The sequence below is a fragment of the Glycine max genome, chromosome 10 (assembly GCF_000004515.6).
Source record: "Glycine max cultivar Williams 82 chromosome 10, Glycine_max_v4.0, whole genome shotgun sequence".
Lineage (NCBI taxonomy): Eukaryota > Viridiplantae > Streptophyta > Magnoliopsida > Fabales > Fabaceae > Glycine > Glycine max.
Window position 1 is genome coordinate 32,894,928 of NC_038246.2, and position 72,089 is coordinate 32,967,016.

At 34.7% G+C, this 72,089-nt stretch overlaps 1 protein-coding gene and 1 pseudogene across 1 annotated transcript; one reads left to right on the forward strand and one right to left on the reverse strand.

Annotated features, from left to right (window-relative positions):
* The first annotated feature begins 8,910 nt into the window (after positions 1 to 8,910).
* LOC100792989 (DEAD-box ATP-dependent RNA helicase 18-like) lies at positions 8,911 to 29,805 on the forward strand (annotated as a pseudogene).
* A 14,429-nt stretch (positions 29,806 to 44,234) lies between these two features.
* On the reverse strand, positions 44,235 to 47,816 carry LOC121172969 (glycerate dehydrogenase HPR, peroxisomal-like). The gene is made up of 7 exons (XM_041006201.1): positions 47,694 to 47,816; positions 45,361 to 45,435; positions 45,159 to 45,266; positions 44,991 to 45,068; positions 44,641 to 44,685; positions 44,430 to 44,544; positions 44,235 to 44,242 (listed from the first exon to the last, which is right to left on the reverse strand). Exons 1-7 carry the CDS (start codon positions 47,814 to 47,816, stop codon positions 44,235 to 44,237), a joined length of 552 nt encoding a protein of 183 aa, XP_040862135.1.
* Between the last annotated feature and the right edge of the window lie 24,273 nt (positions 47,817 to 72,089).

Here is a 72,089-nt window from a genome sequence, read left to right on the forward strand (position 1 = left end):
TTATACTACTTGCGCGATCCGGTGCACTTGCTGGAAGTGAACAAGTTTTTGGCGCCGTTGCCAGGGCCAAAACTTCTTTTTATTTGGGAAGTTAGTTCGTTTTTAGGTGTCTATTCTTTATTTGTTATTCTTTGATTGTTTTTGTGAATATTTGTTCTTAATTCTTATTTGTCTTCTTTTATTGAATTGGATAACCATTGTGCTGTTAGTATTGTATATGCATAGATCTCCCACAGGCAATTTAGTTCCTCTGGACTTAGAAATTGAAGCTACATTGCGAAGGAACAGGGCCGAGAGGAGAAGGAAACTTCTGCAAGACAGAACAGTTGCATCCATTCTTGAGGAAGATACTCATTTCTCTGACTTACTATCACCTGATTCACCATCATCAAGGGAATCCGCCACTCAATTACCTGAAGTCATTACCATGGCAAAAGAGCATGACCAGAGGATTACCCTTGAGGATTACTCAAGTAGTTCAGTACCACAATTTTTCACCAGCATCAATTACCCACATACCTTAAGTCATTACCATGGCTAACAACATCAATTACCCACATTCCTTAATTCATTTAATACATGGGAACTTATTTCAAGGATTACCTAATGAAGACCCCTATGCACACTTGGAAATGTTCATTGAAATATGCAACACTGTTAAGATTGCCGGTGTACCAAATGAAGCTATTAGGCTCAGCCTTTTCTCATTCTCATTGGCAGGAGAGGCCAAGAGGTGGCTCCACTCATTCAAGGGTAAGAGTCTGAAAACCTGGGAAGGAGTCGTTGAAAAGTTCCTAAAGAAATACTTCCCAGAGTCTAAGATTGTTGAAGGGAAAACTGCAATATCTTCGTTTCATCAATTCCCTGATGAATCTTTGAGCGAAGCTTTGGAGAGGTTTAGAGGCTTGTTGAGAAGAACTCCCACTCATGGGTTTTTTGAGCCAATCCAACTAAATATGTTCATAGATGTGCTGAGACCACAAACCAAGCAACTGCTAGATGCTTCTGCAGGGGGAAAAATAAAGCTGAAGACCCCGGAAGAAGCAACTGAGCTAATTGAGAATATGTCAGCCAGTGATGACGCCATTCTCGAGATAGAACCCATCAACACACAAAGAAGAGCTTGTTAGAGCTATCATCACATGACGCTTTGTTGGCACAGAACAAGTTACTTTCTAAGCAACTTGAGATTCTAACGGAAACACTCGGTAAGTTGCCAACTAAATTGTCCATTGGTCAACATACACATTCTTCAGTTTTTTAGGTTACAGGTTGTACCATCTGTGGTGAGGCTCATGAAACAGGCCAATGTATTTCCACCGAAGAAAACACTCAAGAAATTCATTTTATAGGGAATCAACAACGGCAAGGGTATACTCAAGGAGGATTTTCAGGCTTTCAACAGAGTCCCTATAATCAACAAGGACAGTGGAGGACACACCCTGGTAACCAGTTCAACAAAGACCAGAATGGACCTTCGAATAGGCGAATAAAACAAGGGCCCAACATTTTCCAGAGGACGACAAAGCTGGAAGAGACTTTGACTCAGTTTATGCAGGTAAAAATGTCAAATCATAAAAGCACTGAGTCAGCACTGAAAAACCTTGAGGTCCAGGTGGGACAACTAGCCAAGCAGATAGCTGACAAGTCATCCAACAGTTTTGTGGCAAATACGGAACAAAATCCCAAGGAGGAATGCAAAGTTGTGATGACAAGGAGTAAGAGGTTTGTGGAAGTTGAGGATGAAGAAAGTGTGGTGTACAATGAGAAAGTGGCTGAAAAGAAAAGTACTGAAGTTAAGAAAAATGATGGGAGAGTTGAAGGGAACCAGGGAAAAGAGAAACAAATAATGGTCCAGAAAAAAGAAATGGAGGACCAAGAAAAAGAAAAAGTATAGAAAAAGAAATAGAAAATGAAAAAAATGCAAAAGAAGAAAAAAATAAGGTTGCAAAGAAGGGTAGAAGTGAAAAAGTTGTGGACGAAGGTGTGGAATTACCATATCCCGTGGTACCTTCCAAGAAGGAGAAAGATCGTCATCTGGCGAGATTTTTAGATATTTTCAGGAAACTGGAAATAACCATGCCCTTCGGAGAAGCTTTGTAGCAGATGCCACTCTACTCTAAATTCTTGAAGGATATGTTAACAAGGAAGCATAAATATATTCATCAGGAAAACATCATAGTGGAAGGAAATTGTAGTGCTGTGATCCAAAAGATCCTTCCACCCAAGCATAAAGATCCTGGGAGTGTAACTATTCCTTGTTCAATTGGAGAAGTCAATGTGGGAAAAGCTCTTATTGACCTGGGAGCCAATATCAATTTGATGCCACTCTCCATGTGCAGAAGATTGGGAGAGTTGGAAATAATGCCCACTCGAATGACTTTACAATTAGCTGACCGCTCCATTACCAGGCCATATGGAGTAATTGAAGATGTGTTGGTCAGAGTGAAACATTTTATCTTCCCGACAGACTTTGTGGTAATGGATATCTCTGAAGATACTGACATCCCTGTAATATTGGGAAGGCCATTCATGTTGACCGCAAGCTGCATAGTTGATATGGGGAAGAGAAAGCTGGAGCTAGGTTTTGAAGATCAGAAAATTGATTTTGATTTGTTTGTTGAAGACAAGCCTGCTCCAGAACACAATGTATGCTTACAGGTAATGGAAGGAGGTCAAGAGGTTCTGAAGGTAAGAACCAAAACATAAGATCGCCCAGTGAGGTAAAAGCGTCAAGCTAATGACATTAAAGAAGCGCTTCTTGGGAGGCAACCCAGTTTTAATTTCTGTAATTTTTGTTTTTCATGCATTAGATCATTGGGAACTTGTTGCATAATCTGTACATAGGAGTATATCAGCCTATCTTTGAATGTTAAACATAAGGGTTTCAATTTAAAAAATAACTTAGAAAACTTTTTATAAAAAAACAGTCCTTTCGCTAAGCGCAAGCCTCACACTAAGCGCATAATTATTCATGCGCTAAGCCATGAGTCTCAAGCGCTTAGCGCCTAACCCCTTCATCTTAGGCTGATTCATTCCGCTAAGCAAGCCAAGGCCAAGCTGAGCCTAATCTAATTCAATCTGAATTCCGCTAAGCGACAACTTATCCTTGGCTAAGCGCAACTCAGTGTCGCCAAGCACAATTCCTTACGGCGAGAACTGAAGTTCATGGAGCTGAGTGTCAATCCTGGTGGCTAAGCTGACCTTCTTGCGGCCAAACCTCATTTTGATTGAGCTAAGCGCCATTCCTAGCCACTAAGCTCATATGTTTGCAGCAGTATGCGCGCTGAGCGATTTTAATATCCGCTCAGCGCCCACTTCCCTGTACTCAAGATGCATGATTTTAGCTAAGCGGGCCTAGAGCCCAGCTTAGCGAGAGTTACAGGTTTTCTGATCTACAGATCTCGCTAAGCGGTACAATCCACACGCTAAGCCAAACCCCTTCTAAAAATAATAATAATAATAATAATTTTTTTTTGAGTTTTGAATTTGGCTAAGCGCGGGAAACCGCTGAGTGGGAGAATCAGAGAAACCAAATGTCTCGCTCGCTCACTTAGCGAACCATGCCGCTAAGCGAGAAAGTCGAAACTGGCTTAAGTGGGTGTAACATCAGTTACACCCACACTTGCACAATTTTTGCCTTCCCTTCTATCTCTTTTTCCCAAATCTGCTCCCTTTTGCATCTTTGCCTTCTGTGTGCTGCATTCACTCCGAATCACCCAACATTTTTAGTACAAATGGCTTCCAGAAAAAGAAAGAGTATTGGTACAAGGCCCACAGCTCAGTATGATACAAGGAGGTTCCACTCCTTTGAGGCCTGGACCTGCTACACAGGTAATGTTCTAGGAAGACATATACTGCCTGAGAGGAAGGTAGAAATATACCATACTGAGCTGGATGAGTTTAAGGCTAAATTGGAGAGGCATAACTTCCATAAACGCCTCACCAATTTAGTTGACAGCAGCATAGATCTAGCTTTGGTGAAGGAGTTTTATGCCACCCTTTACAGCTCCGAAGTGCCTTCACCAAAGCAAGTCAGGGTCAGAGGCCACTTGGTGAGGATTGATGCAGACAACCTCAACACATTTTTGGAGACACCTGTGTTACTAGCTGAGGGTGAAACCTTACCCGCATATTTCAGATACTGCAGGTTGCCCACTGATATTAAAGAAATTGAGGCTGCCTTATGTATCCCAGGTCGGGGGTTTGTTTTGAATGCTGAAGGCCACCCTGGGAATATTCTCAGGAAAGATTTAACAACTCTTGCTTAGGTGTGGAGTGTTCTCTCATACTCCAACCTAGCTCCTACTTCCCACACCTCGAACCTGACAGTAGATCGAGCTAGGCTGATCTTTGGCCTAGTCTCTCAGATGGACATGAATGTGGGAGCTCTCATCTCTGGTCAAATTACATCTATGGCCCAGTCTAACTCTTCTAGACTTGGGTTCCCTGCTCTTATCACCGCTTTATGTAAGTCTAGAGGGGTTGCTTCTGACAGCTTGGTCTTCGAACGCTTGAGCCCGGTCATTAACTTGGCCTATATCAGGAAAAACTATTGGAACCCTGATGATCTGACAGTTACTATCAGAGGGGCCAGGAGAGCGAGGACAAGGCTAGCTGAGGCCCCTTCCACATCTACAGCTCCTCCTCCAGCACGTACCCTAGCAACTCCTTCTGCCCCAGCTTCTGCAGATTTTCAGCGTCTTGAAGCCATTCTTCAAAGCATCCATCAGGGGCAGATTATCTTATTACAGAGTTTATAGATGGTGGCACCTCCAGACTCTATTCCTTCAGTAGAGCAGTTTAATGAGTAGGTAGCTAGGCCCGAGACTCAGTCTTCTCTTCAATGCAAAATATGCATAAAAAAAAGAAATGCAAAATAACAAAGGAAATTTTAAAGATACCGAAAGTAGCTACTAATGTAATGTAACATGAAATCAAATGGATTAAATATTGAATATTGTCCACACTCTGATATGATTTTAAGCCCAGCACATGAGACCCCTATAATAGCCGAACCAAGTTTGTTTTTTTCAAAGATCTGATTTTATAAAAAACGTAGATAAGTGGACTTAGAACGTATCGTTTCGATTAGTTCAGCTATTTTTTTTAAGATTAAAAAGTAAAATACTCAAAAAAGTATTAAAAAATTAATTGTATTTTTTTCAAACTATTTTTTAATGAATAAAAGGAGTTGAATTCTTTCCATTTCTACTACAAAGGTTAACATTTGCTCTCTTTCTTTTTCCTTAATATGTTCTCCTGCTGTTCAACAAAATATTTCCCACATACACACGCATAATTTGGAAAAAATACAATTGTCAGGCCATTTATGTTCTCATTGATTTTTTTTTGATATCCCAAAAGAGATATTAAAAGAGACCAAAGAATTATGAGGATTTTGGAACTGTTTTTTTTAAACTCATAAAATTATCATGTCATTTATCTTCTCATTTATTGATTTTCTTGTTTTTTCAAATTAAGAGTGATTAATATTTTTTATTAAATATAAATTTAAGTGATTGTTACGCTTAAGAAAAATATTTTGTATTAAGGTTCATATTTGTAAACTAATCAAAGGTACTCATGCATATACACAGATTGTTCCGCTTACCTTTTTTTTTTTCTTTTCTAATATCTCTTTAATAGGCTGATGTGCTGCAGTTACACACAAATTTTGCAGTATAAGGGCATGCATCAAATATTGAATAATAGTAACATTAATTTCAAAGAATAAAGTAATAGGAAAAAGAACACTAGCAACCCGTCCAAGGTTTATGAACATAAATTTTATCAAAAGAACTCAAGGTTATTACAAATGCAGCGTCTCTATCCTCTTCTTCAAGACATTTAAATCTGTATCTATGCTGGTGAATCTCCCTGTTGATTATTGATCATGGTTATTACAAATAATCAGTCTAATAATGCAAAAGAAAACCTATTTAAAAAAAAAACACTATTGTATAGTATAATACCTGAAAGAGAATAAGAGATTAAATAATGAAATTAAACTTTAATCATCTGTGACCCTCATGGAAGTACCAATTTTCTTTGTATGCAAGTACCTATTTTGGAAATTTCATCAGTCACTTAATTTACTTCCTATTTTGAATCTGAACAGCGATGTCGTTTTGATGAACAAAGACATTCACAAATTCTTCGGCCATAGCGGAAAATACTCGCAGAGAAAATGAAGGTTAAAAAAAATAGATACCAAGCTGTCGTGAAAGAAAAAAAAAAGGAAAAAGAAGGAAATACCTAAGGTCAATGTGCTGCGGTAAAAACTCATCCTCAGCAACTTGCGGGCATGGAGCCGGAATTGCCTGCATGAAGGAAGAAACAAAAAGAATAAAAGGAAAAGAGAAGAAGATTCAGAAGAGAAAGATGGAGAAAGAGAAAATTGAGGGATACAACACAGAGGGAGAAAACACAATAAGGGAGAAAACTCAGGAGAGAAGTGATGTTTCCCTTCCCATCATATTCATGCATAGACAACAAAATAACAGATATTCTCCTCCCATTATGCAATATGGGAAGATTTTCTTATTTAAACAACAAATCAACAACACCACAAAAAAAAAAAAACAAAAAAAAAACATTAGATACCAAGCTGCAGTGAAAGAAAAAGAAAAAGAAAAAGAAAGAAGAAAATACCTTTGGGGGGATTGTGGGTTATGACAGCGATGCCGTTTTGATGAACAAAGCCATTCACAAATTCTTTGGCCATAGCGGAAAATACTCGCAGAGAAAAGGAAGCTTAAAAAAATTAGATATCAAGCTGTCGTGAAAGAAAAAAAAGAAAAAAAAAAAGGAAATACCTGAGATCAATGTGTTGCGGTAAAAACTCGTCCTCAGCAACTTGCGGGCATGGAGCCGGAATCGCCTGCATGAAGGAAGAAACAAAAAGAATAAAAGGAAAAGAGAAGAAGATTCAGAAGAGAAAGATGGAGAAAGAGAAAATTGAGGGAGAAAACACATAGAGAGAAAACGTAATAATGGAGAAAACTCAGGAAAGAGAAGAAAGAGTAATGGCGAAGGCAACAAAAAAATGATGGAGTGAAGAAGGAGGAAGGGCAACGTATGGAGAAAACTCAGGAGAGAGAAGAAAGAGTATTAAGCGCAATTAAATCAGCCGTTAAATCCGCCAATTAGGAAGCGACATGTGGCGAAGGCAACAAAAAAATGATGGACTGAAGAAGGAGAAATGGCAACGTATAGGAAAAAAAAATAAAACTACACGTGTCCATCCTACAAAATTTCCAAAATTCCAATTCTGTTAACTGGAGTGGGACACGTGTCACAGCCTCAACCATTGGCATTTTAGTATATCCCACATACTTCAGTTTTAGTATATAGATATTGAATATAGATATTGATTGATGATTGATTGACTACATATTTTTATTTATTGTCAAGAGATACAACACTTAAAAGATTATGATTTTCATTTTGGGAATAAAATGAAAAATAATCAAATTATATTAAAATGTAGTTAATTACAATTAGTTGTTTATTAAATTACTTTAAGAAACTAAATGACCTTTGCTGTAAAAAAAAAGAAACTATGATCATAATTTGATATATTCCATTTTTTAATGATTACTACAATAAAAAATGTTGAGAATTCATTTTTTTTTTTGAGAAAGAGAATTCATATTATTAATCTTAACAATAAGTACTTGAATCAAACATGTTATTTATGTTATTATATTTAACAAACAATTGCCATCTCTATTAATATTATGTGTGAGAAACCGAGATTCACTGATTTTTCTTCTTCTAATTCTTATTTTTCTTGGAAATATATGTTCACCATATATACCAGCTTTTGGTAATAATAATAATGATAATAAATCAATATTTTCTCCTTACTTGGTTTCAATCGAATCGTCGGTTAGTTATGGTGTGCACTATTTGTATATAATATATTTAATATCAAGTTATTAATATAATTATTTATTTATATATAATATGATACTTTATTATTTACTGTAAATTTTTTATAAAAAAAGGACATATTTCAAAATTAAAATTAATTCAATAATTATTATTATCAATTGTTGAACATGGATTAATTATTTTTAATGTTGCTTAATTACCTTTAAATTTAAGATTAAACTTTGCTCATATTTTTCTACAAGTGGAGTGGTACAATTGTAAGTAAAAGAGGGTATAACAACAAGTAAAAACTAAATTCCTGAAATTATAAACATTAATATCGCGATTATATTAATCTCTGAAACTATAAAATAATTATCCAAGTCCTCAAAATTATTAAGTAACAACCATTTTTTTTCCCACGTTGCTAAACCATATCGTCTTACTTTTTAAAATCAAATAATAAGAACTATATTAATAAAAATAAATCAACGTTTAGTTCCCTTAAAAATTATTATAAATTGTCGTTTATTGATTTAAAAAATATACTTATAATTGAGAAGCTAGTTTGATATATTTCCTGAAATAAAATGGATGAATCTCAATTTCTCGATAACAACTCTTGTTTATTTTCAACATTGAAGCTAATAATTATTCCAAAGTAACACATTACTTGCTTGGAACCACATGCAGAAAACTCTCAGAAAAAGAAATTGTTCATAAGTATATCTTAGGAGCAACAGCACTTGGAATATGTAGGTGAGAGTATGATGCATATCCCTTTCTCATAGTTTAAGAATTTACAATGGGCATCACAGCCTTCAGTGTTTTTGCATGATCCAGGAGTAAAAGGACAGGTCGGTTGGCTGCTCACAGCTGCATTAATTTTATGGATAGTAGAAAATCGAAATTATGAATAATATATAATAAGGAAAATTAAAAAATTATAAGAAAAAACATTGCAGAAATAAATCTCTATAGCTGTTTTGAAATTTATTTGTGTACATACCATGTGAAAATAGAACGATAATCATGGCTGCAAGAATAACTTTCGGCAAAATGATTGAGACAAGTGAACGAGCCATTCTAATTCTTGTGTATGATACCTTCTGCCACCTGGGATCTTGTTTGTTGTGTCTGGTTTTATACTTTCCATCCTCTATATATAAGTAAAATAGGCCCAAGTATTAAATGTAGAATTCAATTGTAATATCGGTTTAAAATACACCCGCTACTTATAATCATTATAACCGTCCTAATAATTATTCTTAAAATTTATTGAGCAAATTAGGCGCAACAGCACAAGTAACGTTTATTTGGGTCTCATATCCGGGTTTGATAGAGTAGGCTTTGAACCTGGCGACACAATTAGGGGTTTTTTTTTTTATCAAGTTAGTATTGTTTTTTTTTGAATGTTTGAAAGGGTTCTTGCTTACTTATTAACTTTTAACGTGGAACTATTTCTATTTAAAGACATTATATCACATATTGATTTGCCTTTGTCAAACTCGATTATGTAAATTTCTAGAGGTCCGTAAACTCGACTCGTAGAATATATTAATATTCTTATATATAAAATTGTAACTAAATATTTCAACCCAAAAATAAATTAAAATAATAAACTTTAGCAATAACTCAATAAACTAATATAGTTCACACCCAATTAAACATAAATTCATATAATATAAAATATAAATTCTTAAAATAAAAATATTTAAAAAACATAAAAATAGATCAATTGTTCATCAATCCTCTAATTAAATCATCTCCAATATCACCACCACCACCACCATCATCTTCATTTCCATCATCTTGAAGCTCTTCTTTGGTTGAGAAGTGATATTTAACATTGTCATTCAAAACCAAGTTGTCAATATCAAATGCATTCAAAGTTGGATCACTTAAACTTTCTCTAACCAAGTTAATATTGCTTCTACTATCACTTTCACCTAGATGTTGCTCAACTTGGACATTGTCTTCATAAAAAATATGATCTCCCTCTTATGTTATCCACTCATCATCATTCCATATTTTCAAATGGAAGATCAAGTAACAATTTTTCTTATTTGTTTACTTTTCAGCTTCATGTTTTACATCACATAAACTAAGTCATCTTCTTTTAATGCAAGCGGTTTCTCCTCTTTGTATGATCCTATAAATAACATAAAACCGAAGTTCATGACTTAACTCCGAGTTTGGTCCGATTCTACTGAGTTTACTATCGATTCTACTCGATTTGCGATTCTACTCACAATTTTTAACTCGTGAAGGCATGTGGAATCATAAACTTGTACGTTTTTACAAGTTAAATCATGATTTTAATAACCATGGCCTTAATTATATATATATATATATATATATATATATATATATATATATATTAAATTGTTTTTAAATTTCATATTTCATGAGCCATATTTGTTTTAAAGATATTAATCGCATCTCGTCACTACTAAAAAAATATTTTTTACGATACACATTCTAAGACAGTTATGAGAAATCGTCTTAGAATGTGACGCAGTGACAATTTTGTAATTAGATGAAATGAAAACCATGACGATTTTACGTAAAGTCATTGTGATTTTTGCTCCCTCTAATTACAAAATTTCCACCGCGTCACCTTTTAAATTCGTAGCTCACCCGTGCCTGCCCTCTTCTCCATAAACCCTACATCCCACCACATCTTCTTCGATTTCCATCCCCTGTCTCTTTCTCCTTCGCTTCTTCTTCCTCTGCACCCTCCTTCTCCTTGGCCTCCTCTTCCTCTCCCGCACCTGCATCCAGCACGCATCCATGGATTCAGAGTTCCCCAAAAAAGCGTTAATGAGCACGTGTTTTTCTCTAAGCCCTATCACACTCTGGCTTCAAGTTCTGCACCCCCGTCAAAGTTGCCACCATTCCTCTGCTCTACAGCTTTAAGGATGTCACCGTCGACGCTGCCACCGGTTTTGGCAAAACCCTAGCTTTTGTCATTCCTCTTGTCGAGATTCTATGCCGCTCCTCTTCTCATCCCAAGCCTCACCAGGTTCTTGTGTACTCTTATTATTTCTTTGAACAATGCAAGCATTGTGCTATTCGAATTTATAGAATATGCGCATCCCTGAATACTTGTGTCATTGATTTCGAGAGAGAGAAATTATTTTTAAGGAAAATGTTCAATAGGGTACTGGATTTGGTTGATGTTGTTGCATCTTGCTTCAAGATCCTTGGTCTTCTATTCTAAGCATACATTAGTAGAGGGACACAGATTAATGACTTGATGCTGTAAAGTTATGTGATCCAGTTGAAGTTGGAAAAATATTCCAAATAGAGTATTTGATTTGACTTTTTTTTATTTACTATTTTAGCCAGTTGACATTATTTTGATTATTCTTTCATATTTTTATTTTGGATGAGGCTGATAGACTCTTAGGTATGGGATTCTAGAAGCATATAACTTCTATTATTACTCTCTTGCCTAAGCTTCAGAGAACTAGTCTGTTCTCTACTACTCAAATTGAGGCTATTGAAGAGCTTGCTAAGGCAGGATTGAGGAATCCTGTGAGGGTTGAAGTTTGAGCAGAAAAAAATAAAAAAATGGTTCGGCATTATCAAAACATCCAGAATCTTCCAAAACACCTTCAAGACTTCACATTGTAAGTCTTACATGTCGGAAGCGCACGTTACGTTCACGTTGCACGCTCTTTTTATATTTTATTATTTTGGAAAATTTAGTTATTTCTGAATCCGGTCCATTTTCCATCCACATTCAACCCATATCTTTGCAAATATATTTGCAACCACCTTCAGTAACAAATCACGTACCCATCCTTTATCTCACGTACTGATAATTTCCTATCTCACGTTCTGATAACAAGTTGAGCCCTGTGATGGACAGACTCTATAAATAGGATGAGGTGCTCTCAGTTTTGTATCACCAAACCCACTTCTCTATTCAGAAAAAAATACACCATCTATTCAGAGTGACTAAGGGCCTGGAAGAACAAAACTGTCTTTCAGGTTCGTGTGTGCGCCGCTTCGCGTTCAATTTGCAATGGCTGGAGGTACGCTCGTAATATTTTAATTTCCGCTGTTTGATTTGAATATGCCATTTAAATTGATTTGCATATTTAGATCAGTATATGTAAATTTTACATTTGGTATCAGAGCCAGGTTGTACCTCTGTCTTGCTTATTGGGTCGTTCCTATGCGGAGTTTATTTTCTGAGTATATGTGTGTTATGTTTTAAGGCTCATTAATTCAAAATAACATCAAAATTAGGAATGATATAAGTTTTATAATTTTTCTATGATTTAAAACGTATTTTTTGGGTGTCTAAAATGTATATAATGGTGTGGGTTTTTCGAAATCGAGGTAATAATCATTTTTTTTATGACCCCCCGCTGGAGGTTGAAGACGAAGATGTGTGTGTTTTGTTTACTGTCTTGGAATTGTTAATGTACATTTTAAACTAACAATATTAAACAAAGCATGACTTGATCTAGTGGTAGATGTGGTTTATATTACCTCTCTATTGTGGATTCAAATCTTAGTGGAAGCTTTTTCTTCCTTGTTTTCATTTTTAATTAATTAAAATGAACGTATAAATGAAATGAAAACACCTTAGGTTGGTCTTGAACCCTTGCCCTACAGCATGAAAGGACTCCTTTTGCCGCTAAGCTATTGCAATTTAATTGTTTACTAGGTGCAGTTCACGTATATTTGTAACTTCTGAAGGATAAATCATTTATGCACAAACTATTTAAAATTGTGTGTCTCTAAGTTATGCTGAACATGCAATATTATGTTAAATACTGGTATGCATTGGATTTGATCCTTTAGAGTTTATTACATGTTGAATGAATATACATGCAATGTTATTTTGAATTGGTATACATGTAATTTTTATGATTCAATATTGAGCACATTTGCATTATTAAGTATGTTTATGCAAGGATTATTTTTGAATGTTAAGTGATTAATATAATTTTATTAAATTAGAGAATAGCCACAACATCTTTAATTGAGTAAAATTATATGCTAAATTTATAATCACATTAGAAATATTAATTGTGATTAATCATATGTAATGTGATGAAATCTACCCACTGGAATTTTGTTATATTTGTATGATTAATTAGGATAAAATATTAAATTATATTTCTTAATTTACCCACATGAATTAAGGAAAAGAACATGATTTAATAGTTTTATCATAAAGTTGCATGATGAATCTAATTGAGTAGGACTTTAGCCCAAAGGCAAGTTTTGTGTCACTAGATTCATATATTGAGACATGATTTGCATTGACAAAACATGGCATTTGTTTAGTCTCAAATTTTCTTAATGAGCATGTGTGTTTGTTTGCAGTTTCACAATCTATGAATATTTCTTGTGACCTTCCCATTTTAAAAGGTGATAATTATAAGGTTTGGAAGGAAAGAGTTCTCCTTCATTTGGGCTGGATGGATATTGACTATGCTATAAGGAAGGATGAGCCACCGGCTATTACTGAAACTAGTGAACCTGATGCTGTTGCTCTTTATGAAAAGTGGGAGAGATCTAATCGTCTCTCTGTTATGTTCATAAAAACCAACATATCCGCTAGTATTCGGGGTTCAGTTGACCAACATGATAAGGTCGGAGATTTGTTGAAAGCCATTAATGAACAGTTTATGACCTCTGAGAAGTTGCTTGCTAACACACTCATTATGCAATTCTCTTCCATTAAGCTTACTGGAATGAGGGGTGTGCGTGAACATATCATGCGCTTAAGGGACATAGTGACTCAGTTGAAAACCCTAGAAGTTACCATGTCTGAATCCTTCCTGGTACATTTCATTTTGCGCACCCTACCTCAACAGTATACACCCTTCAAAATCTCCTACAACACACATAAGGATAAATGGCCTATTAATGAATTGATGACCATGTGTGTTCAAGAAGAGGAGAGATTGATAATGGAAGAGGGTGAGAAGGTAAATTTGACTACTTCTACTTCTGGAAAGGATAGGAAGAAGTCTGTAGGCACCAATAAAGGAAGGATTCCGACTCAACCAACAATTAAAAAGGAGTCAAAGTGTTTCTTCTGTAAAAAGAAAGGACACATGAAGAAGGGATGCCCCAAATTTAAAAGTTGGTTTGAGAATAAAGGTACACCATTTACTTTCGTTTGTTATGAATCTAATATGATTAATGTGAATCATAATACATGGTGGATTGACTCTGGTTCTACAATCCATGTTTCTAATACCTTGCAGGGTATGGAAAGCCTAAGGAAGCCAATGGGAAGTGAGCAGTGCATCTACTTAGGGAGTAGGATGAGCTCGCATGTAGAGGCCATTGGAACGTGCGTCTTAGTTTTAAGTAGTGGCTTTAAATTACATTTGGAGAAAGTTTTTTATGTTCCTAGTTTCTGTAAAAACTTAATTTCTATTTCTAAACTTGCACCTTTGGGATTTTATTTTAATTTTACAAACTTTGGTTTTAATTTACTAAATAAATCTGAAATTATTGGTTGTGGTCAATTGGTTGATGGTCTTTATTCGATTGAATTGAAAAATGACGCTACTTCTATGTACGTTTCTGTTGGGTTAAAACGATGTATTATGAATGAAGAATCCTCTATGTTGTGGCACCGGATATTAGGACATATCTCTATTGAGAGAATCAAGCGATTAGTAAATGAAGGAGTACTTAGTACTTTGGATTTCACTGATTTTGAGACTTGTGTAGATTGCATTAAGGGTAAGCAAACTAACAAGTCTAAAAAGGGTGCAAAGAGGAGTTCTAATTTATTAGAAATCATACATATAGACATATGTTGTCCAGACATGGATGCAAATAGTCCGAAATACTTCATAACCTTTATAGATGATTATTCACGATATATGTATCTCTACTTACTTCATTCTAAGAATGAAGCTTTAGATGCCTTTAAAGTTTGTAAGGCTGAAATTGAGAAACAATGTGGAAAACAAATTAAGATCGTGAGATCAGATAGAGGTGGGGAGTACTATGGTAGATACACAGAGGATGGACAAGCACCAGGTTCATTTGCAAAATTTCTTCAAGAACATGGGATTGTTGCCCAATACACTATGCCTGGTTCTTCGGATCAGAATGGTGTGGCAGAACGAAGAAATCGAACCTTATTAGACATGGTGAGAAGCATGAGGAGTAATGTAAAGCTTCCTCAATTTTTATGGATTGATGCTCTTAAGACGACTGTGTATATATTAAACCGAGTTCCAACCAAGGCTGTCTCAAAGATACCTTTTGAGTTATTCAAGGGTTGGAAACCAATTTGCGACATATACGCGTTTGGGGATGCCCGTCTGAAGTAAGAATTTATAATCCACAAGAGAAGAAACTAGACCCTAAGACTATTACTGGGTATTTCATTGGATATGCTGAAAGGTCTAAAGGGTATAGGTTCTATTGTCCATCCCACAACACTAGGATTGTGGAATCAAGGAATGCAAAGTTTCTTGAAAATGACTTGATCAATGGGAGTGATCAATTTCAAAACATTTCTTCTTTAAGGGATCACTATGAAGCTGAACCTTCTAGGACAAGTAATAGGTTGGTAGTCATTCCCACCCCTCAAGTTAAAATGGGTGTTAGACAACTAGTGATTGAAGTTCCACAAGCTGTTGAAAGTGATCATGTAGATCAAGTTGTTTGTGAGGAACAACATGATGATATTGAACAAACTGGTGAAGAATCAGTTGAACAAGTTCCTCAGCAAGATGACTAAACAACATTAGAAGATCTACTAGAGTAAAAAAGACAGCAATTCCTAGTGATTATGTAGTGTACCTATAAGAATCAGACTACAACATTGGAGTCGAAAATGATCCTGTGACGTTTTCACAAGCCATGAGTTCTAAGGAATCAAATTTGTGGTATAATGCTATGAGGGGTGAGATGGATTCTATGGCATCTAACCAAGTTTGGGATCTCGTTGAGTTGCCTGTTGGTGTAAAAGCCATAAGATGTAGATGGGTCTTCAAAACAAAGAAAGACTCAGAAGGCAACATTGAGAGACATAAGGCAAAACTTGTTGCTAAAGGATTCACTCAAAGAGAAGGAATCGATTACAGAGAGACCTTTTCCCCTATATCTAAGAAAGACTCTCTTCGAGTAATTTTGGCATTAGTAGCTCATTTTGATCTTGAATTGTATCAAATGGATGTGAAAGCGGCATTCCTGAATGGCGATCTTGAAGAAGAGGTTTACATGAAACAACCTGAGGGATTTTTATCTAGTGTTGGTGAGCACTTAGTCTGCAAGCTTAATAAGTCCATCTATGGATTGAAACAAGCCTCCCGCCAATGGTATTTAAAGTTTCATGAGGTCATTTCTTCATTTAGCTTTGAAGAAAATGTCATGGATCACTGTATATACCAGAAGGTCAGTGGGAGTAAGATTTGTTTCCATGTATTATACGTAGATGATATTCTGCTTGCGACTAATGATAAGGGTATGCTATATGAGGTGAAACAATTTCTCTCAAAGAACTTTGATATGAAGGATATGGGAGAGGCATCTTATGTCATAGGCATAAAGATCCATTGAGAAAGATCTCGAGGCATTTTAGGCTTGTCTCAAGAAACCTATATCAACAAAGTTTTAGAGAGATTTAATATGAAAGATTGTTCACCAAGTGTAGCTCCCATTGTGAAGGGTGACAAACTTGCTTTGAGTCAATGCCCCAAAAATGATTTTGAGCGGGAACACATGAAAAATATTCCATATGCTTTAGCAGTTGGAAGCCTTATGTATGCTTAGGTTTGCACTAGACCTGATATTGCATTCGCTGTTGGAGTCTTGGGAAGATATCAAAGTAATCCAGGTATTGACCACTGGAAAGCTGCAAAGAAAGAGATGAGATATCTTCAAGGAACAAGGGATTACATGCTCATGTACAGACAAACTGATTGTCTGAAAGTGATTGGCTACTCCGACTCAGACTTTGCTGGTTGCATTGATTCACGAAGATCAACATCTGGTTATATTTTTATGTTAGCCGGTGGAGCAGTATCTTGGAGAAGTGCCAAGCAAACCTTAACTGCTACTTCCACTATGGAGGCTGAGTTCGTTTCTTGTTTTGAGGCTACCTCGCATGGTGTATGGTTGAAGAGTTTCATATCTGGCCTTAGAGTTGATGACTCTATTTCTAGGCCATTAAAGTTGTATTGTGACAACTTTGCTGTGGTGTTTATGGATAAAAACAACAAAAGTGGAAGTCAAAGTAAGCACATCGACATCAAGTACTTAGCCATAAGAGAACGTGTTAAAGAAAAGAAAGTGGTCATTGAACATGTCAACACTGAGTTGATGATTGTTGATCCTTTAACTAAAGGCATGCCACCAAAGAATTTTAAGGATCATGTAGTACGAATGGGACTTGGTTCCATGATGTGATTTCATTGTACGTACATTTATTATTTTCAATGAAACTCTTATTCAGGATATTTTCTCATATGGTTTTGTGCACATATTTATTTATTTTGAGAAAAATCATTCGGTTTAGATATAGAATAAACATATGGTTTATTCATTAAGTTGAGAGCTAGTGTTGAGAGACTTGATATATTGTGGTACGTGGAAGATACTACTCATCATCAGAGGACCTATCGCCATGACTCATATATTATGTTTCTTGTTATGGTTGATGTTGGGTTAAATGGACCAAGTGGGAGAATGTTGGAAGCGCACGTTACGTTCATGTTGCACGTTTTTTTTATATTTTATTATTTTGGAAAATTTAGTTATTTCTGAATCTGGTCCATTTTCCATCCACATTCAACCCATATCTTTGCAAATATATTTGCAACCACCTTCAGTAACAAATCACGTACCCATCCTTTATCTCACGTACTGATAAATTCCTATCTCACATTCTGATAACAAGTTGAGCTCTGCGATGGACAGACTCTATAAATAGGATGGGGTGCTCTCAGTTTTGTATCACCAAACCCACTTCTCTATTCAGAAAAAAATACACCATCTATTCAGAGTGAGTAAGGGTCTGGAAGAACAAAACTGTCTTTCAGGTTCGTGCGTGCGCCGCTTCGCATTCAATTTGCAATGGCTGGAGGTACGCTCGTAATATTTTAATTTCCGTTGTTTGATCTGAATATGCCATTTAAATTGATTTGCATGTTTAGATCAGTATATGTAAATTTTACATTACATTCTTACTAGAATCCATTTAGTAAGTTTCATGTACTACTAATAGATGCATAATATAGTTTATGTTTATCCTTTGCTAATATTGATCTCCTTATCCTTTTGAGTTTGCAGTATTTGGAATGCGAGGCATATAAGAAGGCATCATAGCTAGTACATATCCTTATTAATATTTAAGAATCTCTTAAAAAAAATTATAATGTGAGATACACGTTGATAATTAATGATGTGATTTGTGCTGTAGAAGAGTATTTTATCATACCCAAAGCATCATTTTGACTTTAATGCAAATATTTCATGACTTGTGCTAGCGTTGATTATAGGGGAGTTGTCCTAGTTCCTTGTCTTTCTGTTTTGAAAGGCTTCTCCTTGATTCCCCTGCATGGAAAGATGAAGCAGGTATAGTTTTGGTCCATTTGGATGTCAGCATTTTTCAATATCGAAGCATAATATTCTATAAATAGGCATTGTTTTTATTATTTCTAGTTATTTTGTCAGTGTCTTACCGTTTACATACTAGATTATTTATTTATTTTGCCATATAGTTTGCCAGGGAGAAAGCACTAGCTTCATTTACATCCCTTTCAAATGGAATTCTTCTATGTACCAATGTTGCAGCACGTGGACTGAACATAAGGGTGTAGATTGTATAGTGCAGGTAGCTCTATGGCTTGTAGATGATATTGTAATGCTTTTCATATTTCATTCAAGATTCTTTAGAAGTGTTGATTTTATTGTAATGTAATCTATACAAATGTGTAGGAGGAATCTTATGTAGAATTCCTGCGTATAAGAAGAGTTCTTCTTCAAGAGAGACTATGTGCTGATGATGCATTTGATGTTGTTCCTCAGGTTTGCTCTAGGCCTTTTATAATCTTAGTTTTTTCTTTTGTCATAATATTTGTATTAATACAATAGAAAGATCCTTTGCGTGCTGGTTAATGGTTAGTAATACTCATTAGATATATGAACTAATTAATCCTTTTTTCTAACTTCTAATAGAGTAAACTAAATAACCAGTGGAAATAAATTCCCTGATACAACATGACGATGACCTGATTGCCACCAAGGCTGATGCTGATTTTGTTCATTGACTCTTTTAGAAGTTGTTTTTTTCTTCTTTATGATTGCTTGTTTGAGTAAACATGCTTACCAGTCCTATATTTATCAAACTGCAAATTGTAAATGAAAATATAACATATTTCAATATTTCAATAACAACACTATTGATCAAACTTGCTTCAGATTCATTCTGCAGCAAAAAAAAGATCACGATGTCATGGAAAAGGGAATTAAGGCCTTTGTCTCTTACTGTTGTATTATAAGCCTAAGGATTATACTGCTAATTAATAAATTGGCGAATTAAACACCTACTACGTAAATATAAAATTATTTACATGCACTTACAATGTAACTTTATTAATTGGTAACATATCCCGGAACTATAAATACCAATTTTTTGGAATTACTTTAAGAAAGTAGGATGTAGATTAAAGCTAAGTTGTAAATAGATTAGAGTTAGAATGTAAATAAAATAAAACCTCTTATTTATTTATTTTTTTCTCATTCTTTTTATCGTATTATATCACTTATACACACACACACACACACACACACACACACACACACACACACACATATATATATATATATATATATATATATATATTAAAAAATATAAATATTATAAGTAATATTATCATGTAATAAAAAAGTAAAGAAAAATAATAAGTATGAAATTGATATTAGAAAAAATTGAATGTCCAAATATCATAGCCATATATAGTAGAAAAGCAAGATGCACTCTTCTCTGGGCATGCAACGATAATTCACTTTCTGGCACATATTGCCACATAACATGCCAAATTCCGTTTTTGCCTTTTTGTAAGCCTCATACGGATTATAGGATATTTTTTAATTTTTTTCCTCAAAAATATGTGATTTTCACATTATTAGCATAACGCTCTAACCAACTGAGCTAATAGACCAATTATGTTATAAAATAATTAATGTCGCTATATATAACATGAAAATTTATAATGCATATTTAATGCACATGCAAATTTACATAATAAATTTTGTGATAATTAATTTTTTTACATATATATATATATATATATATATATATATATATATATATATATATATTGTAAATAAAAGTCATAGGTTTAATAAAAATTTACATATGTAAAAAAATACTATTTGTTTAATTATCAATTGTTGTAATAAATATCTAAATACATCATTCAATTAAATATCATATTTGTTTAATTTTCAATCACTATAATAGACATCCAAATACATCATTCAGTTAAATATCAATTTTTTTAACTATTAATTATTGCAATAAACATCTAAATACAACATTTAGTTAAATATCAAATTTTGTAAATAAATTAAATGTATAAAAAAATATAATTTTTTAAAAAATTCAAAACATACGGATTGACAATCTGTATGGTTCATATGGATTGTCAATCCATATGTTTTGAATTTTTTAATATGCATCTCTTCTTCTCCGGCGGTGAAAAACCACCAAATTTCACCATATATTCGTAAACAATGCACGTACACCACCAACAACAACAAACACTCGTAAAACAATGTTAACGGAAGCAAGTTACACTAAGGGAGTGTGATTTTATGAAAAAAAGGCAATACAAAAATGAAAAAGCTAATATGCTATTTATAACCGAAAATACCCATAAAGACATTTTCAATATTTTGGAAAACTGCTAGGTGTACCAGCAAAAATGCTGGGTTCCCCAAGCAATTCCCTAAAGAAAAGAGATGAAAATGTTGGACCAACTTAACATGCTTTGTCAACATCACAGTTGAGTGGCCCAACATTGAGAGTTAATAAGGGCACCACAGATGCCTAGGCCGCAATAAAAGTTTGAGCAGCTGAATATATTGGCGTGCAACTTCCATGCAGCTGAATATAGTGGCACAAGATACATCATCAAGAAGATCTCTAGTGATTTAGGAAGGGAATTCCAAGTTGAAACAACAAGAGGTTTGGCCAATGAATTTAAGAAAAATGTTTTTACAAGAGATTTACTCTCTAGTAATCGATTACCAGAGGATGTAATCGATTACCAGTGGCCAAAACACTTCCTAAAATGTTTTTAAAATAGTTTTGAATATTCTTGAAGGTATGTAATCGATTACATGAGGATTGTAATCGATTACCAGTAGCTGAAAATGTTTACAACAGTCACTAGAAATTTGAATTCAAAATTTATAATGTGTAATCGATTACACATGGATGGTAATCGATTACCATCAATTATTGAACGTTTTGATTCAAATTTCAAAGTCTATAATCGATTACACAAATCTTGTAATCGATTACCAGAGGAGAATTTTAGAAAATAATTTCCAAGAGTCACATCTGGTCAAATGATTTTTTTAATGGCCATCAAAGGTCTATTTATATGTGACTTGGAACACGAAATTGCTTAGAGTTTTTCAGAACAAAAAGGTCTTATCCTCTCAAAAAGCAAAATTATCTCATCCTCTTAAAAATTCCTTGGCCAATACACTTGCAATTCAATAAGGAATTATTTTGAGTGCTCCATTGTTCAATCTATCTCTTTCAAGGGAGATTTCTTCTTCTCTTCATCTTATTTCTAAAAAGGGATTGAGAGACCGAGGTTCTCTTGTTGTAAAACAATCTGAACACAAAGGAAGGGTTGTCCTTGTGTGGTTCAGAACTTGTAAAGGGCTTTTGCAAGATAGTGGAACTCTCAAGCAGGTTGCTTGGGGACTGGATGTAGGCACAAGGGTGTGGCCGAACCAGTATAAATCTGAGTTTGCATTTTCTCTTCCCTTAAACTCCTTTATTTATTATTGTTTATTGCTTCTATTTAGTAAGTTTAATTTGCATAATTACTTAGGAATTCATTTTGAAAGGAATCTTGGGTTTTGGGTTAAAATCAAAATAGAATTTTTAATTAGGAAAAAGTTTGTGATATCTTAATTTCCCCCCCCCCCCTTCTTAAGATATCTGAGGATACTTGTCTAACATTCCATACCCAGGTGACACAAAATAAGCACCATATATAAATTCATCCTGAAAACTCCTCCATTTCCAATTGTTCCACTTTTCACTACTTTCCCTCTTGGTAATTTGTCATCAACAAATGAACCACTCTTAGTATCTATAATATCATATTTAGGTTAGTAATGTTTATGAATAATGTTGCTTTCATTTTACAGTGAAACATCCTTGTTATCAAACTAATTATTCTCACTCTTGCATGTGGAAAGAACTTGAAATTGGTAAATTGGCCACGTGATTTGGCTTATTACAACTTCCTTCAATGTCAGAGGTAAAATACCACTCACTTTCCACTTATGGATTTCAATCTGTTGAAGATATCAATTTAGGGGACATTAAGTACAGGTAAAAACAATTTCATAGCATAACTTTTCTAGTTCTTGGGTAAAAGCATTGTCAAGAACCATTTCTCCCCAAAGCTTAAGCTGTTAGGTGAAAACTTATGAATGATATAAATAATTGAATATAATGTCTAACATGCGATATGAGCCTTTTGGGCTTTGAGCAAAGGCTGGGCCACCTTACCTTGTGCTAAAATTTATCTTTTTTTATTTTGAATAATGGAGATATAATGTGTCAAATTCTCTGTCCTGAACACTTGGTCAAGAGTCTCTAATACCATGTCAGCAACCTTCGCTATTGAAAAGTCAAGTTGTTAGTTAAAACTCATGAATGGCTTGAGCTGAATTAATTATATATGATATTTATTATATTTTTAAAAATTATAATTAAACCTAATTGTATAATTATAGTTTAATATAATTAAATTATAATTCAAATTGAGACTGAGCTATAGTTTGAAAATTAAAATGCAGTTAGAGCTTGAGCTTTGATTTTCTTCAAATTATAGAATGGTGGAAATTAATTTCATGTCTTGTAAGATTTACCAAAAAGTCATGTCTGCTAGTCTCACGTTACTTGTGTTGTGATTATTACATCTTTAATTGAGTTTCCTGAATCTTTTTAAACTGTCCAAAGTTTATTGGTGCATTGTAGTATTTGGTGGGTATGGCTTCTTTGAATTATTTTATACTTTGTAGTTTGCACTGCATAACCTTTTTCAATATCCCTTTCTCTTCACTAAACAATTATTGGAGGCTACTTGTTTATGTACATTTGTGTGTGGCCTATGGACTTGTAGCTAGTGACAAGATTAAATTAAGATGAGGAGGAACAAACTTCAGGTAATTTTCATTTTCTCAGTTTCTAGAAGGCAATGCTTGGATACTAAAATATTTTAGCAGGGAAGGTGTAATAGCAGTTGAACAAACCCCCTTCCCTTAGTTAAAGTTGTTGGCTTGCTTAAGTTTTATACGCTTATGGTTCTGAAATCTCTAAATTATTATTTTTGATTGTTGGCCTAATTGGTAGTCATTTATGTATATGGAGGCGGAATGGGAAAAGAAGCATATTTCCTTCACTGGAAGCCAAATTTGTATAAGGTTCATCCATGCAGTATACAAAATCAGTGCTATTTTTTCCCCTTCCTACCTCTCTTTCATAACTTAGTTAGAATCTTGTTTTCTCTGTGTGGAGTGAAGGCATGAAGTCATTTAGGAATCTATATAGTTGAATAATATTTGGTGCATTGCTTAAGTGAAGAAGCACTCAGAAGCATATCTATTTATAATAATCCGGAATCAGTTTGAATTACATTTAAGAGCAATAATTAGAAAATACATTTTATTAAATTAATTTTTTTTATATTTTAAAAAAATATATTTTAAGACAGATCTTAGAAAAATTGTCTTAGAAAGATGATTTTCCCAAAAACTGTCTTAGAATTCTCAAATTTTTTAACTTTTTTATTTTAAAAAAATAGACATTCTAAGACGATTATCTGAAAAATTGTCTAAGAAACTCTACTTTCTAAAACGGTTGTCTTAGAATTCTCATCAATTTTTAATTTTTTTAAAAAATGATTCTAATATAGTTCTTTCTAAAATCATCTTAGAAAGTGTACTTTCTAATCTAAGATGACTCATTTTTGAAAGAACCGTTTTAGAATTCTCAATTATATTTTTCTATTTTTATTTAAAAAAATTCATTCTAAGACGATTTTTAGCTTAAAACTGTTTTAGAGAGATGTCTTTTTAAGACGGTTGTATGCTAAAATTCTTCTAAGAAATGTGCATTTTTCAAAGACGATGTTTTTTAACCGTCGTGAAAAGTCTTGACTTTTCATGACATTTAAAGACGGTTCAAAACCGAACCATCTTTGAATGTAACTTATAACCGTCATGGTATAACATTTTTCCAGTAGTGCGTTTCTAGTTATGTGTTTATTACATTGTCTTTTTAGTTATCACTTAAATAATATATGTCAGTTTTACTATGTATATGTATTTGTATACATACCAAGTGCTAATAAACATAACGCAAAAATAAATTTAAGTAAAATCATTGACATTAGTGTGCCACTCGTTAGAGTATAACTATACAAATCCCTAGTTGAATTTGGTTAGCAAGAACATGTCAAACATTCTTAGATTAGATATGCAAAGTCCTGTCTTATTAAGACTAACCAATTGTCTATAGGTGACCCAAAAAAAAATAAAATCCATCAAGCATTTTTTTGCATGGTTTCTATTTGTACTTGAGAGGCCTCCCCAAACAATAGTAAGTTGTACACAAAGAAGAGATGCATGGGAGATTGGGTGGACCATTCCTAGATAGAATAATCGGCTTCCAATCTTTTTAGATAATTGATAAATGGATAAGATGTGACAACCTCTCCATGCAAAAAACAAAGAGATATGACGATAATGCACTATTAAAAAAAAGATCTTTTTACGACATCAGTCCTCCTAAACCGTTGTGGTATAATACGTGGTGGCACGTTCGTAATTATGAAGTTTGAAAACGAATACAATCATGTAAAAAACTCATCTTCAAATTATGGTACGACAATTTCCACGATGTTGCTTTCATCGACACCATCGTGGTTTGCGCGACATATAGTCACATGACGTGTTTCATTGACTGAGTGAGCCTCGCGACCTCAGTCAGTACACTCACGCCTTATGCGCTTCCCTCACTCAGGTCACCCTCTTCGTCACTCACCCTTACGCGCTGGCCCACCTCATCATCAAACGTATTTGGCCGTCGTTCAAATACCATCGTCATCATCCATGGTGAGTACCTCAATTCCCCTGTATGACTGTTTCAGTTAGTATAATGATGCAAGCTTGGTCAGCGTTTCATGGAACCACTGTAATAGGATTGAATCAATGTTGGGGGGTGGTGATAGATGCACAAGAACTTAGGTTCAATTGTCGTTTCTTCCACTATGAGATTGAATGTCTGATTTGAGTGGATGCAAGTCTTGTTCTTCATCCCACTAATAATCTCAAGTAGCAGCACACGAAAGCACCGTGTACCTCTGTTTTGCCTGAGACAATTGTTAGTCGATGAATACGACTAGCTTTTGTGTATAAAACATGTGTAAATTGAATCAAACTTCCCCAATTTATGGTTGTTTTGTAGGATTATAAATACTTTTTGTTAAGTATAGGTAATAGACACTTAATACTTCTATTTGTGTATTTAATAATCAACTTCTCTCATTTTCAGGTGAATTAGGCGATTTGGCAAAGTTCTGTTTTTCACCTCCTCGCTAAGCCAATCTGCTGGCTTAGCGAACGTCCGCTAAGCGCAACACTTAGTGGCTAAGCAGCACGAGGAAGGATCTGGAAGAAGATGAGTTGTACAGGTTCACTAAGCACACCGCTTCATCTCATCAAGCACCACGCTTCAGCCCATCCGCTGAGCGAGAAAAGAGCGCTAAGCAAAAATTCACTAATGTGCGCTAAGCGGATCATAATCTCGCTAAGCACATGAGCACGGACAAAGCCACTTATTTAAGCCTGAAATAAGATTTTGTGAAAGGAGTTTGGGCTGGGATTCAGAGCTTTGCATGACTAGAGATTCTAGAGAGAGAAAGGTCCAAGTTCCAGAGAGTTTAGAGAGACTTTGCTGTGTGAAGATCTGCAGAGACTAGAGCTTGAAGCAGGAGCCGTTCTGAGAGCTTGAGATGAGTTTGTGAGTGATTGTGAGATCCTAGAGGTGAAGGAGACATCCTCACCACTTGTATTTTTGCAATCTTTCATCTTGTTCTTCTCTTTGTTGTAAAGAAGGCTTCCTAGTTATGGAAAGCTAAATCCTCTGTTGGATCTTCCCTGCAGGTACCTGATGTAAATATATTTCTATCTATTTAATGATGTTTTTTGTGTTCTCTGTGCTATCTGCTTTTCACTCCAATATGCCTTTACCTTGATCACTTAGATGCATGCTTTGTTAGGGTCATTCAACAGTGGAAACTGGTTTGATTCTAAAGTCCTTGATAGTATAGGGCTAAGTTGTCGTACTATCACGAGGAATTGGGGTGCGATAATTTAGTTGTGTATGTGTGTCTTAATGCGGTCTTGGTTGAGCTTAGTCCAATAAGAGGAATCTGCGGACGATGCGTGATCAGGATTAGGCTAAACCATCATGATGAATCGGGGTTTAGTATCTCAGGAGACACCATAGGAACACATAAGCATTGTTAGATAGAGAATATCTTTTTAGCATCAGGCACCTATTCGGAAGACCAACGTGTTTTCTACTTGTTTTCACACATCATTTCTCTTGCGTGATTTTCCTTTTTGCACAGATAATTTACACACCTGTTCATATTCACACTTATCTTTACACACCAGACACCTATTTGCTGAAATAGCTTACCAAATAACACAAGTTCCCTGAGAGTTCAATACTCGGTTCTTACCATTTTATACTACTTGCGTGATCCGGTGTACTTGCCGGAAGTGATCAAGTTTTTGGCGCCGTTGCCCGGGCCAGAACTTCTTTTTATTTAGGAAGTTAGTTCATTTTTAGGTGTCTATTCTTTATTTGCTATTCTTTGATTGTTTTTGTTAATATTTGTTCTTAATTCCTATTTCTCTTCTCTTATTGAACTGGATAACCGTTGTTCTGTTAGTATTGTATATGCATAGATCTCCCACAGGCAATATAGTTCCTCTGGACTTAGAAATTGAAGCTACATTGCGAAGGAATAGGGCCGAGAGGAGAAGGAAACTTATGCAAGACAGAACAGTTGCATCCATTCTTGAGGAAGAGACTCATTTCTCTGACTTACTATCACCTGATTCACCATCATCAAGGGAATCCGCCACTCAATTACCTAAAGTCATTACCATGGAAAAAGAGCATGACCAGAGGATTACCCTTGAGGATTACTCAAGTAGTTCAGTACCACAATTTTTCACCAACATTGCACGTCCTGAAGTGCAAGCTAACAACATCAATTACCCACATTCCTTAATTCATTTAATACATGGTAACTTATTTCAAGGATTACCTAATGAAGACCCTATGCACGCTTGGCAATGTTCATTGAAATATGCAACACTGTTAAGATTGCCGGTGTACCAGACGAAGCTATTAGGCTCAGCCTTTTCTCATTCTCATTGGCAGGAGAGGTCAAGAGGTGGCTCAACTCATTCAAGGGTAAGAGTCTGAAAACCTGGGAAGAAGTCATTGAAAAGTTCCTAAAGAAATACTTCCCAGAGTCTAAGATTGTTGAAGGGAAAGCTGCAATATCTTCGTTTCATCAATTCCCTGATGAATATTTGAGCGAAGCTTTGGAGAGGTTTAGAGGCTTGTTGAGAAGAACTCCCACTCATGGGTTTTTTGAGCCAATCCAATTGAATATGTTCATAGATGGGCTGAGACAGGTCAATGTATTTCCACCAATATCTTCGTTGTACCATCTGTGGTGAGACTCATGAAACAGGCCAATGTATTTCCACCGAAGAAAACACTTAAGAAATTCATTTTATAGGGAATCAACAACGACAAGGGTATACTCAAGGAGGATTTTCAGGCTTTCAGCAGAGTCCCTATAATCAACAAGGACAGTGGAGGACACACCCTGGTAACCAGTTCAACAAAGACCAGAATGGACCTTCGAATAGGCCAATCAAACAAGGGCCCAACATTTTCCAGAGGACGACAAAGCTGGAAGAGACTTTGACTCAGTTTATGCAGGTAAAAATGTCAAATCATAAAAGCACTGAGTCAGTACTGAAAAACCTTGAGGTCCAGGTGGGACAACTAGCCAAGCAGATAGTTGACAAGTCATCCAACAGTTTTGTGGCAAATACGGAACAAAATCCCAAGGAGAAATGCAAAGCTGTGATGACAAGGAGTAAGAGATTTGTGGAAGTTGAGGATGAAGAAAGTGTGGTGTACAATGAGAAAGTGGCTGAAAAGAAAAGTACTGAAGTTAAGAAAAATGATGGGAGAGGTGAAGGGAATCAGGAAAAAGAGAAACAAATAATGGTCCAAAAAAAAGAAATGGAGGACCAAGAAAAAGAAAAAGTATAGAAAAAGAAATAGAATGAAAAAAATGCAAAAGACGAAAAAAATAAGGTTGCAAAGAAGGGTAGAAGTGAAAAAGCTGTGGACGAAGGTGTGGAATTACCATATCCTGTGGTACCTTCCAAGAAGGAGAAAGATCATCATCATGCGAGATTTTTAGATATTTCCAGGAAACTGGAAATAACCATGCCCTTCGGAGAAGCTTTGCAGCAGATGCCACTCTACTCTAAATTCTTGAAGGATATGTTAACAAGGAAGAATAAATATATTCATCAGGAAAACATCATAGTGGAAGGAAACTGTAATGCTGTAATCCAAAAGATCCTTCCACCCAAGCATAAAGATCCTGGGAGTGTAACTATTCCTTGTTCAATTGGAGAAGTCAATGTGGGAAAAGCTCTTATTGACATGGGAGCCAGTATCAATTTGATGCCACTCTCCATGTGCAGAAGATTGGGAGAGTTGGAAATAATGCCCACTCGAATGACTTTACAATTAGCTGACCGCTCCATTACCAGGCCATATGGAGTAATTGAAGATGTGTTGGTCAGAGTGAAACATTTTATCTTCCCGACAAACTTGTGGTAATGGATATCTCTAAACATACTAACATCCTTGTAATATTGGGAAGGCCATTCATGTTGACCGCAAGCTGCATAGTTGATATGGGGAAAAGAAAGCTGGAGCTAGGTTTTGAAGATCAAAAAATTGATTTTGATTTGTTTGTTGAAGACAAGCCTGCTCCAGAACACAATGTATACTTACAGGCAATGGAAGGAGGTCAAGAGGTTTTGAAGGTAAGAACCAAAACATAAGATCACCCAGTGAGGTAAAAACGTCAAACTAATGACATTAAAGAAGCGCTTCTTGGGAGGCAACCCAGTTTTAATTTCTGTAATTTTTGTTTTTCATGCATTAGATCATTGGGAACTTGTTGCATAATCTGTACATAGGAGTATATCAGCCTATCTTTGAATGTTAAACATAAGGGTTTCAATTTCTTGGAAAATGGATTAAAAAATAACTTTTTAGAAAACTTTTTATAAAAAAACAGTCCTTTCGCTAAGCGCATAATTATTCATGCACTAAGCCATGAGTCTCAAGCGCTTAGCGCCTAACCGCTTCATCTTAGGCTAATTCATTCCGCTAAGCTAGCCAAGGCCAAGCTGAGCCTAATCCAATTCGATCTAAATTCCGCTAAGCGACAGCTTATCCTTGGCTAAGCACGACTCAGTGTTGCCAAGCACAATTCCTTACAGCTAGAACTGAAGTTCATGGAGCTGAACGTCAATCATGGTGGCTAAGCTGACCTTCTTGCGGCCAAACCTCATTTTGATTGAGGTAAGGGCCATTCCTAGCCACTAAGCTCATATGTTTGCGGTAGTATGCGCGCTGAGCGATTTTAATATCTGCTCAATGCCCACTCCCCTATACTCAAGATGCATGATTTTAGCTAAGTGGGCCTAGACCCCAGCTTAACGAGAGTTACAGGTTTTCTGATCTGCAGATCTCGCTAAGCGGTACAATCCACGCGCTAAGCCAAACCCCTTCTAAAAATAATAATAATAATAATAATTTTTTTTTAGTTTTGAATTTGTCTAAGCGCGGGAAACCGCTGAGTGGGAGAATCTAAGAAACCAAACATCTCGCTCGCTCGCTTAGTGAACCATGTCACTAAGCGAGAAAGTCGAAACTGGCTTAAGTGGGTGTAACATCAGTTACACCCACACTTGCACAATTTTCGCCTTCCCTTCTCTCTCTTTTTCCCAAATCTGCTCCCTTTTGCATCTTTGCCTTCTGTGTGCTGCATTCACTCCGAATCACCCAACTTTTTTAGTACAAATGGCTTCCAGAAAAAGAAAGAGTATTGGTTCAAGGCCCACAACTCAGTATGATACAAGGAGGTTCCACTCCTTTGAGGCTTGGACCTGGTACACAGATAATGTTCTAGGAAGACATATACTACCTGAGAGGAAGGTAGAAATATACCATACTGAGCTGGACGAGTTTAAGGCTAAATTGGAGAGGCATAACTTCCATAAACGCCTCACCAATTTAGTTGACAACAACATAGATCTAGCTTTGGTGAAGGAGTTTTATGCCACCCTTTACAGCTCCGAAGGGCCTTCATTAAAGCAAGTCAGGGTCAGAGGCCACTTGGTGAGGATTGATGCAGACAACCTCAACACCTTTCTGGAGACACCTGTGTTACTAGCTAAGGGTGAAACCTTACCCGCATATTCCAGATACTGCAGGTTACCCACTAATATTAGAGAAATTGAGGCTACCTTATGTATCCCAGGTCGGGGGTTTGTTTTGAATGCTGAAGGCCACCCTGGGAATATTCTCAGGAAAGATTTAACAACTCTTTCTTAGGTGTGGAGTGTTCTCTCATACTCCAACCTGGCTCCTACTTCCCACACCTCGAACTTGACAGCAGATCGAGCTAGGCTGATCTTTGGCTTAGTCTCTCAGATGGACATGAATGTGAGAGCTCTCATCTCTGGTCAGATTACATCTATGGCCCAGTCTAACTCTACTAGACTTGGGTTCCCTGCTCTTATCACCGCTTTATGTAAGTCCAGAGGGGTTGCTTCTGATAGCCTGGTCTTCGAACGCCTAAGCCCGGTCATTAACTTGGCATATATCTGGAAAAACTGTTGGAACCCTGATGATCTGACAGTTACTATCAGAGGGGCCAGGAGAGCGAGGACAAGGCTAGCTGAGGCCCCTTCCACATCTACAACTCCTCCTCTAGCACGTACCCTAGTAGCTCCTTCTACCCTAGCTTTTGCAGATTTTTAGCGTCTTGAAGCCATGCTTCAAAGCATCCATCAGGGGCTGATTATCTTATTACTGAGTTTATAGATGGTGGCACCTCCAGACTCTATTCCTTCAGTAGAGTAGTTTAATGAGTGGGTAGCCTGGCCCGGGACTCAGTTTTCTCTTCACAAGGAAGATGAAGGTCCCACAGCCCAGGTACCACAGCAGATGGAGGTTGAGTCATCCAAGACTACCATTCCAAAGCCCTTGGTCAGAAGGAAGAAGGCAGATGAAACACAAGAAGCTGCAGCCACTTCTGAGAAATCTCTTGAGGCCACTTCTGAGCCTTCAGAACCAGTGGCAGATACAACTTCACCTCAACAGGCAGCAGAATCTTCCACTCCTGAGGATCAGACTACACCAGTCCTTTCTCTGAACACCTCTCCTACAGCTATCCCTGTGCTTTACTTAACAGACGAGGAGGATGTTCAGACACAGGATACTCAGGACTAATCACAGGATTTTTAAATTCCTAATGATATTTTTTGTGCTTTTTGAATTATTATTATTATGGTCATGGTTTTAGTACAATAATTCCTTTTTGTTAGTTTTGTTCATGGGTAGTTTATTTGCTCATCTTGAAGCATTTTGAACAGATTAACTTAGTTTTAATGATATGGCAGTGAAACACTTTAATTATTTTGTGGAAATGGTTTTATGCTTTTATTTTAGATTGAATGCATGATTAGGATGGAGTTTGTGTTTTTTTCATGAGTTTGAACAAATATGTTTGTTGGACAAAGAAAGAACAAGATTGTGAACCTACAGTAGAATTGTTAGTCAGTAGACAGATTGATTGTGAAAGAAAAGCTTGAACCAAAACCGGTGAGAGTGTGACCTTACTCTGTGAGTGAACGACTAGCTGTGAGTAATAATCTTTGCATGAATCTCTGGATTTTAGAATGATATGTGTAAATGAGAACATGATGAAGGCCATGATTTGTGTATACACAAGCCTTTTGACCAAACAACTTACCTTGCAAGATAACTATATCCTTTGCTCCTTTTATAAGCTGAATGATTTTGTCATAAATTGAACCCTGAACTTAAATAATTATCTCTTGATACCTTGCTTAGATTCTAGGAGAGCATATGGTTCAAGGAAAAATTTACCCCAAATTTGGGGGAGTAAAGTCAGTTAAAATGCAAAGAAAAAGGTAAAACATCAGCACACACAACAAATAAGTTGTATGTTAAAAAAAATGAATAAATTGTGCTATTACAATAAGGTCAAAAGCAAAATAAGAGGAAAAGATAGTGAGAAAGCTACTTGTATGACACAAGATCATTTGGATAAGCCTAGGACTTATGCTCTCATAGAATCTAAACCTTTGAATCCTGGAAAAACCAATGAATTTTTGTAGCCAAGCCTCACTACAAGCCTGAGAAAGTCCTTCTGATTCTGTTTATACATTTCTGACTTTATGGCATGAGATGAAATTCAAAGATTGGACCTCTTGTTAGTTGTTATGAATGAATAGCTTAAACACTTGTGTTAGAGTGAAACAGTAGCCGTGAGACTATGGTTTAAGCTACTTTCCTTGATATCTATCTTATGATTAACTTCATCTAACTGTATAGCTCACATTTTATTCTTCACTTTGAATAACTGCATATTTTGCGAAAGACAAGTGATGAGTACATATTGCTTCATTTTTCTTATCATGCAATCAACAATTTTTGATGCATACACCTTTGTACATGATCACTGCATGTTATTAGCACTTGAGGACAAGTGAGCTATTCTCTATTGCTTGAGGACAAGCAAAACGGTAAATTTGGGGAGTTGTTAGTCGATGAATACGACTAGCTTTTGTGTATAAAACTTGTGTAAATTGTATCAAACTTCCCCAATCTATGGTTGTTTTGTAGTATTATAAATACTTTCTGTTAAGTATAGGTAATAGACACTTAATACTTCTATTTTGTGTATTTAATAATCGATTTCTCTCAATTTCAAGTGAATTAGGAGATTTGGAAAAGTGTTGTTTTTCACCTCCTCACTAAGCCAATCTGCTAGCTTAGCGAGCACCGCTAAGTGCAACACTTAGTGGCTAAGCATGAGGAAGGATCTGGAAGAAGATGATCTGTACAGGCTCACTGAGCGCACCACTTCATCTCATCAAGAGCACTGCTTCAGCCCATCCGCTGAGCGAGAAAAGAGCGCTAAGCAAAAATTCACTAATGTGCGCTAAGCGGATCATAATCTCGCTAAGCGCGTGAGCACAGACAAAGCCACCTATTTAAGCCTGAAATAAGATTTTGTGAAGGGATTTTGGGCTGGGATTCAGAGCTTTGCATGTCTAGAGATTCTAGAGAGAGAAAGGTCCAAGTTCCAGAGAGTTTTGAGAGACTTTGCTGTGTGAAGATCTGTAGAGACTAGAGCTTGAAGCAGGAGCCGTTTTGAGAGCTTGAGATGAGTTTGTGAATGATTGTGAGATCCTAGAGGTGAAGGAGATATCCTCACCACTTGTATTTTTGAAATCTTTCATCTTGTTCTTCTCTTTGTTGTAAAGAAGGCTTCCTAGTTATGGAAAGCTAAATCCTCTGTTGGATCTTCCCTGTAGGTACCTGATGTAAATATATTTCTATCTATTTAATGATGTTTTGTGTGTTCTCTGTGCTATCTGGTTTTCACTCCAGTATGCCTTTACCTTGATCACTTATATGCATGCTTTGTTAGGGTCATTCAACAATGGAAACTAGTTTGATTCTAAAGTCCTTGATAGTACAGGGCTAAGTTGTCGTACTATCACGAGGAATTGGGGTGCGATAATTTATTTGTGTATGTGTGTCTTAATGCGGTCCTGGTTTAGGCTAAACTATCATGAGGAATCGGGGTTTAGTATCTCAGGAGACACCATAGGAACACATGACCATTGTTAGATAGAGAATATCTTTTTAGCATCAGGCACCTATTAGGAAGGCCAACGCGTTTTCTACTTGTTTTCACACATCATTTCTCTTGCGTGATTTTCCATTTTGCATAGATAGTTTACACACCTGTTCATATTCACACTTATCTTTACACACCAAACACCTATTTGCTGAAATAGCTTACCATATAACACAAGTTCCCTGAGAGTTCGATACTTGGTTCTTACCGCTTTATACTACTTGTGCTATCCGGTGCACTTGCCGGAAGCGAACAACAATACCATTCATTACATATTCTGGAGACATAACCACTTAGAAAAACAAAAAGTTTAGCTATTTGGATAGAATAGAATGAAGCAAGATCAGTATAAACCCCATTCTCTTCTGGTTCTTTGAGAGTTTACCTTTTAAAAGTCCATTCATGATTGTTTGTCGGTAGCATCCATTGATTTTATTGTAATTACAGAAATAGATTGTAACAATGAGAAATATGCAGGTGCAAGTCATGAACTCAGTTGACTGGAGGCTGGTCAAGTGATTTTGGCAACTAATTCAAGTGAGTTATGTCATATTTGACACTGGTTTCAGCTCTACGTGAGCAATCATTTAGATGTCTTTACTGTTTTCATGCTTATAGAAATTTGAAATCAGAATATTGAACTAAGTATAATCTAATTTACATTGTAGAGTTGTTTTATTTATCAGCCCATGGCGGTAGATTTTAAGTTAGACATTCTTATACAGTTATGCTATTGTTTTCTAATTGTTTTTGTTTTCTAGAGGATTTCATTTGAGAACAATAAAAGAAATAAACATTTGTATTCTTAGAAGCCCAAAAAATAAAGTCGTGTGTTACTCTTAGGGGTGGGAATAGGCCAGGCCGGCCTATAGGGGCCTACAACCTGGCCTACATAAAGCTTGGCCTGGACTGGTCTATTTAATAAAAAAGGTTAGGCTTGAACATTTTTAAAAGCCTATTAAGTTAAATAAACCAGGCTTAGGCTTATTAAAAAGCCTTATAAGCCTGATAGGCTGACCTATATATATATATATACTTATATTATTTTTTTGGGTACCAATATATATGTGTCATTGCATTGAATAGAACATACGTTATAATTAATATTTTTTTGGAACTAGCCGACTTTGATTACACATTACTGCTCCATAACTTCCATGCCTATAATCAAGTAAGACTTTAATTCCAATTTAAGTGGTGTGAGTCATGTGCTAATTGCAGTTTCATTCTTTTTTTTTTTACTAGTTTTAAGAGATTCAGTTCATTCCCTTTATATTCCTCAGTATTTTTATTGGCTTATTTTCCTATTCCTTTTAACGTTTCCTTTTCCTATTAAGTTTCTCTCTGTCGAAGTAAAATAGAGAACACAACTAACAAAAAGTAGAGCAAACAAAAATCGTATCCTTTTCACTTCAAGCTTTGATAAAGGTAAAACTTCAAAACCTTGCCATTTTTTCTTTCATCCTCTTATTCCTTTAACAAGTTTCATTATAATTCTTGATTTAGGCATGTTCACGTTGGTTTTTTGTTACTTCGTGATATATGATTTCTATCAATACTCTTTTGCATGTCATTATAACTATTATATTTAGATAGCTTTTTCATTACAAAGGCAATGTAGTTTTGGGACATCAATATGCAAACCCTGATTTTCATAAGGTTACTCATAAGGTTACAATGAATCTTGCATAAGATTACAATGACTCATGCATAAGGTTACAATGACTCATGCATAAGATTACAATGACTCATGCCTTCAAATTCAAATAACCCTTTTATGATTCCCGGTGTTAGATACTCTAACGAAAAGATGAGGGAAATAATTGCAATTGCTATCATGGTTCATGAATATCCTTTTAGTGTTGTTGAGGATTCTATTTGGATGTGGGCCTTCCAATATGCAAACCTTGATTTTCATAAGGTTACTCATAAGGTTACAATGACTCATGCATAAGATTACAATGACTCATGCCTTCAAATTCAAATATCCCTTTTATGATTCCTGGTGTTAGATACTCTAACGAAAAGATGAGGGAAATAATTGCAACTGCTATCATGGTTCATGAATATCCTTTTAGTGTTGTTGAGGATTCTATTTAGATGTGGGCCTTCCAATATGCAAACCCTGATTTTCATAAGGTTACTCATAAGGTTACAATGACTCATGCATAAGATTACAATGACTCATGCATAAGGTTACAATGACTCATGCCTGGTGTTAGATACTCTAATGAAAAGATAAGGGAATTTCATAAGATTACAATGACTCATGCTATCATGGTTTATGATTCCAGGTATTTATGTTCCTAACACTAATTCCTTTAGTGCTTTGGACTGGTGGAGGAACAATAGCATGAAATATAAGATATTGTCTAAGATGGCTGTTGATATACTAGATATTCCAATTTCAACTGTGGCATCGGAGTCCACATTTAGTGTTAGAGGTAGAGTAATTGATGAATTTCGCTCTAAATTAAACGAAGAATCTGTTGAAGCTCTAATTTGTGGTGGAGATTGGTTTCATCAGAAATATAATGTGAAGAAAAAAATCAAAGGTTAATATTACTTATTATAATTTTTATAAGTAATAGTTAATAATTTTTTAGCAACTTGTTCATTTATTTATGTAGTGTTTTTCAGTCTAGTAACTAACATATATGTATTTTTCTTCTTATTTTGAAGGCAAAAAAAAGAAGAGATACAAATCACATTGAAGTTTTGATTATCTTGTCTAGTTAGAAAGCTTGCATGATGCATTGAAATTCTTATGGTGATTGTGTATGATCTGGAGAAGCTAATGATGAAATGGCGTTACTATTAATCTTATTGGTAGATATTTTATGTACCAATTCTGTTCAAATGGAAAGGAGATGTAGTTTTTTTGTTTGTAATAGTTAATATGTTGGTTTGATAGACTTGGATGATGCTACCTCAAGTATGAGGTTCTTTTTTGTTTTAGATTAGTTTATATCATCTGGTGATTTCAGTTTATATTATTAATATATTTGTAGGACTACCAACTATATTAACGTTAGATTAAAAATTAAGCCAAATTATATATTAAGGCCTTGTTTAGCCTATTATAGAAGGTGTGTTATTTATTTTCTGGTAAAAACAACTATCAAAGGAATATTAAAGGTTTATTGTGAAGAAGGCTTTTAAAAAGGCCAGGCCGAGCCAAGATAAAAGCCTTTGATAGGCTATAGGTCAGGCTCAGGCCTAAAAAATTCATCGTAGGCTAGGCTCAGGCCTTTTAAAGCCTGGCCTGGCCTGACCTATTCTCACCCCTAGTTACTGTATATCAAGGACACAAAAATCTTGCTATAATTGTGGATGCAACATTTGCTTCCCAAGACCTAGGAATGATTTTTTTATGAAGCACATAAGCATAACTCTTCAAACTCAAAACATCTAGAATCCAAGGAAAAGACAACTTTTCCACAGGGATCGGTATCTAGATGACACCACTCACAGTCCCCCCACATAGACTAATAAATGGATGAATCCAATAACAAAAAAAGCCTCCAAATTAATTGATAAGAGCCTTAATATACTACTTTGCAGATTGAGGCCCTAATATTATGAAGCACTTTCTTAAGATTGAGGCCCTAATATTATGCAACACCTTAATATACTACTTTATTAGGACTTTGTAATTGACTTCTTAGTTTTGTTAGTTAGCAGGTGTTTAGGTTGTTGGGCTCTTGTGCCAAATGGACATTTTAAGTTAGAAATATTAATATGATGCTCTAAACATTTTGTAAACATAGATTTCGATGAAATTTGAGATTAGCCTTTGGGGTAAGTGAGAGTTCTGTCTTAGTTCTTGGATTGGAACCTTTTTATTCTTATCTCTTCTATTATGATATTTCTTAACCCTTTTGATTCTATTTATTGAGTTTTTGATGCTGAAATTTGTGATTCATGACAATGAAGTTGTCGCAACATGCCCTTTTGTGGGCGTGCGAGACGAGGCTAACGGGTGCGCTTTCCAAAGGAGGAAAGATGCGCGGAGTCGCCACCAACGTTTATTTGTGGAAAACATCGGAAAAACCGAAGGAAACCGGTCAAAATGAAAATTCTAAGTTCGGGAGTTGTATTTACATTTGAGGAAGGTATTAACACCTCTCACGTTTGTCTCAAAGGGCAACAACCTATTTTTTAGAATTGTGAAATTGTGATATCTTACCTTTTATTTCTTTTTTATTTTTGAGGTCGAAAAAAGCGGGGCTCTTGCTCCTACGTACCCTCCATCGAAGAGGAAATCAGACCTACGTAGTTCTTTTTTAAGAGTGAATCGAGCGATTCTTTTTTACTTGAAAGGTGATCATCTTAAGGCATTGGACCTTAAAAATGATCCATTTACTTGGTAAGGAAAACTGAAATAATAAACTTTCAAATCCTTTTTTAGTGACTTTTTTGTGGATGAGCTTGACTAGGCGGGTTGATTTTAGCCTTAGTTTCACTTTAGTTATTAGTCAATTCAATTAAGAATGAGAAATCCCAAAGAGAAAACGTTCGATTGATTTTTTCGCTTCATTTACTAAAAGGTATTTTTCGATTTATATTATTATTTTACCTCTTTTTTTTTTATTTCCAACGTGGTTACGACACAACCGAACGGTCGGAATTCATTTTAACAGTTGAAGACCGAAGAAAACGAAGAACGAACGATGGATGTCGAGGAACTGTTGAAAATCTTCATGCAATTACCCACGGAAATGTTACGGAAGCGCCTCGGCTTGGATTTTCTTCACGGAAACAATTTTCCTCAGCAATTTTAAGAGAATACGAAGTGCCAAGAAGGCTGAACCCTTTCCTTCTTCATTCCTCCCCCTATTTATAGCAAAATAGGGGAGGAGCTTACCACCCAGCTCGCCCAGGCGAGCCAGGTTGCTTCCTCCAGAAGCAACCGCCTTCTGGAGGAAGAAACTGGAAGGCCCAAGTGGGCCTGATTGCTATTTACACCCCTTTTTTTACTAAATGCACCCCTTTTGTTTTTTTTATTCTTTTTCCGTAACGTTACGAAACTTTACGAATTTCGTAACGATACTTATTTTCTTTCTGTAAGGCTACAGAACCTTATGGATCATATATTTACTCTTTTTTAGCTTTCGAAGGAGTTACGGAAACTCACGGATTGTGTAACAATACTTCCTTTTGGTTTCCGCCACATTACGGAATTTCACGGATCGCGTAACCATGCTTTCTTTTGATTTCCGGCGCGTCTCGGGACTTCACATATTGTGCAACAAAGGGTGCTAAGTACTTCGAAGCGGTCAATCAAAGGTTGCATGCCATCAAGCAATAGTCCCCAGACGAAATTAGGGTATGACAGAAGTCAATGATTAAGTAGGTTTATATTAGAAGAAAATGGGATGGGCCACAACTCAGAGATCCCAAACTGGCCCAATATTTACAAGATTGCAAAGGAAATCACTCGCTTCATATAAGGATAAGTCTTTCCCTAAATATGAAGTCATTAGTTCTTAGCCTTTGTCTCTGCTACCGCTGATTTAATATATTTTCTCATAATTAACTGTAAAGTTATGGCTATGGAAGCTATTGCAAAAGAAAAATCTTAAAAGTATTTGTTATGACTTCTGACATATTTTCATATATGACTGATCATAAGTATATCCTTAGCTGCAATATCGGTGTGTCTTTTTCATCTTTAGCTACCTTTTTTTCACTAAGGATAGTCTTGTTGATTGTCAAATATGGGGTGCCAGCATGCTTGATATTGTTAATGGATTTGTTTGTCTTAATAATTTTCTTGTTGCCATATGTGATTGTTATGTTGCTTGTTTTTTGTGCTTCAAATCTCAACATTTTAATGCTCTAGATGTACTCCAAGTTTCCATCCATCTAACATGATGATTAGGTTGTAAAGTTTATTCCATAGTATATTTGTTGCACATTTGATCTGAATTTTGTCACCATATTCTTATCTGAGTAGTTAGAGAACAATTGTCACATCATAGTGGGTTGCCACTACAAGAAGTCAATCACGTCGTGGTCAGTATTTTGCAAAATCATAGCCACTACGGTGTACAAGGACAAATTCCCTTTATTGCCACCAATTTCTTAGTTTTTCAACTAATTTTTTTTATACATTTTTATGATTTCTCCTCTCTTTCTTTCATTAGAAGACCTTTTACAGGGTTTGAAATCTTTCGTCATTTGATGCAAACACTGAGTCAACCCCTGATCTAATGCTCATTGTCCTCTGGTGATTTGCTCACCGATGCATGTCCAGGTCTTTCTGTTCACACAGGTCTACTGAGTTGCTTTATTCTGACTTCTGATTGACATTTATCCTTGATTCTTTGTTCCTTTTCCTGTTTTTGTTTTGAGTTCTAACTACTCAATGCTCCACATTATTTTCACTTGTCTCTTTTTATTGTTAATTATGAATGTCTTTAAGTTTTGGAAAAAAATTATTTTATTATGATCATCCCACTAAAGTTAAATAAATTATTTATCTTGTACCTATAGTCTTCAATATAATAGTCATCCCACTAAAGTTATTTGGGGTTGGTAGCACTAACAGCTGCTTAGGATAATAAACCTTTAAAGCAGCTGGATTTATATTTCAGTATACTATTTCATAAAATGGTGTATTTCATAGTACTGTAAGTATGCTTCCTAGTTTCCCTATTTCTTTAAGCAAATCAATAGTGTACTTCGTTTGGGAGATGAAAATACCTTTCCTGCTTCTGGTCACTTCCATCCCAGGAAAGTGTTGTAGCTGCCCAAGGTCTTTAACTACGAATTCTGACTATACACACTATTATTGTTCCATCCTTCAAATCCTAGGAGTAGTTTCATATAAAGTTTTGTGGAAGCAATGCCTTCCAAGATTATTTTGATGATGCCAAAGAATCAAGAGTTAAGCAAGTTCCAAAGAATCAGAAGTCAAAAAGCTTCAAGAATCAAGTTTCAAGAATCAAGAGAAGACTCAATCAAGATAAGTTAAGTACTAAAAAAGTTTTTCAAAACATTGAGTAGCACAAGAATTTTTCACAAAATCTTTTACCAAAGAGTTTTAATCTTTGGCAATCGATTACCAAAAGGTAGTAATCGATTACCAGTAGCCAGCATTGTTTTCAAAACTGATTTACAAAGCTGTAATCGATTACCATAATCATGTAATCCATTACCAATATTTTAAAACATTAGATTTCAAATTTCAAGAGTCACAACTAGTGATAAAACATTTTCAAATCATTTTAAACTTGTGTAATCGATTACACAATACTTGTAATCGATTACTAGAGTTTCTAAACGTTTTGATTTTCAAAATTTAAACATGAAGAGTCACATCTGTTGATGTGTAATCGATTACACCTTGATGGTAACCGATTACCAGTGACTGATTTCGAAAAATAAATTTCCAAAAGTCACAATTCTTAAAGTGACTTGTTTCTGAAGATTTTTTCAAAAGTCACAACTTTTTAAGTGACTAGTTTTCAAAAGATTCACAATTTTTAAAAGGTGACTAGTTTTAAAGAAATTGCCAAGAGTCACAAACTTTAACTTAAGTCATCAAGTAATTATAAATATGTGACCATGGCATGAGTTTCAAAAAAAGTTTTATAACAAGTTTTTTACAGAACTTTCTGATTCATTTCTCTTCATCTTTCTAAGAGTTTTTGTTCAATACTTTCTCTTCCAAGAAAAGTTCTTTGTTCAAAAACTTGTGTTATTCTTTTTCTTCATTCACTTCTCCCTTTGCCAAAAGAATAGAAGGACTAACCGCCTGAATTCTTTTGTGTCTCCCTTCTCTCTTTCCAAGAGAATTCAAAGGACTAACCGCCTGAGAATTCTTTTGATTCTTCCCTTCCCCTTAAACAAAAGACTTCAAAGGACTAACCACCTGAGATATCTTTTGTTTCCCCTTACAAAGATTCAAAGGACTAACTGCCTGAGAATTCTTTGTCTTAACACATTGGAGGATACATCCTTTGTGGCACAAGTAGAGGGTACATCTACTTGGGTTGTTATACTGAGAACAAGAGACGATACATCTCTTGTGGATCAGTTCAAGTGGAGGGTACATCCACTTGATTGTTCAAAGAGAACAAGGGAGGGTACATCCCTTGTGGATCTTTGGCTTGTAAAGGATTTTACAAGGTTGAAAGAAATCTCAAGAACCGTTGGTTGCTTGGAGACTGGATGTAGGCACAGATTGTGGCCGAACTAGTATAAATCTTGTGTTTGTCTTCTTCTTCCCTACACTCTTTAATTTCCGTTGTGTACTTTTAATTGCCACTTTACTTTTGGTTAAGTTATTGTTCTTTACCTTCTTAACTTAGTAGTAAAAGCCTAATTGAATCTAGTAACATTAAGAAGGATAAATTTTAATTAGTCAAGGCACATTAATAATTAATTCAACCCCCCTTCTTAATTATTCCAAGGCCACTTGATCCAACAAGTTTTTCTTCTAACTTCCCGTTCAAGAAATCATTTTTTAAATCCACTTGGTATAGTCTCCAATACAAGTTTGCTACAGAAGAAATTGGGATCTAATTGGGTATACCATGGCAAACGTTTCCTCATAATCCATGCCATGAGTTTGGATATAGCCTTGGGCAACTAGTCTTGTAATTATCTATTTTTCCTTCTGCACTCATCTTTGTGCTAAAAATCCATTTGCATCCAAAAACCTGCTTTCCTTTTTGAAAGAGTAATTTCCCAAGTCTTATTTTCATTTAGTGCATCCATTTCCTTTAGAACAATAACTTTATAGTTCTGATCTTTCAGATCTTCATAAACTGAGTTAGGAATCTATATATGGTCCAGTTCTGTAACTAAAAATCTATAACTTGGAGATAGGTTAGAATATGAAAGATAACTGGATATAGGATGTTGTGTTCAACTCCTAACTCCTTAGAGCAATGAGCAGATCAAGATCATCAATTGTATATCATTACCACTTCTGTTACTTTTGGGGTTTTCTTGATATTTGGCTCCATATATGGAGATTGACTTAGCAAATGAACAGAAGATCTCCTGCTGAAAACTTCTGGAAAAAATTGAAATTTCCCTTGACTTGTTTGTTGTGTGAGAGATAATGGGCAGATCAAGATCATTAATTGTATCAATACCTTCTTTGTTACTTTTTATGACTTTCTCCCAATCTGGCTCTGTATATGGTGATTGAATAAACTAAATACAACATGAGATCTAATGTTGAAAACTTTGGGAAAAAATGAAATTCTCCTTGGATTTTTTTTTTAATTCTCCCCCTTGACTTGTTTTTGTGTAGGTTCATGTTCTGATTGGGTAGAATTTTCTGGATCTTTGAGTTCTTCTCTTTGCATTGAGGTAGATATAGGAATATAGGAAGAGACATGGGAGGATGAGCTTTGATTATGCTCTCCCCCTGGTAGATTGATTGTCACCACTTATACTATACTAGATTCCAAGTGCTTATTGCTTAAATTGGAAAACTTAAACTTTACGATGTATTAGTGAAGCATACACAACAAATGGATAAGAAAACTTCCAAATTCCTATATGCCATCTCATTTCCCTTCACATGAATCACTTCTCTTATTCTCTTCCACCACTTCACCTTGTAGCCATGAAGTTAAGGATAATTCCATTGATTGAGAATTAGATTTTATGTCCTAATTTGGATGTAAATATGTCTAATTCCATTCATAAGAAGTATCTTGATTAATGAAGTTAAGGATACCTCACACAATAAAGAAACATTTATATATAGGTAACTTCTTGAGCTTTGATATATAATTTGGTTGTCCAATAAAAATAGCCCAGACAAACAGTTTGTGACATACTTTCAATTTCCACCGATATATCTACTATGTAATCTTTATTCTCCTTCTGCAGTCTGCTAGGATTGTTCTTGACAAGTGAGTAGTAAAATTTTATTCCCAAGAAATGAATTGAGCCCGACCAGATTTGATTCCTTTTGAGTGAAGGATGGAAGCATTGAGCCAACTTTCTTTTTCATTATATCAGGGTAATCTCCAAATATAAAGTAATTCATAAACCTGCAATATGTTGGATAATTTATAAAGATCTTTGTTTCAATGCACAATATCTTGGATTTGAATTCAATTAGAAAAAAGGAAAAATGAATTAAACTTTTTAACTTCTCCAAAAACTAATTTTAACTAGTAAGATTTTATTTTTCTTCTGTAAGTTTTATATTATCTCAAGTGTATAAAATGTTATTACCTAGGGCTTTTGCATTAACAATGCTTGGGCATGTAGCTGGTGGTCGAGCATTCTCTTTGAGGAATGCTTCCACCCTATTGGCATCAAACCAAACTGGGTACCCTTTGATCTTCCCCTGCACATTTTATAATTAAGGACTATAATCAGTTTTATGACACACTTAGAATTTACAGTGACCACAAAAATAAGTCAAACATGGAGAGACATATACTAACACGTTTAGAGCTGCTAGTGTAGCCATTCCCTCATGAGTCCACTGAAAGTACATTTACATGAAATAATTGAAAGTTAGTCAAGCATAAAAGACTATATTAATACTGAAAATCCTTTAGCATAATACTATAGGGTCTTGCTAACTAGTGCCCAAAGGATACAGATTAAGAAATTAAAAAGAGAGATTTAATATGTAAATCATAGGGAAGCACAAAAAAGCATGGAAAATGCAATTGTGTCTCCCAATAAAAAACTTTTTACTATCAATTTCTTAACCAGTGCCCTAAGGACACTAGTTACTGGTTGGAATTTGCCTATATTATAGGGGTTAGGATTTATAATAATTACGTTGGAGGCAGATGCAATGTGGGGTACCACAATGGCATTCTTCAACTCTGTAAGCCTGGATTTCATGTAGGGCTCTTCCTAATAAATATTTCAATTTCACACAGACTTAAAAAGTGGTTGTTGTAATATTGAATCCAATTATTAAGTGACAAAAGAAGGGTCAGTTACCTCAAACACATCAAGGCCTACTCGAAACATCGGGTTCTGTTTTAAATGCTCCACAAGTGCAGCTTCATCAATAACAGGTCCTCTGCTGCAGTTTATAAGAATTGCTTCCTGTAATAGGGACAACATCATTACAGAAAAGAATTTGCATCACTTTATTTTTGTAAATAATTGAGAGCAAAAGCATGTTCCAATAAACTCCTACCTTCTTCATCTTAGCTAGTCTTTCCTTGTTGACTAGATGATAAGTGGTTTTATCCAAGACAGGATGAAGATTAATCTATAGAAGCACACATGACAAACCATATTATTTGGAATAATAAAATGTAACATGTTTTAGCTAGTACATTAAATTTTCAGAATCAAATTCTTACTATATCTTTGAGAATGTGTTTGAATCTCTGAGAATGTGTTTTTTGGTTGTAGGTACTACCTTGACAGAAAAACTTTTGAAGTAAATTCTTGTCCCACCTACTTAGGACTTCAATCTAGACTGCTGTGTTTGGTTTGCCACTACTCTAATCTCAGTTGTAGCTGTTGTTATTGACCGTATTTTTGAGGTATGTATTTGTTTTACTCACATCAATGATAATTACATGGTTTTTTTTTTATATATGATGTGATGTATTATATAATGAATTATGAGCATTGTGAGTGAAACTTAGTTTCCTGTTTGAGATTCTATACAACGATTAATACGGAAAGTTTGCATTAATTGATGTATTGAATTTTATTATTCAGTCCTCATGTAATTTATTAGGTACACTAATAATAAATGGACTTGCATAGGGAAGGTGATTTTCCAACTTAGATTCTACAATTGCATTCTTTATCATCACTTCATCACCAATTAAAGCAAACATAATTATAACTTATATGTATATCATCAGTTCATCACCAATTTGTATCTATATCCTTACGCAAGTTTCTATTTTTTTTAATAAGTTCAGGTCACTATCATCAAATCAGTTAAATGGAAGCATTCCAGATGCCTTATCGTTGTTAACTCAATTGTCAAACTTGTGAGTTTATAGCATTGCCTCATCTTTATACTAAGTTGTTATATTTTTCGATAATCTATTTCTTCATTTTGAATGAGAATATGTTGCCACCATTGTATATTTAAGGGTGCCAATGCTTAAATCAATCATGCAATTGGAGCGGTTGGTGTTGTGAGCCAAGAATGCAAGGCAGTGGTAGCTCAATATGAAAAAACCATATTGGATAAGCTGATAAATGAGGTATTTATTATTAATTTTCATATCTTTTCCATAATGAGAATGAAGAATCATTATTAATCAACCCAATATGTCTTCATCTTAGGTTACCTACTTACCTTGGGTCTGTATATCAAATATATGATTGCATTATAAACTTAAGGACATTTGATTTCTAGCGTAATATATAGTCTTTTTTCGTTTTTTCAGGTTCTCTCCATGTTTGCCGTTAGGGATAATATCTTGGAGGCTGTCAAAGTTTTAATTGGTACTCTCAATTTTTGTTTAAAATAATTATTTAATTAGGAGCTACTTTTTAATATTTTTTTTAATATGTTGTTGTTTCTATGAACATGTGTCAGGAATTTTCAATCTTATTTTTATTTAATCTATCATTTCAATCCTTATTTTTAAATAAATTTTAATATTCTTTCAGAAAAAATATCAATAACTAAAAATAATCTTTATTTCAAGGACGGTGCTTACGTAGGTACCATCTTTGAAAGCTTACTTTCTAAGACGGTGCTTATGTAAGCACCGTCCTTGAAAGTTTCTAAGACGATGTGTTCTTACCCGTCCTTGAAAGTGTTAACTTTCAACGACGTTAATTTCTACGACAATCGATAATCGTCTTTGTATGTTGTTTAGAACCGTCGTAGAAAATTATTTTCTTAGTAGTGATGAATCCCCTGTTGGATACCTCTAGTAAGCACAAATTTTTTTGTTCTAGCCTTATTGATGATTACTTGCAAAGTAAAAAAACCCATAGAAGTTCAAATAATATTCAGGAAATGTTTTTGAAATCCAATCTCAAGGTATGCAACACAAATTCGCAACACAAATTCACATCTTAGTCTGGTGTAGGTTTTTTCCAAGTCAACTTTGTCAGTTACCCTTCTTACCCTTCAACATTCTTGTATTAATAAATATTTCTTGAGTCACCACTACGTGGTCGTCAGTACTATGTCTACCTGATATAATATGCTACATTAATTGATTTGTAGTAACAATAAAGTCCTTATGGTTTTAATCTGCAAGCAATAATCTTTGTTACTCCCTTATAAACAACATTACATGCATTGGCTTATGGGACGAAATTGTTTTAGGTCTTTTGGTTTTTCACTTTCAGAATAAGCATCACCAATTGCATATCATTAACAAACTTTACTTTCTTTGGGTTAATAAAAAATCTTCCTTTCCACTTCCCAAATAGAGCTTCTAACAATATCCGATTGGTAGAATATACATTGCGTGTATATATACAATCCGAACTTGGTGCTTTGATGCTATCCATGTCGAAAATCTCATCTTTTATTTGTACATCATTAGGAATGACTTGAATAACTTCATCCTTAAAGTAAGAAATCCCACCTAAAGGGGCTAATTCATCAAAATCTTTGATCATCTCAGAATCTGTTACCATGGTACCATCGTGAAGGTTCATAGCCGAATTAATGTTTTTTTAATGACAATAGACAAATGGAAAAGCCGATCCAATTCTGGAGGGCTCACTATTTCCAAAATAACTTCTCATGGTCCAAAATCTGCTAGCTTCAATTTCCCCCATAGTATTTGCTTAAACACCTACTATTTAAAATGTTATAATTAATTAAATTATTATCTAATTGTTGAGCATGGATTAATTATTTTTCGTACTGACAAATTATCTTTAAATTAAATAGTAGAATGTGCTCATAGTTTTTTCTAAACAATTTTGAGTAAAAGAGGAGAGAACCATAATCAATAAATTTGAAAAAAAACTTTGTTATTAATGATTAATTTAAGGTTAATTTTTTTCATCCACATAAAATTAGAAATGTACTTTTTTGTCCTTATAATTTTTTTAATATATTTTTTATTTTTGTAAAATTAAAATACATAATTTTTTTGGCACGAGACAAGGTTAAGTTAGGTTGTAGTTAAATCTATGATTATAATTTTTTGCATCAGTTAAGTATATAATTGATCTAAATGTAATTATACATATAGGTTCATATATCTTAATCTTGCTTTAGACAAAAACAGTAACACATTTAAGTTTTATTAAAATGAAAAATGTACTAAATTTTTACAAGCTTGAAAAACACACATTTTCAATTTTATGAATAAAAAAATATATTTAAGCTTTAGTTTAATATCCAAAATTACGATTCTAGTGTCGACAAATTATCCATAACGTTTTAATTTTTAAAATTACAAAAAAAAAGAACTCAAATAATAGACGTCTAATGAATTAAAAAAATATATAATTTCATAAAATAATTTTATGTATAATTACATAACATAAAATAGTAAAATAGTAAAATAGTAAAATAGATGAAACTCAACTTCTTATAATGCTTTTTATTTCCAGCAATGAAGCTAATAATTATTCGAAAGATACATTGCTTGTTTTGCAGCTTTACTTATGCTTAATAATAAATAGACGACGTACCTCTTAGCAAGTTATCTAGGTGTACTTCTTGAAATATCATCCCATGAATATTGTTGCAGTTGCATTTAATCTTGGTTAAGAATAACTACCTTAATATTCCATGGTTGTATGACATTATGAATATTATTTTTCCTCTTCTTATCCCCTCTCTCTTTGGGTTTATTTGTCATATACTAGCAGTTAAGGCTAGAACTGATTCTGGACCTAGCTTAAGCTCAACTTTATAAGAAATCAAGTTCATTTCTTTGGCTCAAGCTCAACTCACGAACTCACTTTATGCTGGCAAGCTACTCAAGCTTTATGGATCAATGTCGATTATTGAATATTTTAAATTTGATTAATTACTCAAATTTTAATTTAGTAAAATTCATGTTTTCAAATAATTTAGTCCATATTGTATTTCTTGGCCCGCATAAGTTTGGATAACTTATACTTTACTCAATTGGTCAATGTTAATAGTTACTAAGATATAACTATTGAATGTCATTTTGTTTACTATAGTCATTGTGCATATCTAAATCTATTGAGGTCCTATTCTTACCAAAATCCAGAATCATGGCACGTCAAGGTGGACGTGGTTGAGTGGAGTCCGAACTTGACACGTCGGCTTAGAGAAGTGTCTTTGATAGGAGGGGGGAGCTGCAAAACAAATGACTCCAACGCTCAAGTAAGAATACATGTAAGGAGAGTAAAGCAAGTATATGTTGTAATGGAACTCGTATGAGCGAAAGAGAGAGAGAGAGAGACACATGTTTGTTGTTGTGTGCTGAGTGTGTGAGCAAGTCGTGTAAAATGGTTCAATGAAACCTGTATTTATATTAGTTGAGAGAGTGTGCTGGTTCTTATTTGTAGGGGTTGTTGTAGCCCTATAGATAATTCACGACTTATAGATAACAGTCGAGAGCTTAAAGATAATGTTAGAGATAAACATTTAAATTATAAATAAAGGTAGAAGATAATCATACCTTGTAGATAATGTGGTGTGATGGATAATTTAATACCTGCCAAATAGACAAATATTCAAATACATTTGAATATTAGTTAGGTCAGAGATAACCTGTTTGTTGGGGAGCCCGACTGCTAAGGGCCAGGCATCTGCGCTCCTGTAACAGGACTAACGTGAAGGGTTGACATGTGTCTATAAGTGCCAAATAGGATGCCATGTAGATTTTGTGGGTCCTGGACAGTACATAAGCTCCCAAGCTGTGAGCCGATTTTCAAGTGAAAGAGGTTGTCCCATGTTAAGTGAGCTTGTCCTGTGTTGAGGAAGTTTGTCTGATGTCTGGGGTAGTAATGTTGACAAGTAAAGGGTGACGAGTTTGTCAAGCCCTCCAGTATAGACGCTTGTTGTCCAGTGTCAGGCGTGGTAGCCTTGATGAATGTGACAGTTGCAGGTCATTGTTGCTTGTCAAGCCCCCGAGCCTGAACATGCATTGTCTGGGGTGCTTCTGTTAAGTTTTCCGTGATGGACGTATCTTTGGCGTGTTAGGTAAGGTAAGTCGCCAGATAGGACAACTCTGCCCTTTTTCTAATTATTTTAGAGTGCATTGAAGATAATAGGTAACAGTTATTTGCTATAATAGGTGCGTGCAACACACGCGCAGTACTCTTGCATACGTGTCTCACATGGAGTGGGCATGTATTGGAGTAATGGTCGTGGTTGAGTGGGGGAGCATTATGGTGCGAAATTTTAGGGCACCTCTTTAGCTCTTGCCAGTTATTGAAAAGTCCATCACCCCTATAAATGGAGTGGACGTTTGATTTCGGGTCATTGTTCATTGTTTTCTTGCTTCCTTGCTCGTTCTTTTGCTTTCTGGCTTCTGGTTTCCCTTTCTTCTTCCTCCAACTTGCAAAGGTACTTCTGTTTACCGTAATGTCTTCTTTTTTGTTTGATTCCGCCATTAAACTGGGTGGTAGTGATTCTGAGGGTTCGATTGAGAAACCCATCATGGATTGAGAGCTCATCTTGATAAGCGGTTCCTCGTCTGAGGATACTCATCGAGGTGCCTCTAATAGTGAGTCATCCTCCCCAGAGAGGGTAAGGACCCACGCCAAACTAGTGGGGGTATTTCTCGCCCTCACGAAAGGGCACGACCTTCTGATGCTTTCAGGGGTGCAAGAAAATTTGGCAGCAGCGAAGAGGTGAGGTCGTCTCCCCGCATACGACCTAGCATGAGTGTTGGGTTGCCATTGTCCACCCCGGTCATTGCTAGCTATGAGTGGATAAGGGACGACTTGTTGAAATATAAGTCCTGTTTGACCTTGGCGATGAGTGTTGTTGCGCTTCAGTGCCAAGTGAAGTTGGCGAACCCTTAGGACTCCTATAAGCTGGTTGTTTAGGCTTGTGGGAGTGACGACTTCTCATTTTTTAGGGCGGCGCCTGGTTGTCCGCCCTTCTTTTGCATGTACAAATGCTTGTTTAAGGTCTTGGGTGTCATTTTACCCTTGATTGATTTTCAATGTGCTTTTCTTGAGCACTTGAATGTGGCCTTTTCCCAGCTCCACCCAAACAGTTGGGCAATGGTGAAGGCATTTGAAGTTTTGTGTTCTTTCTTCAACATCTGGCCTAGTGTGCTAGTCTTCTTATTATTCTTTCAAATGAAGTTGTTTGGCAAGATTGGATGGGTCTCCTTCAACAATGTGTCTAAGAAGTTATTCGAGTTTGACTCAAACATCTTTCGCCATTTCAAGGACCACTTCTTTAAGGTTCTGGCTACTGATGTTCAACAACGACAGGGAGCCCCGCTTCTTGTTTTACTGGCAGTATGATCCCACCAAGTTCAAGTCATATGACAAGGATCTCTTGATCCTCATGTAGAGGGTTGACAAAGAAATTTTGGAACAGCTGCCAGCCTCGCTGGACACGTGGGCCATCTTGTCTCTTCTTTTTGTAAGCGATCCTCTCAATGGCTTGGATCGTAAGTGTCTAACCTTGTCCTCGTTTGTTGTCTGAGGTTGGTGTCGGCCAACATCTAACAAGTGTTTGTGTTATTGCCTTGGTTGTTTTATAAGTATTATGGGTGACTTCGCTTGGAGGCCACTCGTGAAGTAGGTCAGACCTGTATATGGAACTGTGCCACCATCTGTTGCTGCTCCATCTGCTGGAGAAGGGGGCTAACCTGCTAGAGAGATTGGCTCTGCTACTATTGCTGATGAGGTCACCCCTAGCGCTCCTTTCTCTGTCGGGTCGCAAGAAGTTGAAGGCCCCTATGAGCCTTCGTGCCCTAAGGCAGGTTGTAGGGATAGGGCCCATTGAGGGTCGCCTTATGACTGTGCAAGATTTGCCTCTAGCTCCACTAACCATCGAGGCTCATACTACTCTTTCTCCTTCACCCCTTCCCACTGCTATTGTTTAGGAGGCTACTCATGTTGTTGTTGAAGCTGTTGTGCCAGCCACCCTGGCTTACTCTATTATGGTGCCATCGTCCACTGTTACGGCCCCTTTATTAAGTGACGATGTGGCGACCATTGGTGCTCCCTCTTTCTTCGTTGGCTCCAGTGGTCTTCCCTGTTGCTATTTTTGTGGCTATGGCATCGCCTTCTTTGTTCTCGTGTCCTTGCGTCTCCCTTATCATCTGTGCGCCTCCAGTGATGCTGACTCATTGTGGGGTGCAAATTATAATCGGAGTAAAAGACCCCAACTGACTTTGTGTTAGCCCTCAACAAAAATCTCATTAGGTTGGCTAGGGTGTAGAATGCTACTGACTCTACTAAGGTGTTTCTCCAAAGGAGTTTGGTGATTCTAGAGGAGAATGCACTGTGGCACTAAGAGGCGGTGCAAAAGATGGCATCCTTAAAGGCAGAGGTTTCCAAGTGGAGGGCTAATGCTTAGACTCTCTGGTGAGTGGAGCGCCCTAAGGTGACCAATGCTCAGACTTTAGTAATGTGAGGCTTCACTAAGGGTGGTCTTTGGGTTTGTCGAGCCTTGGACTAGGGACATGTATGTCCTAAGTTTTGTCCAGCCTTCGGAGCTGTGTCGAGTCCTACCAAGGACTGGCCTTGGATTTTTTAGACCTATAAGGATCAGCAAGTGCGAAGCTTTTGACGAGTCTTGTATGTAGCATAAGTGTTGTGCTCTTGCATATGTGCCTTTTACAAAATGATAGGTACTGGAGACGAGGTGGTGTGAATCAGTGGGACTTACCAATAGTAGACCTTAGGTTTTGTGGCCCCTGTAGAAGATTGACCAAGGAATTCTCCAACTTGGGTTTTGAGCACCATGCTCTTACGTATGTGCCACTCGCCATGAGTGGCACACACTGGAGAAGTGGTGATATGCTTCTACGTATATGTCACTCACCTTGGGTGACACATACTGGAGTCATGATGGTAATACACTCTTGCATGTATGTCACTTGTTGTGGGTGTCATACCATAGAGACTTAGCAGAATGCTCGTGCGCATATGCCGGGGGTAGCACGTACTAGAGGCTTAGTAATATGCTCTTGCATATATGTCACTCGTCGTGGGTGACCTATACTGAAGGCATAAGGTTATGCTCTTCCATGTGTATCACTCACCGTGGGTGACACGTACTGGAGGCTTGTTAGGGTGCTCATGCGCACATGCCACTTGTCGTGGGTGACATGTACTAGAGTCATCGTGATGATATGCTCTTACGTGTGTGTCACTAACCGTGGGTGACACACACTGGAGTTGTGATAGTAATATGCTCTTGCATGTATTCCACTTGCAGTGGGTGGCATACACTAGAGGCTTAGTGGGGTGCTCGTGCGCACATGTCGCTCACCGTGGGTGACATGTACTGGAGTTGAAACTTTGTATTGTATCTTTTGGCTGCTCAAAGTTTTGCAACTTCTTCTCTAATATTTGCCATTTCTCGGACCTCTTTGGTGGCTTCAAGTTCCACCCTCATATTTTCTTCATTTTGCTGTTGCTAGAAATGTAGTGTCCTTGCTGATGGTTCCCCGACTTCCATGGGGATCATGATGTCTATGTCATATGTAAGTCGGTAATTAGTTTCATTGGTTGTTGTCTGGGGTGTACAGTGGTACATGAAGCTGAGGAACTTGCCGCCGCCTACCCTGAAAGTATATTTTTTAGGGTTGAGGCACATGTCGTATGTGCGTAGTCTGCCACATGTTGGAATATGCTTTGAGACTTGACAACCATGCCATCCACATATACCTCGACTTTTCATCCAACTTGTTGTTTGAAGACTTGGTCCATTAGTCGTTCGTATGTTGTGCCTACGTTTTTTAGGCCGAATGGCATGACCTTGTAGCAAAAGTTGACATCTTCAGTGATAAATGCCATTTACTCCTTGTCTGGAGGATGCATTCTAATCTGATTGTATCCGAAGTAGGCGTCTAAGAAGCTTAACACCTGGAACCCAAATGCTCCATCAACCAACCTGTCGATGCTGGGGAAAGGGTACACATCTTTGGGGCATGCTCTGTTCAAATCAGTGTAATCAATGCACATTCGCCATCTATCGTTGTTCTTTTTTACCACGACAACATTGGCGAATCAGGTGGAAAACGTAACCTCTCTGATGAAGTTTGCATGGAAGAGCATGTCCACTTCTTCTTTGACGGCTTCACGCCACTCTTCTCCCATCTTTCTTTTCTTTTGCGATATAGGTTTGGTATGAGGGCAGATAGTTTGTGGCAGATTATGTCGGGATGGATCCCCAACATGTCAAATGGCTGCCAGGCAAATAAATCCACATTTCGGCATAGCACGTCGGTGATGCACCAATGTTCACGACTAGAGAGGTCCTTACTAAGCTACTTGCACTACCCTGGTTTAGGTCCGAATTCAAGTTGGGCAATCTCTTCCATGGGTTTCGGGCCTCTTTCGGAGGTGTCGTCTCGTGGATCTATGTCAAATTCTTTGTCCAGGCTGGATTGGTAGACGGTCAGGGCTTGATTTTGAGACCCTTCGTCCACTGGCATGACTTGAGCTCCTTCAGCTGCTATGGGATGAGGCATGACAGGCTTCCGGATGGGAAGATACGGTGCTACTTTCAGGCTTTCTGCATAACACTATCGCACTTGCTTTTGGTTAGCCTTGACAGTTACGATCTCCCCTGTCATTGTAGGAAATTTCATTGTCAGATAGGGCGTGGTGACTATGGCTCCAAACTCGTTGAGTGTCTTCTTGTCGATTGAGGAAAAATATGATGTGTTTGCGTCAACCAATAAATGTCTGATGGTGAAGCTCTTGGAGAGCTTGCCTTGACTGAAGGTGATCATCAAGTCCACGTACCCTCTAGTCTCGAATCTTTCGTCTACAAAGCCGAGGAGTGGACCGGGGTGAGGGTGGACAATGTCGAGTGAGATCTTAAGTCTCTGGAAGGTTATCTAGTACAAGATGTCAGCAGATTTGCCCTGGTCGATGAGGACCTTAGACGCCATGAAGTTCGCTATGATAATGGAGACAACCATGGGGTTGTCTTGGTTGATGCCCTTGAAGTCCTTGTTTGTAAAGTTGATAGAAGGGAGACTTCGCTGTAAGGGTGAGCCGACAAAGTTAATGTCAATGTCCCGAATGGTGTGTAGATGCCGTTTTCAGGACTAGTTGGACTGTCCTCCATAGGAAAATCTGCCAGCGATGGTGTTGATTACACCTCTGATGTGTTGGGCGGGTTCCTGCCCTGGAGTAGGTTATCGCTCACATCGTTGTTGTTGGTGTCTTTGCCTGCTTCGGTCTTCTGCTCTTCTTATGTCTACTTCTTGGTTCCTGTTTTGCTCCTCTAGATGTCCTCCAGGTCTTGCTTTTGCTTGGTGGTGAATGGTATCTTAATAAATTTGGCTAAGTACACAGTCGTATAAGTTCTTCTATCTTGTCTTTTAAGGCCCAGGAGTCTTCAGTGTGGTGACCAATATTATGGTGATATTTGTAGTATTTGGTTGCGTCTGACCCTGGCCTGGGAGGTTTCATCTGGGGTAGCCGGATAGGTACCTTGAGGTTGAATGCTTCCTCAAGAATCATGGTGCGATTGGCCATTAGGGGTGTGTAACGCTTGTACCTGGGCCCTTTGGAGAGAGGCTGGCACTTGTCTAGCTATTGCCTTTTTTCTGACTTGTGCGCGTTGGGATTGGTGTGTGCTTCGCACTTGTCATGCTTTTTGTCTAGTATAGCGGACTTCATTCTAGAATCTGGACATTTCTTTCATCTAGATGTAGCCCTTAGCTCGTTTGAGCAGTTCGTCCATGCTATTAGGTGGTTTTTTGCTCAGACTATCTATGAACTTGCTAGGGTGTAAGGCGAGGAGCATGAAATTCAACGCTACCTTGGGATTGAGATTTTGGATTTGGATGATCGTGCGCCCAAATATGTCCATGAACTTTCTAAGGGACTCATCGTCTACTTGTCACAGACTGACCAAGGCAGCCAAGGTCATGCAATGAGACCTACTAGTGGCATACTATGCAATGAATCGTTCAACGAGGGTGTCGAAGCTGTATATGGACCTACCTGGGAGTCCACCGTACCAGGTGAATGCTGCTCCATTGAGAGATGTAAGGAAGACACGACATAGAATCACGTTGTCATTGGTGTAGAGGTTCACTTGTGTCAGGAAGGCTTTTAGGTGCTTGTTTGGATCTGTTATCTCATCGTATTGCTCGAGGTTGAGTGGTTTCCACCTAAAGGGTATGTTTGCCTCCATAATGCAGTGGACAAAAGGATGTCAACGGACAGTTCGTGCTGTTGGATGGTGCATGTAGGAGGGACTTAGGTCATCTGTAGTGTTGCTTGTGTGTTGGGGGTGTGATTCCCCTTGGGTGTGTTCAGGCAAGGTGTGGGCAGATTGCTTGTCACCCGGGAATGTCTAACACGAGCCTCTAGGTAGTCATGGTCAGCCTTTAGCTTTATCTGGTAGACAAATGGCCTCAGTTATCTTAAGAAGGGGGGGTTGAATTAAGATAACAAGAACTATTCCCCAATTAAAATTTCACTCTCTCTTTTTAGATTAACAATGCACCCTTCACATGAATTACTCAAAAGACAATTCAAAATAAACTTCTTTCAAGCCAAAGATAAATAGCAATAAATAGAAGAAGTTTAAGGGAAGAGAGAAATGCAAACTTGATTTATATTGGTTCGGCCACTTCCCGTGCCTACGCCCAATCCTCAAGCAACCCACTTGAGATTTTCCACTCTCTTTGTAAAACTCCTTTTACAAAGTCTGAACCACACAGGGACAACCCTTCCCTTGTGTTCAGGAATCCTTCACAACAAGAGACCCTCGGTCTCTTAATCCCTTTTCAGAAGTAAGAAGAAGAGAAGAAGAAATCTCTCTTGAAAGAGATAGATTGTACAATGAAGATCAATCACAATTCCTTATTGAATATGCAAGTGTTTGACCAAGGAATCTTTGAGAGGATAAGACATTTCAATTCAGAAAAACTCTCTTAATCTTTTGAGAGGATAAAACTTTTTGGGCAATGAAAACTCTCTCACAATTCGTGTTTCCAAGTCACATATAAATAGACCTTTGATGGCCATTCATAAACCATTTAAATAGATGTGACTCTTGGAAGTTATTTTCTGAAAGTCTCCTCTAGTAATCGATTACAGGATTTGTGTAATCGATTACAGGCTTTAAAATTTGAATTAAAACGTTTATTAACTGCTAGTAATCGATTACCAATATTGTGTAATCGATTACACAGTCTAAAATTTGAATTCAAATATTTAGTAGATGTTGTAAACCATTTTTGGCCACTGGTAATCGATTACATCCTCTGGTAATCGATTACCAGAGAGTAAATTTCTTGAAAAACACTTTTTAACTTAGATTACTTGGCCAAACCTTTTGCTATATCAATTAGGAATTCCCTTCCTAAAATACTAGTGATCATCTTGATGTTGTGTCTTGTATTCTTGAATCATTGTCTTGAATTTAAACTTGAAAAGCGCATTTTCATCATTTGCATCAAATCATCATGATCATCATCAAAACATCAAAGTCATTTGCTTCTACATTATCAACTCTTCCTTGTGGTGTCTGTGTCTATCATTGCGATTTTGGAGTTGTTGTAGAGTGTTTGTCATAGCTGCCGAACGAGGATGAGAGTTTGTGAAGGGGGTCTTGCATCTAAGGCCTTACCAAGTGCTAACCATGGATGGATGTATAAGGATTGACGAGAGGCCACGGGGTATATTTTTCTGCGGCCCCACGGTGGGTGCCAAATGTTCTTATAAAAATCTAAAACTGTGGCACGTCAAGGTGGACGTGGCTTAGGGGGGTTCAAACTTCACACGTCGGCTTAGAGAAGTGCCTTCGATAGGAGGGGGGACTTGCAAAACAAAGTACTCCAACGCTCAAGTAAGAATATGTGTAAGGAGAGAAACAAGTATATGTTGTAATGGAGCTCATATGAGCGAAAAAGAGAGAGAGATACAAGCTTGTTGCTGTGTGCTAAATGTGTGAGCAAGTCGTGTAGAGTGGTTCGTTGGAACCTATATTTATATTAGTTGAGCGAGGGTGCTAGTCCTTGTTTGTAGGGGTTGTTGTATCCTTGTAGATAATTCACGACTTATATATAATAGCCGGGAGCTTAAAGATAATGTTAGAGATAAACATTTCAATTATAGATAAAGTAGAAGATAATCATACCATGTAGGTAATGTGACGTTATAGATAATTTAATACCTGCCAAATAGATAAGATATTCAAATACATTTGAGTATTAGTTAGGTTAGAGATAACCTATTTGTTGGAGAGCCCGACTGCTAAGGACCGGGCGTCTGCACTCCTGTTGTAAGGCTGGCGTGGAGGATTGGCATGTGTCTATAAGTGCTAAATTGGATGTCACATAGGTTTTGTGGGTCTTGGATAGTACAGGTCCTAATAATGACAAACTCTAGTGAGTTGCAAGCAATTTTCTATAACCTGATACATAATAGAGTAGAAGCAACCAAAATTCCCAACAACATAAGTTTAAGTGATTGTCTAGAATTAAGTTGAAAACTTGTTTGCACCTTGGTGAAAATAAGCTATTCTGCAACTTTTTGTTTAGTTGAAATTTTTATTTACTATATTATGTATGCTGCTTATTTTTTTGACTTGGTTATTTCACATGTGGGATGATAAATAGATTCTGTGAATATTTTTTGTTAAGTGTTAGTTTGACTATTTTTCTAATGGTTAGACAATATATGAATAGGATGAAGTGCTTTTGTTTCATGCATTTATTATAAGCTAGAAGTACTTTGTTTTGGTGGTTAGATAGGTGATGATTTCCCAAGAATGGAGTTCATTCTTTACTAAATATTCTTTTCTGGTTGGTCCTTGGAAAGTTTTAAACAGAATGTACAGGAAAAAAAAAAAACAGATTTAATTTATTCTTCAAACTTTTGTTACAGTTATAGAATACTGGAAATGTATGCTTTTTATTTTTAAAAAAAGTTAGTTCTGTTTAATGTGTAGTCTCCTTTTGATTGTATTAGACTAGCTAATGGTCTTATAAAGGCGCGTATTTTCTGTCTGCAAACAGTAAACTTATATGTTGACCAATATGCCACAACTGAAATTATTACATAGTTACGTTGTTTTTACCTTTTCTGTTTTATGCTTCCAATGTAGAAGCTCCGAACTTATTGTTGGCTATTATATCAAAGATTCTTATCATTTAGGTTTCAATATTTACATGGTATCCTTGTGTAAATTTTAATTGTGTTTAAGAAATCAAAAGGTTATTTACAACACACCTAAGTTTCTTATCATTTGTGTTTAAGAAATCAAAAGGTTATTTACAACACACCTAAGTTTCTTGATTTAACTAGATTAAAGTAAGCAAATTACGAAAATTTTTAATTGAGTGTAAAATTTATTTGAGACCAATTCACCCCTCTTAATATATGTATCCATGTGCCATTATTTCTAATAGTTGTTAGTAAAAGATCTAAACTATTAATTATTTTATTATTATATTTAATGGTTAATTATGGCTCACACAATTTGGTAATTTATAATATATTTAATATCTAGACATTAATATATTATTTATTCATTTTATATGATACTTTATTAGTCACTGTCAATTTACTCTAAAATAAAATAACGATATAATTAAAATTCTATAATTAATTCAATTATTATTATTCAATTTTTGAACATAGATGAATTATTTTTAATGTTAATAAAATTGTCTTTAAATTGAAGATTAAAATGTGGTCATATTTTTCTACAATTTTGAGTAAACAAGGAGAGAATAATTAGTAATAGTACACTAAATTCTTAAAATTGTAAATATCGACCAGTTTAATTTAATCTCCGAAACTATAAAAATTATCATTACATTTTTTTTTGAAAGGCCATCTAAATTTTATTTAAAAAATGCCAAAACAAGCACAAGATGTGCTTGAGCAAGGACAAACTGAATACAAAGAAAAATACCATATAACTCATGGTAGTGACAATTACAAATTAGATATCCTACTAAGAGATTGGTTTCAGAAACTAAGATTGTGAAGGAAGAGGAGAGGAGGGAGGCGGTGGTGGGGACGTTATTGGTAGTGATGGCAGCGGTGACCGCGGTGGAAAGTGAAGGTGCCTGAAGAAGAATTTGGTCATGACTATGGCAATGTAGGTGGGTTTTACGAGAGGGGAGAGAAAACGGTTGAGTGAGATGTGAGAATGATGAATTTTTGGGTACGTGTCGCTGATTAGGACTTGATGACATGACACTTTTGTCTGTCACATCATCATTTAATAAAATGAGACTAACAATAAATACTACGTTCAAACATAATTTTTTTTCAGGTACGTAATCAAAAGTGAATTTTACGAAGTAAATTGAAAACAATCTATTTTTTAGGTATGACAAACATATTTAAACCTTTTATTTATTGTCAAAGAGATACTTTTTTATTGAATTTATTGTCAAGAGATACAAATGACATATCTTACAAAAGGAAACACCCAATGTAAAAGAGCCAGAGGATTAAATGTGGACTATATAACATAAATGGAGGGTTGAGATTTAATGTAAAAAAGTCACATGAGTCACATGATTTTTTAATTATATTAAATCTTGACCGTCGATATTTAGTTATATGATCCAGATTTAATCATTTCATTCTCATATAAAATAACTTCCTCTCATTTGATATATCCTAAGAGATACATCACTTAAAAGATTATGATTTTCATTTTGGGAAAAATAATAAATAATCAAATTATATTGAAAAGGTAGTTAATTACAATTAGTTGTTTATTAAATTTTTTAAGAATCTATATGATCTTTGCTGTCAAAAAAAGAAACTATGATCATAATTTAATATATTTCATTTTCAATGATTACAATAAAAAATGTTGAGAATTCATATTTTTTTAACAAAGAGAAATCATATTATTAATCTTAGCAACAAGCACATATATTGTCTTCCATATGTAATATTCAAATTCCTATTTTAACTTTTTTATGTCTTCAAAATATTTTAAGTTAGTAAAAATTAAAGAAAAATAGGCATAAATAAATAGGAAGTTAATCAAAATTTTCAAAACTTAAAAAGTTAAAAAGTAATTTAAAATATTTAATTATTGTGATAAATAATTTACTTATAATAATTATAAAAGTAAGAGTATGGAAACAAATCATATATACATCAATAACCTCAAATTCTATATCAACCCCACTTAAAAGTTGAGAAAAGCTCAACCTCCTACTCTCTATCGTTAAAATCAATTTTCATCGATGAAAATTAAGTTAGAATCAACAAACAGGTTATTTATGTTATTATATTTAATGAACAATTGCCATCTCTGTTATAGTTTGTGTGAGAAACTGAGATTCATTGATTTTTTCTTCTTCCAAATCTTATTTCTCTTTGAAATATACGTCCACCATATCAGCATTTGGGTAATAATAATGATAGTAATAAATCAACATTTTCTCCTTACTTGGTTTCAATCGACTCGTCGGTTAGTTATGGTGTGCACTATTTGTTAATTTATAATATATTTAATATCAAGTCATTAATATAATTGTTTTTATATTCGTTATATTATACTTTATTATTTACTGTAAAATTGTTATAAAACAAAATACGGACATATTTAAAAATTATAATTAATTCAATTATTATTATTAGTATTATTATTATTATTATTTTGTTGTTGAAAATGGATTAATTATTTTTAATGTTGTGCAATTACCTTTAAATTGTAGAATTAAACTCTGCTCATATTTTTCGACAAGGAATGCTACCTCTATATATCTATATCTATCTATTTATCTATATAATATATGTAAAGGAAATTTTTGACTCTTTATTAGTCATTGGATCAAAATTATAAATGTAAACAAAGTTTGAATTTTTGTGAGCTGTTGGATTGAATTTATAATTTGTCAAGGAACATTAATTCGATACACTACATGTAAAGGTTAGATCAAAATTTTCATTTTTTAATAATCATTAATTTAATATATTATATGTAAAAGAAGCTGTGTCCAGTTGGTAATTAAAGCCATTGTTTTAATATATATATATATATATATATATATATATATATATATATATAGAGAGAGAGAGAGAGAGAGAGAGAGAGAGAGATAGATAAATGTGTGGGTAAACTTCACTTGAACAATTTAGAGTAGTAAGATCATAACTTTAACTTCATAATAACCGTTGATATATCTAAACTTCATTTTAACATTTTAGAGTTTTTGTATTTGCAATGAGTGACATTTTGATTCCAACGCTAAACTGCAGTTTATTACAGTTTATTATACATTGAAGAAACCTTGTTGGTGCTTTCAATATTCTACGTTAAGCGAGTCTATTATGTATCTCTTTATAATTATCTGTTAAGCAAGTCTCCACCAATACTCTACATTTGGTGCTTTCAATACATCGAGCATGCCTCCCTGAAAAGGATTTCCAAGAAATCTTGTTGGCCACGGCTGGGAAACTTCATCTTTTACAAAGCCAGCAAGATGCGAAGTTGTAACAGTTATAATTTTTAAGTATATTTTTCGGTCTTAAAAATTAAAATGTTTCTTTTTTTAATTTGAAATAAGGTTTAATTATATCTGAACTTACAATTATAATTTTTTTTTACATAAATTATACATATAATTCATATAAATGTAATATTGTTTACATATAATTCATATAAATGTAATATTGTTTACATTGATTAACTGATGTCAAAAAATTATACATGTAAATTTAGATATTCAAATCTTATTTCAAAGCAAATTTGACATATTTTAATTTTAGAAGAATGAAAAAATATAATAAAATTTTTATAAGGATCAAAAACGTTTGTTTTCAATTTTACGATGACAAAAAAAATATTTAAGCTTTAATTTAATATCTAAAATTATGAAAATTATTATTCTAGTTATGCAAAATTATTAAATAACGCTCATTCTATTTTCTCACAAACCTAAACGATATTGTTTTAATTTTTAAAATTATAAAAATAAGACCTTAAATAATTGACGTTTAGTGAATTAAAAAAATATATTTAAAATTTCATAAAGTAGTTTTTATATATAATTACCTGTTATTAAATAGGAAAATAGATGAAACTCAACTTCTCATAATGTTTTTTATTTCCAGCAATGAAGCTAATAATTATTCGAAAGATACATTGATTGTTTGCAATCATATCAAGAAAATCTTAGCTAAAAATGTGTTCAACAGCTTTGGCACAACAACAGACATCTAGAGTACAAGTCCCCGTCTGATAGCCCTTAGTTTTGCAGTAGGCAGCACAGTCAGGAAATTGAGAGCACGCTCCAACACACCGGGGCTTGCTGCTAACACCTGCATTTTATGGATACTTGAAATTATGAACAATTAATATATAATAAAGAAAAGCATAAACTTAATTTAAAAATATGGCATAAATAAATCTTTGTTTTTGAAATTTATTTAAAAACATACCAAGTGAAAATAAAACAATGACCATGACTGTGACAATAACTTTTGCCAAAATCATTGAGACAAGTGAATGAGCCATTCTTATGTATGTATAGCTTGTGACACTTTTGGATCCTGTGTGGTGCTTGGTTTATACTTTGCATAGTCTATCTATATATAAGTAATATTGATAAATTAATAAATTTATAAACTCATAGTAATTTATTTCTTAACTTCTATACTTATTAATTTCACTGCATATTATATTTAAAAAATATAATATTTAATGGTACTGGACAGTCAACCTTAATTATTATTTATTAATTATTATATATTATTTATTAAATTTAATAAATACAATATATGTTTTAATAGATAAAGTTTAATATTTTATTATTGTATAAAACAACTTGTTTATAAAAAAATATTTTGATATAGAAAAATTAAATATATATATATATATATATATATAAATACATATGCTAGTTTATCTCTTACTTTCTGTACTTAATTAATAATTTGACTACATTTAATTAAAAACAAACATTTGATTACATTAAACATTTGACTACATTGCAGGCCCAATTAATACCATTATAAGTATCTTGTTACATAAATGATGTAGTTTATCACATAATATAATTATCATAAGAAGCACTTATCATGACATTTACTTAACTATTTTGAAGTCTTCTCACAGTGAGTTGGTCTAGTATAATATTACTCATAATATTTACACTTGAATATGTCAACTTATATCTCATATTGATGATTCTAAGATGTCATATATGTTGCTCACATAATTGTCTGTGTATTATTTTTGTCCTAGTTGACAATTCAATGGATCCCAGGTCATCGGATAGTCTTGCTGGTAACATCCTAAATAAAATTTATAACTTATTTTATATAAAGTTTTGTACTTGTGTGATATGTGGAAATATAATTAATATTGAAATTAATTACAATAAAATTTAACTTAAGTAATTAATTAAAATTTTAATTACATGTAATTTTATGTGATAAGCTTAGTAAAAAATCAAATTTCATTAGAACATAATTTTCACACTATGCAGATTAGACCATGTAAATTCACGCGGCTTAAATTTACTCTCAGCACGATTAATTTGAATTATACAATGATCTATCTAGGTAATTCACACCATTACCTATGTTAATAATTAGCTAAAAATTTACTTCATTTGGTATAAATAAAATTTCTATTTATGCTTATAAGATTACTTTAGACAATTACTAGTCTTTTACCCGTGCGACGCCCGGCTTCATACTCCTATTTGAATATTACTAACACATGTGCAAAGTTCAATAACGATGTTTATTTGTATGATAATAATGTTGAGTTATGTTTAGAAAAAAGCAATATAAAGTAAGAATACAAACAAACCTAATGCTATTGTAGATTGTGTTAGATGGTGTTGATGTAACAATGAAAGAGAGGCTGCACAATAAAGAGAGATAAATGAGTTCATTAGATTTTTGGATACAATTATTGATCATTTAATTATCAGAAGTATGACGATAGTACTATATACAACAATACAACAATACAACAATATTCACCTGATAAGTAGACATTTTAAATCAATTTACTTTAGTGGAGGTGATATAATAACAAACATCCAATAGTTTCCTTGGTCATGTGATGTTGCAACATAAAGAAATAAATGTAATATATATTGAAATTTTGTAAATTAAATATTGACTTGTAGGAAATGATATCTAAGGAAAATGTATTAGGTTGAGAATGTAGGAATTGTAAGCATAACAATTTGGTAAACATACATGTTTATAAGTTTGCAAATACTTCTTTGTATACTACATTAATGGTAGTATTTTTGCAATGCCTTGTTTATCATGAATAAGAATACATAGTCCTTTTTTACTTTGCACTCGTGAAAGTCCAACATATAGTTGGCCATGACAAAATACTGGGTTTGGCAAATACAATCCAACATGTGCCAAGGAATGTCCTTGAGACTTGTTTATAGTAATATTTGAGATTTCTTAAAATGTTAAATATTACTAATATTTAAGAATATATAAAAAAATTAACTTGTATATTTAAGCAAATAACAAATAACCATATAGTCTAGTAATATGGTTCAGATTACAAAGATGGAACATTGTCTACTAAGACTGGTTAATGGAATTACAATTCAAAGTATTATGACAGACACAAAAATAACGTATGATATGTTTAAGCAAATAACAAATAACTATATATTCACAACAAACAATTAAAAAAATGTTTGAGAGGTCTCATGACGTCAACATGGAAAGTAATATGTTTGTCCCGTAGGTCATCCATATTTATTTCTGATCATATAATGATAATCTTTTTCACTTCTCATGATAATCTTTTGTACCTCAGCAAACATTTAGTCTATTAATCCATATATATACTCTAATAATCTACTTAGTATATTAAGTGCTAACCTTTTACGGTTTTTGTTCCTCATCCATATTTTTTGTTGATCAGTATAATGATAATCTTTTCCATATATTCACGAACAAACAATTATAAAAAAAACGTATGAGAGGTCCCATGACGTCAACATGGAAAGTAATATGTTTGTCCCGTGGGTCATCCATATTGATTTCTGATCATATAATGATTATCTTTTTCACTTCTCATGATAATCTTTTGCACCTCAGCAAACATTTAGTCTATTAATCCATATATATACTTTAATAATCTACTTAGTATATTAAGTGCTAACCTTTTACGGTTTCCGTTCCTCATCCATATTTATTGTTTATCAGTATAATGATAATTTTTCCATATATTCATGAACAAATAATTAAAAAAAACGTATGAAAGGTCCCCATGACGTCAACATGGAAAGTAATATGTTTGTCCCGTGGGTCATCCATATTTATTGCTGATCATATAATGATAATCTTTTTTCACTTCCCATGATAATCTTTTGGACCTTAGCAAGCATTTAGTCTATAAATCCATATATATACTCTAATAATCTAATATGTTTGTGCATTGATAATGGTGTCACAATTAATGCGTGAAATGGGTCACGTTAGCGTGAAATGCATCGGTATTGGTACTGCATTAATTACAAAGGTACCACATGAATTACATTTTTTTATTTTAAAAAAATAAAAAAGTGTATAAACGTAAAAAAATAGCCACGTAGATCGGTATTAATGTTGATATTTTTGGGCGAAAAAATGGGTTAACCACATAAATGAAGCATGCACTACTAAAAATTGAGCCTTTTACGTCACTGATTCTAAGGCGGTTATAAAGGACCGTCTTAGAAAGCGCAACAGTAGCATTTTTGTAATTAACTCAAATGAAACGAAGACGTCTCTGCAAACTAGTCGTTGATGAAATTTTTTATTTTGATACAAAGACAGTCTTGCCCTGATGACCGTCTTTGTATTGTTGGTGCTAGGTTTCTGTCACTCACGCCCCTCCTTCGCATCCCTCCTTATTAGGTTTAATTTAAACCTCTAGCACGGTGTTGTCGTCTTGCGTCCCCTCATCTCCTTCCTCATTCTGCTTTCTCTCTCCTCTTTCTCTCTCTTTCATTGCTTCTCCATAAGCAACACCCCGGAGGTCAATTGCACAATCGCCATGACTGTCATGACTCTTGCTCCCATTGACGTACGTTCCCTTACCCCTCATTCTACAACTCCCCCCACGCTGCCATTAATGACTCCCGCGTTTTCAATTTCGCGAATCGTTTTTCGCTTTCTCTTATTTACTTGCTTGATTTTTGTTCCTTTTTTCTATTTTGGCGAATGGTGTCAATTTTGATTGTCGTTTTGGTGAGGAGGGTTGGGTTGCCGCCAAGTGGATGGGTTTTCGTGTTAGGGTTTGTGGTTTTGATCTGCGCGAGTGGAATTTGCTTCAATTACGATGCATTCCATGCTCAGAATTTGGGGATTTGGTTGGGGTTGGTTCTTTAGTGGATCCGAAGTAGGGTGATAGTGATGATTTTTTTTGGTTTGTGTGTTTTGGTTTTTGCAGCAGCAGGAGGACGAGGAGATGCTTGTCCCACACACGGATTTGGCTAAGAATAATCACCAACCCATGGAAGGTACTTGTTCCTTTCTCACGCTTTTGATCCGTGGAGAAACCCCCTTTTTTCTTTGTTTCCTCTGTTTTTTCAACAATTAGGAGCTATGACTACAAATGATCAAGTCACACTCTTTTTTTTCTTCATTTTTACCTCTAACACAACACTCATTGTTCCGAATAAAAATACCAAACACAGGGCCAGGTGCTGTAAACTTTATCATAGATCATGGAGAGCTGGATTTTGTGTTTGTCCAAGATAGGAAGGTTATCCATGTAAGGGTCATTTTCTTGAGATAAAGCATTTTTAGTTCTGGGTGAATTTATATTTATATATCAAACACTTGAGAGGCAAATAGAGGTACTTATTAGGTACATGCACTATTTTCATCTTTTGAATCTTGATTGTAAATATGCTCAACGACTCAAAGGTAAATTTGGCTACTTTAATGTTTATGTACTGCAACCTACAACAGAAGGAATTTTTAACTGAGTTTGATTTTTGTGGAGAACTTGAAGCAACATAAATTAGGTGGAGAACTAGATCTTCAAATCCTTTTAGAATCTCAATTGAATGAAGCATTGCAAATTGTTGGTATGTTTACTTTCTAAACCTACTAATAGTTTAAGAGTTGATTGTCTTTTACAAGAAAGTACTTATCAATTATCATTATTATCAGGTAGAAAAAGGTCATGAGCTTGACCTTTTATTGGTTTATGGACCTGTGAGGAGCCATCTTGGTTTTCCTGCATGGAGACTTCGTTACACAGAGATCATGTAAGTTCTTTCTAGGAAACTATTATTTATGATTAGAATAGTGCAGTAATAAAATTTCACTTGAAGTGAAACTATGCTTGTGTATAGAAGCTAAAAGCAGTAGCTCTATGACATGGTCTTTCTGTTTTGTATTAGGTTATCAACTTGGAATAGTTTGTTGATGATTTAGCAGAAATATAAGTTCTTGTATATGAAATTAGTTTAAATCTCAAGTGGTCGGTAAATATATTTGGATTCGATTTACCTTCTCCCTATTTGCTCTATATTCCTCCTGTTATATTTTCTTTCTCCAGCAGTCAATCTGTGGTATAGTAGTGGCTGACTGGCTGCTCCATAGTTCTATTGCAGAGACATTAAGCCTTAAAAGTTAATATTTCTTTGTGAACTTCCTTGCAATGCATAGGTTATGGTATGTGATTTGAGGGCCTGCTTGTTTATAATTTTCACTTAATTTTCCCCCTATGTGTATATATAGGCCATACAACCATACATGAATGATCAATTTACAAGTTAGCTAGTCATCACATAATCACTTAAAAAGCTATATACATATATGGTTTAATGGTTTAAATACATAGTTCTTATTATATATTTTTAATTAAAAAGACATTTTCTTAGAAACACTCAAACCAACAAACCCGAGTAAGAAGTTCCATTTTGTACACAGTTTCTTTTTTGTGTGACATAATAGTATTATATAATTTAAATTAGACTGACTTCTTCATCTCCTGATTGTAGTTTAAATGCCTATATACTTAGTGATTCAACCTTAGTTCCACGTATTTTATCTTGGACTGAAACTTCTTGAGTAATTTGGGTGTGTCAAACAGAGCACACAGCTAAAGTGGCTTATACCAAGGCTAAATGAAACAAGATATACCAGGCCCAACTCATTAAAATAATTTCAATAATGTCAGGCCAGGGTCCAAAATCTGTAATGATTGAATCTAAGGAGTTTGTGTTGAAACTAATAAACTAAGAAAAATAATAAAATTGTATCTTATCTGACTGGTGTGCGAACCCTGCTACATGTATTGATTACGTTTATTTTTTTATGTTTTCTTATACTACAACATTGTGTATTTCAAATAAAATTGCACACACAAGAATTAGAGGATTGAGAAAATACAAGCTACTTAATAAAAATTAACAATAACTACTTAAATAATATTTATTGTAGTAATTATTTTATGTTAAATGCGTAATAAACTATGCATCAATCCTCTACTTTTATTAATTGTAATCACAATAATAATGTTTTTTCAATGCCAAAATTTAAATACTTGATGAAATAACTTGTTGCAGCTGTCAAGAGCATTTAACTTGTTGCAGCTTATGAAATCCCTTAAAGCCAATGAAAATAGTCTAGAGCTTGGCTTGAGAAATTGTGCATTTACCAATTTCATAAGCATACAGTAAGAAAATTTCTATTTATATTAACCTATAATAATAATATATTAAAAAACATTAATTTAACTATAATAATTTAATTGTTATTATAGTTTTAGGTAAGTTGTTCATTTCTGTGAGTGAAGTGTAAATTGTTATTATTAATTTAATAAAAAATATTTATCTGAGAGTTTGATTTTATACATTATATGTATAATATGATTTATATGTTAACAAAGCTTGAAAACTATTATGTGTTTTATCATTGCATTGTAGTAGTTTTTATGCTATTCTGTTTGTATTGTAAACATCACAAGTGGTGATATCATCTGGTGCTTAACAAAGCTTCCTACATTGGTCGTAAAAGAACCGTCGTAGAACACGTGACATAACTACATCGTTTGTAAAATGACCATCGTAGAAAACGTGAGAAACAAAGTCGTTCTTGAGCCAAGAACGATGTAGAAAGCAGTGCTTTCTACATCGATGCTGCTGTAGGCACGACTTCGTTTGTCACGTGTTTCTAAGACGGTCCTTTTACGACCGATGTAGAAACATCCACCCTCTACTACGACATTAGCTTTAAAGACGTGTCTACCGTCGTAGAAATGCCAATTCCACCGATGTAGAACCCTCTTTTGCTAGCAGTGATGTTTGGTACCATTTCAAAATGTATAAATTATTTTACGGTATTAGTGTGTTAGTCATTTTTTTTTTATACTATAACTTACTTTATCATGTCTATTGTCTTTATTATCTTTTTTTTAAAATCTCTATACTCATGCATTTGAAAATTATTATTATTTCCATATCCTAACAGAATATTTAAAATTGATTGTTAAGTACTTATTAATTTGAAATGAAAATTAACAAAAATACGAATAAAATATGCTTATTAATTAAACGTTAATAAATTGACAATGATTACGGCAAAAACAAATACAAAATTGAAGTTGGTTTTAATAATATGTTAAAATTGATACTGTAATGTTTAAAATTGATTGTTAAGTATCTACTAATTAGGAATAACTCATCGTCTAAGTTATGATTATTTCCATATCCTAAAAGAAATGCTTATTAATTTGAAAATTATGATTATTTCTATATCCTAACAAAATATTTAAAAATTGATTGCTAAGTACCTATTAATTTGAAATGAAAATTAACAAAAATATGAATAAAATATGCTTATTAAATAAATGTCAATAAATTGACAATGATTATGGTAAAAACAAATACAAAATTGAAACTGTTTTAGTAATATGTTAAAATTGATAATATAACATTTAAAATTGATTGTTAAGTACCTAATAATTTGAAATAAAATTTAACAAAAATATGAATGAAATATGCTTATTAATTAAACGTTAATAAATTTACAATGATTATGGCAAAAACAAATACAAAATTAATGTTGGTTTTAATAATATGCTAAAATTGATACTTTAGTATTTAAAATTGATTGTTAAGTACCTACTAATTAAAAATAACTCATCGTCTAAGTTACGATTGTTCCCATATCCTAAAAGAAATGCTTATTAATTTGAAAATTATGATTATTTCTATATCCTAACATAATATTTAAAATTGATTGTTAAATATCTACTAATTTGAAATGAAAATTGACAAAAATAAGAATAAAATATGTTTATTAATTAAACGTCAATAAATTGATAATGATTACAGCAAAAAGAAATACAAAATTGAAGCTGTTTTAATAATATGTTAAAATTGATACTGTAATATTTACAATTGATTGTTAATACCTATTAATTTGAAATGAAAATTAACAAAAATACAAATAAAATATGTTTATTAATTAAACGTCAATAAAATATGTAACGTTTAATATTTAAAAGGAAAGTTTTCTCTTCTATAAAAGATACATATAATTTAGAAAAAAAAAATAGAATTTGTTAGATATATGATTACACTTCATCTTTACATGGAAATTTATCTGTATTTTTATAACTATTAAAATTTGCTTACTTCAAACACTATAAACTTATTTAAATTAACTGACTCAAATAGATTTGTTAAGAAACAAAAAAGGTGGATGCATGATTGCAGTTCATTTTTAGATGTAAATTTATCACTATTTTCATAACCACTAAAATCTACATACAACAAACACGGTAACGTATTTAAATTAACTTTATTTTAGTTTAACTTAGTCAGATAATATAACTGTATTAATATCGAATGGTTATAA

Coding starts and splice junctions, on each gene's coding strand:
- LOC121172969 (XM_041006201.1), bottom strand. CDS start 47,816: ATGAACCTTCACGATGGTACCATGGTAACAGATTCTGAGATGATCAAA. Junction 45,069..45,158: donor TAGGCCTTGATGTGTTTGAG/GTAACTGACCCT, acceptor AATATTTATTAG/GAAGAGCCCTACATGAAATC. Junction 44,545..44,640: donor TAGCAGCTCTAAACGTGTTA/GTATATGTCTCT, acceptor TAAAATGTGCAG/GGGAAGATCAAAGGGTACCC.